The 72,089-nt window shown below is 44.1% G+C and overlaps 1 long non-coding RNA gene across 1 annotated transcript; it reads right to left on the reverse strand.

Moving 5' to 3' along the window:
• Nucleotides 1-5,311: 5,311 nt before the first annotated feature.
• On the reverse strand, nt 5,312-28,580 carry LOC307181243. The gene is made up of 3 exons (XR_013826218.1): nt 28,521-28,580; nt 16,918-17,003; nt 5,312-5,400 (listed from the first exon to the last, which is right to left on the reverse strand). It is a non-coding gene; the product is annotated as an uncharacterized lncRNA (long non-coding RNA).
• Nucleotides 28,581-72,089: the final 43,509 nt, after the last annotated feature.

The following is a 72,089-nucleotide window of genomic DNA, read 5'->3' on the forward strand; positions in this document are numbered from 1 at the left end:
TCTCGATCTGTTGGCCCCAATGACACTGGGCAGGGGGACACTTGTTGGGGTCCACTCTGGAGGATCAGTAACAGAAATTGAGACTATTGTAACCTCAATGAACAGATGTGTGAGCCAAACTGTAGTTAACATAGAACAGTGTATAAGGCTCGGGTAAAATAAGATGTTTTTAACACTTCCATTTGATATTTCCATCACTTTTTATAAGCAAGTTCAGTGAAAAGGTTTGTCTTATTTGTCAGGTCAATATTAGAGAAACGAAGTGATTTCTTTCCAAGGATGTACATCTAATAATCTTGGTTAAACCTTCAATCTTGTTTTAAATGCTTTTCCATTGAAAATGATACCTCTCTTTCAGCTCCCCCATTTCTGAGAAGTATAAAATCTTATAATTTATTATTACCAAAGGGGAAAGGTGGGAGGAGGGATAAATTAACAGTTTGGAATGAACACATACACACTGCTATGTATAAAATAGATCATCAACAAGGAACTACTGTATAGCACAGGGAACTACACTCAACATTTTGCAATAACCTATAAGGGGAAATAATCTGAAAAAGAATAGATATTTTTATTGACATCATCTATCAATGACAGTTAAAGTGTAGCCTAAGGGAAGCTGGTGGTGAGTGCTTCTGACCCTGAAGACTTCAATCATCTAAAGTTTGGACTCTGCCTACTTCCCAAGGCCCTTAATGAACATATGTGTAGCCGTAGCTTAAAAAATTCCCCAGTTTGGGTTTCGGGGAGACACTGATTTTGAAAAAGCCCTGGTGTTCTCCTTACATGAATGGGACTCTTCCTACTGCTAAAACATGTCTGTCACACCCAGAGGATGGTATACCGTCTGATCGGGAAGAGTTTGGAAAAGGCATCTCATCTCCTCATCTCCTGGTGCTCGGGTTCACCCCTCCAGCGTCTTTACTAACAGTCTCCCCACTTGGAGATGTCAGCACTGTCAACATCCTGTTGCGTACAGTTTGGAATTTGTCCAGAGGATGAAGCGGAAGGATGAGGAACAATGAGAGACAAGTCCTAGGTGTTCAGACAGGCACATGTCACTCTAATTTCCAATCAGGAAGACGAATTGACCAAAGGCTAGGGTTGCCCATGGAAACAGTATAGGGCTTGAGGAAATCCCGCTGCTTTGTGGCCAGTTCCCATAAACACGAGTTGAACAATGGAACTCAGGGGCAGTAAAATTCACAAAACTGCAGAGTTGAAAATATCCATCACTGAAAAATGTCTTGAGGAAAGTCAGAGAAAAGGACTTGTAAGCAAGGGAGAATGGCAGGAAAGGGATTTGAGGAGGTAGAAAGGACTCGCCATTAAGCACAAGAAAAGGAGCTGAACATTGCCAACATTGCAGTTGGCCAAAAAGGGTGTATGCGTTCTTTTCTGTATATATTCAAGAAAAGGGCATACACTTTTTTAGCCAACCAAACAGGTGGGCACTGGAAGTCAATACCACAAAAGATATCACTTCGCATCAGTCAGAAGAGCCATCCTCATAAAGCGTAAACAACAGAAATGCAGGACAGGGCAACGAGAAGAGGGAGCCCTGTGAGACTTATAGTGGAAATGTATATTGCCAACGGCCATTCTGGAGAAGTGTATTGTGTTTACTAAAGCATCTACAAAATGAGCTACAGAGCATAGGGCACTTGCACTCATGGGCGTATATCTTGGGAAAAACAAAAATCGAGAGGACACAGGCACCCCAATGTTTACCCCCTCTCTGTTTAAAAGATCCTCGACTAGGATATAACTTAAATGTCTCTGGAGGGAAAAAATGGATAGAGATGTGGTACTTAGGTAGAGTGGAATATTATTCAGCCTGGAAATCAATGAAATATGGCCAGTTGTAACAACTCCGGAGGAGTTACGTATGATCATTCTAAGTGACAGAATTCAAAAAGAAAAAGACACATATCATAAGATATCACTTAAAGGTGGAATCCAAAATGGCTACACATGAAATAAATTACAAAACAAAAACATAGTCAAATATGTAGAAAACACGCATAAGGCTGCTAAACGGGAAAGGTGGGGAGGGGTGAGGCATCATCCAGGAGGTTGAAATTAGCAAAGATACCATTCCAAATACCAAACTGATAATCAACAAGGCCTACACGGTAGCTAAAAGAACTGCACTCAGCACACTCAAGTCACCGGAAAAGAATATATACGACTGGTAAGAATCTGAAAAAGAATTTATTGATGTCTCTCTGTACGCGAATCAAGTGGATGTACAGCAGCAAGAAACAGAGCTTTGAAAATCAGCTGTAACCAATATAGTAATAAATTGAAAAAAATAAACGACAGAGAGACAGAGAAAACCTCTTACAACTTTTCCTCAGGGACGGTGATGCAACATGGATTGAACACATCTAGACCCACAGCAGGATGAGACATAAGGCTGGAAACTGTTTGCGCTAAGAGAAATGTGAGGTTGGGTGAGGAAATGCACACCCTTTAAAGTAATACTACCTGGTACCCATTCAATGGGTCCCAAATCTGCAGGTTCAAGGGATCTTCCTACAGCTAAAACATGCATGGAAAACCCAGAGGACTGTACACCATATGATCGGGAGATGTGTCTAAAATGCACCTCATTTATCCTCTCCTGGTGCTCCTGTTCACCATTCCAGCCACGCTACTTAGAATCTCCCCACTTGGAGAATCAGCACATTTAAACTTCTGTTTCACACATTTTGCAAATTGTGAGGAGGATGAACGGGAAGAGGGGGAACCAATGAGAGAAGAGTTGTAGGGGTTTGGACGGGCACATATCACTCTAATTTCCCATTAAGAATAAGAATTAAAGAAAGGCTCAGCCTGCCTCGCCGGAGCCAAAATAGGGCCTGAAGCAATCCTGCGGGTTTGAGGCCAGCTCACAAAAGAGCAACTTAAAAAATGGAGCTCAGGGTCACTGCAATTCACAAACCTGCAGAGTTATAAATGAAAACTAACGTCCAAAAATATGTTGAGGTAAGGCAAAGAAGAGGATCTGAATGCAAGACAGAATTGCAAGAAACAGATTTCAAGAGATAGATTGGACTCGTCTTTAACGCACATGAAAAGCGGCAGAATTTCGACAATGATGCAGTTGGCCCAAAAGGGCGTATGCGTTTTTTCCTGATTATATCCAGGAAAAAACGCATACGCACTTTATGGGCAACGAAGCAAGCAAGCAATGCAAATGTGCACAACAAAGAAGTCTCACTTCCCACCGGTCAAAAGGGCCATCCTAAAAAATTGTAAAAACCAGAAATGCAGGACAGGCCATGGAGAACAGGGAGCCTTTATACGCTGATGGGCAGTGTGTGAACTGCCGAGAGCCACTCTGGAGAAGTGTATGGTGGTTCCTAAATCATCTAAAAAACAGAGCTACAGAGCATAGGACACTTCCAATCATGGGAGTATATCTAGGGAAGTCTAAAAATCAACAAGACACAAGCACACCACAGTTTAGGGCTACTCTGTTTACAAGAACCTCAACTTCAGTACACCTTAAATATCCCAGGAAAGAGAACAATAGATAAAGAAGATGTGGTACTTATGTACAATGGAATATCTCTTCACCATGAAATCAATGTAATAAGGCTAGTAGAAGGATAAAGAGTGGATTTAGGTCCGATAATACTACTTGAAATAAGTCAAACAGAAAAAGAAACATATCATAAGATATCACTTATAGAGGGAGGGTAAATATGGCTGCACAAGAAATGAATTACAGAACAGAACAGTGTCTCACATTTAGAAAACACACTTATGTCAGCTTAAGGGGAAAGGAGAGGTGGGGTGATGCATAAAACCAGAGTTTGAAATTAGCACAGATACCGTTCAATAAACCAAATAGGTATTAGACAAGATCTACACCTTGCTCAATGAACTGGCCTCAACACACCCTATACACCGCAGAGAAATATATCTGAGGAATAAGAATCTTAAAACCCATGTATTGATATATCTCCATAAGGGAATCAAGTGTGTGCAGAGCGGCACAAACACAGCAGTGAAAATGAGCTAAACCCCATTATAGAAATAAATTTTAAAAACAAAACGCTGAAACAATGAAAGAGAGAAAAATTCTTACAAAATTCGCTCAGGGGCTGTGATGCAACCTGGATTGACCACATATAAACCCACAGCTGGATAAGACATAAGGCTGGACACTTGGGGCTGACAGGATTGGTGAGCTTTGGTGAGCAACTGCCGAAAGTTTAATGCAATACTTCATGCTACTCAGTCCAAGGGTCCCAACACTCCAGGTTGAAGGGAATCTTCCTACAGCTAAACCATGCTTGGGAAACCCAACGACTGGTATACCATATGATCGGGAAAGGTTTCTAAAACGCACCTCATTTTTCCTCTCCTGGGGCTCCGGATCGACTTTCCAGCCGCTTTACTAACAACATCCCCACATGGAGTCAATGCCTTTAAGTTCTGGTATCGCACAGTCTGCAGTTAGTGCAGAGGATGAATGGGAATAGGAGGAACCAGTGAGAAACTAGCCGTAGCGGTTTCAATGGGCACATGTCACTCTAATATCACATCAGTAAGAAGAAGTAACCAAAGGCACAGCAAGGTGCCCCAGAAGAAAAATAGGGCTTCAAGGAATCCTGTGGTTACGGGGCAAGACCACAAAAATAAGAGCTAAAAAATGGAGCTAAGGGCCACTGCAATTCAAAAACCTGCAGAGTTATAAAGGCCAACTATTTTCAAAAAATATATTGAGGTAAGGCTATGAAGAGGCATTGAAAGCAAGGCAGAATTGCAGGAAACTGATTTCAGGAGGTAGACAGGAATTGCATTGAAAACATATGAAGAGAGTCAGAACCTCGACAATGATGCACTTGGCCAAAAAGGGCGTATGCGTTTTTTCCTGAATATATTCAGGAAAAAACGCATACGCCCTTTTTGGCCAACCAAGCAAGCTTGCAAAGGAAATCTGCACTACAATGAAGTCTCACTTCCACCTGGTCAAAAGGGCCATCTGAAAAAAGTGTAGAATCCATAAAGGCACTACAGGCCATGGAGAACTGGGAGCCTTCTTATGCTGATGGGCGGGATGTAAATTGCCAACAGCCACTCTGGAGAAGTGTATGGTGTTTCCTGAAACATCTAAAAAACAAAGCAACAGAGCCTAGGGCACTTCCACTTATGGTCCTATAGCTTAGGGAAATTAAAATCAAAAAGACACAGCCACCCCAAAGTTTGGGACGCCTCTGTTTACAAGAACCTCGTTTACGGTACAAGTTCAATATCGCAGAAAGTGAAAAATGGATAAAGAAGTTGTGGTACTTACGTACAATGCAATATCACTCAGCAATGAAATCTATGTGATCAGGCCCGTAGCAGCATAATGAGTGGATTCCGGTATGATGATTCGAACTGAAATAAGTCACACAGAAAAGAAACATCATAAGGTATCACTAATACACAGAATGTGAACTCGGCTACACATGAACTGAATTACAAAACAGAACAAGGTCTCAAGTTTAGAAAACCAAATTATGCTTTCTTAAGGGGGAAGGTGAGTTGGGGTGCTGCATAAAACCAGAGTTTGAAATTAACACAGATAAAGTTCCTTAAGCCAAATATGGAATAGACAAGAGCTACTCCTTGCTCAACGAAATGGACTCAACACCCCATATTAAACGCCTAAGAATATACCTGACTAGTAAGAATCTTAAAACGTATGGATGGCTATGTCTGAAAAAGAATTAAGCGTGTGTACAGGGGCATAAACACAGCTGTGACAGGATTGGAGAGGTTCAGCGAGCAAACGAAGACCCTTTGAAGTCATATTGCATGGTACCCATTCCACGGGTCTCAACTCTCCAGGTTTAAGGTATTCTTCCTTCAGCTAAAACATGCATGTGGAACCCAGAGTATGATCAACCATGTGATCGGGAGACGTGTTCAAATATGTCTCAGTTTTCGTACCCTGGTACTCGGGTGCAACATTCCAGACGCATTACTAACACTCTCCCGACTTGGAGAGTCAGTCCCTTTAACCTCCTGTTTGGCCCAGTTTGCAATTTCTGCGGAAGATGAACAGGAATAGCGAGAACCAATGAGAGACTAGCTGGAGGTGTCTGGACGGGCAAATTTAACTCTCATTTCCCACCAGGAAGAGGAAATAACCAAAGGCTCAGCGTGCCGTACCGGAACCAGATTAGGGCCTGAAGCCATCCTGCGGTGTTGCGGCCAGCTCACAAGAAAGCGAGTTGAAGAAAGGAGCTCAGGGGCACTGTAATTCACAAACCTGCAGAGTTATAAATGACAGCTATCGTCCAAAAATAGACTGAAGTAAGGCTGCCAAGAGGACTTGAAAGCGGGGCAGAATTGCAGGAAACCGATTTCAGGAGGTAGACTGGAATTGCATTGAAAGCATAGGAAAAGAGGCAGAACGTCCACAATGATGCACTTGGCCAAAAAGGGCGTATGCGTTTTTTCCTGAATATATTCAGGAAAAAACGCATACGCCCTTTTTGGCCAACCAAGCAAGCTTGCAAAGGAAATCTGCACTACAATGAAGTCTCACTTCCCCCCGGTCAAAAGGGCCATCTGAAAAAAGTGTAAAATCCAGAAAGGCAGGACAGGCCATGGAGAACTGGGAGCCTTGTTATGCTGATGGGCGGGATGTAAATTGCCAACAGACACTCGGGAGAAGTGTATGGTGTTTCCTGAAACATCTAGAAAACAAAGCAACAGAGCCTAGGGCACTTCCACTTATGGTCCTATAGCTTAGGGAAATTAATATCAAAAAGACACAGCAACCCCAAAATTTGGGACGGCTCTTTTTACAGAAATCTCTTCTACGGCACAAGTTAAATATCCCAGAGAGCAAATAATGGATAAAGAAGTTGCGGTACTTATGTACAACAGAATACCACTCAGCAATGAAATCTATGTCACCAGGCCCGTACCAGCATAATGAGTGGATTGAGGCACGATGATTCTAAGTGAAATAAGTCACACAGAAAAAGAAACATCATAAGGTATCACTAATACACGGAATGTGAACTTGGCTACACAGGAACTGAATTACAAAACAGAACAGGGTCTCAAGTTTAGAAAACCAACTTATGCCTGCTTAAGGGGGAAGGTGAGTTGGGGTGCTGCATAAAAGCAGAGTTTGAAATTAGCACAGATACCGTTCCATAAGCCAAATATGTAATAGACAAGAGCTACCCCTTGCTCAACGAAATGGATTCAACAATGAGGTATCACCTCACACCTGGTAGAATAGGCATCATTGAAAATCTACAAACAAAAAATGCTGGAAAGGGTGTGGAGAAAAGGAACCCTCTTCCACTATTGTTGGGAATATAAATTGATACAGTCATTATGGAGAACAATATGGAATTTCTTAAGAAACTAACAATAGAATTACCATATGATACAGCAATCCCAGTACTGGACATATACCCAGACAAAACCATAAATCAAAAAGAGTCATTCACCGCAATGTTCATTGCATCACTATTTACAATATCGAGGTAATGGAAGCAACCTAAATGCCCACAGACAGACGAATGCATAAAGCTGTGGTACATATATAAAATGGAATATTACTAAGCCATGAAAAGGAATGAAATTGGGTCATTTGTAGAGACGTCGATGGATCTAGAGACTGTCATACAGAGTGAAGTAAGTCAGAAAGAGAAAAACAAATCTTGTATATTCATGCATATATGTGGAACCTAGAAAAACTGTACAGGTTAACCACTTTGCAAGGCATAAATAGAGCAACAGATGTAGACAACAAACGTATGGACAACAAGGGGGGAAAGCTGTTGGGGGGGTGGTGGTGGGAGGAGTTGAGAGACTGGGATTGGCATGTATACATTTATATGTATAAAATAGATAACCAATAAGAACCTGCTGTATAAAAATATAAAATAAAATTCAAAATTAAAAAGAAATAAAATTTAAAAAATAAAACAGAAAAAACAATTATTCACTGCACATACATGTATTTATATGAATAAATTATTTCCATGCTTATATCTGTAAATACAAAAAAGAGGAATAAAATCTACCTTGAACCAAAAACGAAAAAGAGAAAAAAAACACAGAACCCACCAGTTACACAGAGGAAAACCGTATCAGGGCACTTGCTCCAGTTGTAAACAATTCTGAAGTTGGTCAGTGGTGGGGAATCGTCTCCCATTCAGCCAGCAGCCCCCACGCAACAAGCGTCCTCATTGCAAAGCTGGGGCACCGTGCCGAGGCATCTGTGAGTAAACGTGAGCTGAGCCCCAGGCCAGTTGCTGCTGAACTATTCCCACCCGTCCCAGGTAAAACACCTGAATATATACAAGGACTTGAAAGCCTAGAGGAAGGGCCATAGAGCCACACGAGTGACAGCATGCCGGCCGACTTGGTGCCTGCAGGCCAGCCAGGATGGTCCTGGCCCTGGGTGCTCTTCTGGAAGATTTCCATTTCCCTGCCTGAGATACCCGTCCTGTCCCTGCCCCCACTGCTTTTTTCCTTCCTCACCTCTGCCCAGGGAGAAATTCCAGCAGCAGGTATGGGTGACACATCCTCTTCTTTAGCAGGTGGCAGCCTGGCAACTGCTGCAGAAAGTCCAGCAGAGCCCCACTCACACTGGGCCACCCACAAAGCCGTGGCCTCTCACTCCCTCCCACCAGCCCAGCCCCGAGACTGCTGACAGGGCAGAGAAAATGGCGTCAGGCACGGCTGCAGGGGCTCTTGCTGCCTGGAGTGGTATTTATATTGATCTCAACCCAGGCACACCTGGGGAGGGCTGGCCGGCACGGTAAGGCTGCCCAGGTCAGCCAATCATCACCCCTCAGGGGCTCACAGTTGCAGAAAATGGAACTTGCTGAACCGGCCAGGTCCAAGGAACAGGTGTGGGCTCCTGAGAGTCAGGATAGACAAGGGGCTGCAGCTTTGGCTTGTTTTCTAATCATTTTATCTGGCCCATGAGTGGGAGACAACTTCAAGAAAACCCTCTCCTAATGAGAGGAACCCAGGAGTCAGGGAGAGGAGGGGTGGGTGGTGGTTGGAGACAGAGGCCTGGTGCTCCGGGTGCAGTGGAAGTCTCTGGAAGACCAGGTGGAGGGAGGCCTCACGGAGTGATGCCCAGGGTCACAGACCTGTCGCAGCTGCTGTTTGTTAGTTCAAGTCCTGCTCTGAGGTGCTCTGTGTCAGCTCTGAGCGACAGGTGAGCTGGGGGTGCTCTGCAATGAGGGCTATGTGCACGGTTCCTGTGTGCCCAGCCCTGCCACGGTACCTGCAAGGGTAGCTCTGTATCCTGGGAGGGGCCTGACCACGAGAGCCCCGTGGGCTGGGGTGGGGGTGGGGTACCTGCCCAGGTGAGCTCCATATTCTGGGATTGGTCTGACCACGAGAGCCCCATGGGCTGCTGGGGACCTGGTAAAGGATGTCAGGACAGTCAGTGAAGCCACCGAGGATATACCTCCAGTTGCTCCTAATTCCTACACCCTGCTGGTCATTCTACCAACCACCAGGACATGGTATTCTGTATTAGTCTTCAATGATGCCTTCTTTTGTATTCCATTAGTCCCAGAGTCACAAGAAATTTTGGCTTGTGAGTGGCAGGACTCAACATACAACTAAAACAATACTTCCGGGCCGTCTGGCCCCAAGGGTGCAAAAATTCCCACACCATCTTTGGGGAAAGCTTAGCTAAAGACCTAAAAGTTCTACCTCTGGAAAAGGAAACCCTCCTTCAATATGCAGACGACATTCTGATCACCAGCCCTACTAAGGAGGCCTCTGAACTACCAAGCCAATAAAGGATAGAAGTTGTCCAAGAAAAAGCTCAAATATCACAGACTGCGGTGACCTGCCTGGGCTTCATTCTCACAGAAGGTCAGAGAAGCCCATCCCAGGAAAGGGAAGAAACCATTTTCAGCCTTACCCCTTTCTAAAACTAGAAGACAGCTTAGGGGTTCCTGGGGAGGCCAGGGTTTGCTGCTTCTGGATCCCTAGCTACAGTCTACTAGCTGGGCCTCTATATGAAACACTGAAAGGAAAAGATGATGATCCTTTTGAATAGAATCCAGAAGTGGCCTTTCAAGAATGGAAAGAGCAGTCAATTCAGACCCTTGCCCTGGAACTCCCTAATTTAGCTAAACCCTTTGACCTTTACATTCCCGGTGAAAGGTGAATCGCCATTGGAGAATTAGTGCAAAAACTGGGACCACTTGAAATGGAACAATGCAAGAATGCCATCCAGGTAGGATAAACTACGGTCACTAAGGGGCTTGGCCCACTGCCACATCTGGCCAAGATACTGGCGGTATCTAAAAACCTGGAAATCAGCAGCCCAAAAGGCCACCTCCCTCCTAAGGGAAAAGGACCCCACGTGGTGATCCTAACCACCAACCATGCCCTGAAGTTGCAGGGTTCGCTCCGTGGGCACACCGACCTCGAGTGAGGAGGCCCTCCAACTCCAACATCCAGAGAGATAACCGGGGGCAACAGGGCACCATGACGACTCGTGTGAACATCACTTGACCTGGAGTTTCTCTCATAAAACAACAAGAGTGTGTCCCAAAAGAGTAGACTACTGCTTGCAGGACTTACTGCACCCAGAGGGGAGCTAATAATCTTGGCGGGGGAACAGTATACCACACTGTCACCATAGAAAAGCCTACAGACACCGTGATGATGGTGGCCAATAAGACCGGCTGGACTCCTGTTTACTTCAAAAGGCTGTTGACTCAGTAGCCATCATGGTCCTTGATCACCACTGACCCTGGACTGTCTGGGAGTTGAGCGGGCAGGGCTCTGACACCTGGTGCTGTTTGTACGTTAATTCAGGGGCCTAATTGAAGAAAGCACAGACTACTGGTCAGAGCATCTAGGCTGGCAGAGACGGTCAGCCTAAGGTGGCCGAACAAATGTGGGGCGGGGTGAAACCGGCCCCCACAGCGTCTCTGCACATCTCTTTCCTGGACCCTTAAAGGTCATTAGAATCTATAACACTTCCAATGCTGGTGCTCAGGTGGACGAGCAGGGAGGCAGGGGTCCTGGGGACAATCAACGTCACCGGGAGGCTGCTGGGGAGAAGCTCTGACCCTCGCCCCAGGGTATGAGGGCTCCCAACTCAGCACTCAGCAGTTACAGAAGAAGGGTCTGCACCCTCAGCACTCCAAGAATGAGGAACGGGACAAAAGGCAGAGGAGGGGTTTGTCCCCAGCAAAGCCCATTAAAAATCCCTGGGAGATAAAAATAGAATCTGGGCAATAAAGTCAAGTCTAACCTTTTTTATCCTTTGTGCTTTGTCTAATTTCACGTGCTCCTAGGGTCCCGCATGCAGAGGTTCCACACCCGGCACTTCAGACCAGATTTCCTAGTGCAGAATGGCTGGGTCGACACCTCAGCTCCTGGGGCCCAGTGCAGACTCCACGATATAGAGCCTGAGCTACAGCCAACCCGGCCCTCGAGAGCTCCGCCGCCTCCCTCCCTCCCACTGACTCTGACAGGATCTCTACACAGCAGCCCAGCCCACAGCCCACGGGGTAGTGCATGCTCTCACCTCTCCATTCTCTGATCAAAATATAAAGTTTCCTTTGCTTGTGAACCAAACTCAGTCTCGATCTGTTGGCCCCAATGACACTGGGCAGGGGGACACTTGTTGGGGTCCACTCTGGAGGATCAGTAACAGAAATTGAGACTATTGTAACCTCAATGAACAGATGTGTGAGCCAAACTGTAGTTAACATAGAACAGTGTATAAGGCTCGGGTAAAATAAGATGTTTTTAACACTTCCATTTGATATTTCCATCACTTTTTATAAGCAAGTTCAGTGAAAAGGTTTGTCTTATTTGTCAGGTCAATATTAGAGAAACGAAGTGATTTCTTTCCAAGGATGTACATCTAATAATCTTGGTTAAACCTTCAATCTTGTTTTAAATGCTTTTCCATTGAAAATGATACCTCTCTTTCAGCTCCCCCATTTCTGAGAAGTATAAAATCTTATAATTTATTATTACCAAAGGGGAAAGGTGGGAGGAGGGATAAATTAACAGTTTGGAATGAACACATACACACTGCTATGTATAAAATAGATCATCAACAAGGAACTACTGTATAGCACAGGGAACTACACTCAACATTTTGCAATAACCTATAAGGGGAAATAATCTGAAAAAGAATAGATATTTTTATTGACATCATCTATCAATGACAGTTAAAGTGTAGCCTAAGGGAAGCTGGTGGTGAGTGCTTCTGACCCTGAAGACTTCAATCATCTAAAGTTTGGACTCTGCCTACTTCCCAAGGCCCTTAATGAACATATGTGTAGCTGTAGCTTAAAAAATTCCCCAGTTTGGGTTTCGGGGAGACACTGATTTTGAAAAAGCCCTGGTGTTCTCCTTACATGAATGGGACTCTTCCTACTGCTAAAACATGTCTGTCACACCCAGAGGATGGTATACCGTCTGATCGGGAAGAGTTTGGAAAAGGCATCTCATCTCCTCATCTCCTGGTGCTCGGGTTCACCCCTCCAGCGTCTTTACTAACAGTCTCCCCACTTGGAGATGTCAGCACTGTCAACATCCTGTTGCGTACAGTTTGGAATTTGTCCAGAGGATGAAGCGGAAGGATGAGGAACAAAGAGAGACAAGTCCTAGGTGTTCAGACAGGCACATGTCACTCTAATTTCCAATCAGGAAGACGAATTGACCAAAGGCTAGGGTTGCCCATGGAAACAGTATAGGGCTTGAGGAAATCCCGCTGCTTTGTGGCCAGTTCCCATAAACACGAGTTGAACAATGGAACTCAGGGGCAGTAAAATTCACAAAACTGCAGAGTTGAAAATATCCATCACTGAAAAATGTCTTGAGGAAAGTCAGAGAAAAGGACTTGTAAGCAAGGGAGAATGGCAGGAAAGGGATTTGAGGAGGTAGAAAGGACTCGCCATTAAGCACAAGAAAAGGAGCTGAACATTGCCAACATTGCAGTTGGCCAAAAAGGGTGTATGCGTTCTTTTCTGTATATATTCAAGAAAAGGGCATACACTTTTTTAGCCAACCAAACAGGTGGGCACTGGAAGTCAATACTACAAAAGATATCACTTCACATCAGTCAGAAGAGCCATCCTCATAAAGCGTAAACAACAGAAATGCAGGACAGGGCAACGAGAAGAGGGAGCCCTGTGAGACTTATAGTGGAAATGTATATTGCCAACGGCCATTCTGGAGAAGTGTATTGTGTTTACTAAAGCATCTAAAAAATGAGCTACAGAGCATAGGGCACTTACACTCATGGGCGTATATCTTGGGAAAAACAAAAATCGAGAGGACACAGGCACCCCAATGTTTACCCCCTCTCTGTTTAAAAGATCCTCGACTAGGATATAACTTAAATGTCTCTGGAGGGAAAAAATGGATAGAGATGTGGTACTTAGGTAGAGTGGAATATTATTCAGCCTGGAAATCAATGAAATATGGCCAGTTGTAACAACTCCGGAGGAGTTACGTATGATCATTCTAAGTGACAGAATTCAAAAAGAAAAAGACACATATCATAAGATATCACTTAAAGGTGGAATCCAAAATGGCTACACATGAAATAAATTACAAAACAAAAACATAGTCAAATATGTAGAAAACACGCATAAGGCTGCTAAACGGGAAAGGTGGGGAGGGGTGAGGCATCATCCAGGAGGTTGAAATTAGCAAAGATACCATTCCAAATACCAAACTGATAATCAACAAGGCCTACACGGTAGCTAAAAGAACTGCACTCAGCACACTCAAGTCACCGGAAAAGAATATATACGACTGGTAAGAATCTGAAAAAGAATTTATTGATGTCTCTCTGTACGCGAATCAAGTGGATGTACAGCAGCAAGAAACAGAGCTTTGAAAATCAGCTGTAACCAATATAGTAATAAATTGAAAAAAATAAACGACAGAGAGACAGAGAAAACCTCTTACAACTTTTCCTCAGGGACGGTGATGCAACATGGATTGAACACATCTAGACCCACAGCAGGATGAGACATAAGGCTGGAAACTGTTTGCGCTAAGAGAAATGTGAGGTTGGGTGAGGAAATGCACACCCTTTAAAGTAATACTACCTGGTACCCATTCAATGGGTCCCAAATCTGCAGGTTCAAGGGATCTTCCTACAGCTAAAACATGCATGGAAAACCCAGAGGACTGTACACCATATGATCGGGAGATGTGTCTAAAATGCACCTCATTTATCCTCTCCTGGTGCTCCTGTTCACCATTCCAGCCACGCTACTTAGAATCTCCCCACTTGGAGAATCAGCACATTTAAACTTCTGTTTCACACATTTTGCAAATTGTGAGGAGGATGAACGGGAAGAGGGGGAACCAATGAGAGAAGAGTTGTAGGGGTTTGGACGGGCACATATCACTCTAATTTCCCATTAAGAATAAGAATTAAAGAAAGGCTCAGCCTGCCTCGCCGGAGCCAAAATAGGGCCTGAAGCAATCCTGCGGGTTTGAGGCCAGCTCACAAAAGAGCAACTTAAAAAATGGAGCTCAGGGTCACTGCAATTCACAAACCTGCAGAGTTATAAATGAAAACTAACGTCCAAAAATATGTTGAGGTAAGGCAAAGAAGAGGATCTGAATGCAAGACAGAATTGCAAGAAACAGATTTCAAGAGATAGATTGGACTCGTCTTTAACGCACATGAAAAGCGGCAGAATTTCGACAATGATGCAGTTGGCCCAAAAGGGCGTATGCGTTTTTTCCTGATTATATCCAGGAAAAAACGCATACGCACTTTATGGGCAACGAAGCAAGCAAGCAATGCAAATGTGCACAACAAAGAAGTCTCACTTCCCACCGGTCAAAAGGGCCATCCTAAAAAATTGTAAAAACCAGAAATGCAGGACAGGCCATGGAGAACAGGGAGCCTTTATACGCTGATGGGCAGTGTGTGAACTGCCGAGAGCCACTCTGGAGAAGTGTATGGTGGTTCCTAAATCATCTAAAAAACAGAGCTACAGAGCATAGGACACTTCCAATCATGGGAGTATATCTAGGGAAGTCTAAAAATCAACAAGACACAAGCACACCACAGTTTAGGGCTACTCTGTTTACAAGAACCTCAACTTCAGTACACCTTAAATATCCCAGGAAAGAGAACAATAGATAAAGAAGATGTGGTACTTATGTACAATGGAATATCTCTTCACCATGAAATCAATGTAATAAGGCTAGTAGAAGGATAAAGAGTGGATTTAGGTCCGATAATACTACTTGAAATAAGTCAAACAGAAAAAGAAACATATCATAAGATATCACTTATAGAGGGAGGGTAAATATGGCTGCACAAGAAATGAATTACAGAACAGAACAGTGTCTCACATTTAGAAAACACACTTATGTCAGCTTAAGGGGAAAGGAGAGGTGGGGTGATGCATAAAACCAGAGTTTGAAATTAGCACAGATACCGTTCAATAAACCAAATAGGTATTAGACAAGATCTACACCTTGCTCAATGAACTGGCCTCAACACACCCTATACACCGCAGAGAAATATATCTGAGGAATAAGAATCTTAAAACCCATGTATTGATATATCTCCATAAGGGAATCAAGTGTGTGCAGAGCGGCACAAACACAGCAGTGAAAATGAGCTAAACCCCATTATAGAAATAAATTTTAAAAACAAAACGCTGAAACAATGAAAGAGAGAAAAATTCTTACAAAATTCGCTCAGGGGCTGTGATGCAACCTGGATTGACCACATATAAACCCACAGCTGGATAAGACATAAGGCTGGACACTTGGGGCTGACAGGATTGGTGAGCTTTGGTGAGCAACTGCCGAAAGTTTAATGCAATACTTCATGCTACTCAGTCCAAGGGTCCCAACACTCCAGGTTGAAGGGAATCTTCCTACAGCTAAACCATGCTTGGGAAACCCAACGACTGGTATACCATATGATCGGGAAAGGTTTCTAAAACGCACCTCATTTTTCCTCTCCTGGGGCTCCGGATCGACTTTCCAGCCGCTTTACTAACAACATCCCCACATGGAGTCAATGCCTTTAAGTTCTGGTATCGCACAGTCTGCAGTTAGTGCAGAGGATGAATGGGAATAGGAGGAACCAGTGAGAAACTAGCCGTAGCGGTTTCAATGGGCACATGTCACTCTAATATCACATCAGTAAGAAGAAGTAACCAAAGGCACAGCAAGGTGCCCCAGAAGAAAAATAGGGCTTCAAGGAATCCTGTGGTTACGGGGCAAGACCACAAAAATAAGAGCTAAAAAATGGAGCTAAGGGCCACTGCAATTCAAAAACCTGCAGAGTTATAAAGGCCAACTATTTTCAAAAAATATATTGAGGTAAGGCTATGAAGAGGCATTGAAAGCAAGGCAGAATTGCAGGAAACTGATTTCAGGAGGTAGACAGGAATTGCATTGAAAACATATGAAGAGAGTCAGAACCTCGACAATGATGCACTTGGCCAAAAAGGGCGTATGCGTTTTTTCCTGAATATATTCAGGAAAAAACGCATACGCCCTTTTTGGCCAACCAAGCAAGCTTGCAAAGGAAATCTGCACTACAATGAAGTCTCACTTCCACCTGGTCAAAAGGGCCATCTGAAAAAAGTGTAGAATCCATAAAGGCACTACAGGCCATGGAGAACTGGGAGCCTTCTTATGCTGATGGGCGGGATGTAAATTGCCAACAGCCACTCTGGAGAAGTGTATGGTGTTTCCTGAAACATCTAAAAAACAAAGCAACAGAGCCTAGGGCACTTCCACTTATGGTCCTATAGCTTAGGGAAATTAAAATCAAAAAGACACAGCCACCCCAAAGTTTGGGACGCCTCTGTTTACAAGAACCTCGTTTACGGTACAAGTTCAATATCGCAGAAAGTGAAAAATGGATAAAGAAGTTGTGGTACTTACGTACAATGCAATATCACTCAGCAATGAAATCTATGTGATCAGGCCCGTAGCAGCATAATGAGTGGATTCCGGTATGATGATTCGAACTGAAATAAGTCACACAGAAAAGAAACATCATAAGGTATCACTAATACACAGAATGTGAACTCGGCTACACATGAACTGAATTACAAAACAGAACAAGGTCTCAAGTTTAGAAAACCAAATTATGCTTTCTTAAGGGGGAAGGTGAGTTGGGGTGCTGCATAAAACCAGAGTTTGAAATTAACACAGATAAAGTTCCTTAAGCCAAATATGGAATAGACAAGAGCTACTCCTTGCTCAACGAAATGGACTCAACACCCCATATTAAACGCCTAAGAATATACCTGACTAGTAAGAATCTTAAAACGTATGGATGGCTATGTCTGAAAAAGAATTAAGCGTGTGTACAGGGGCATAAACACAGCTGTGACAGGATTGGAGAGGTTCAGCGAGCAAACGAAGACCCTTTGAAGTCATATTGCATGGTACCCATTCCACGGGTCTCAACTCTCCAGGTTTAAGGTATTCTTCCTTCAGCTAAAACATGCATGTGGAACCCAGAGTATGATCAACCATGTGATCGGGAGACGTGTTCAAATATGTCTCAGTTTTCGTACCCTGGTACTCGGGTGCAACATTCCAGACGCATTACTAACACTCTCCCGACTTGGAGAGTCAGTCCCTTTAACCTCCTGTTTGGCCCAGTTTGCAATTTCTGCGGAAGATGAACAGGAATAGCGAGAACCAATGAGAGACTAGCTGGAGGTGTCTGGACGGGCAAATTTAACTCTCATTTCCCACCAGGAAGAGGAAATAACCAAAGGCTCAGCGTGCCGTACCGGAACCAGATTAGGGCCTGAAGCCATCCTGCGGTGTTGCGGCCAGCTCACAAGAAAGCGAGTTGAAGAAAGGAGCTCAGGGGCACTGTAATTCACAAACCTGCAGAGTTATAAATGACAGCTATCGTCCAAAAATAGACTGAAGTAAGGCTGCCAAGAGGACTTGAAAGCGGGGCAGAATTGCAGGAAACCGATTTCAGGAGGTAGACTGGAATTGCATTGAAAGCATAGGAAAAGAGGCAGAACGTCCACAATGATGCACTTGGCCAAAAAGGGCGTATGCGTTTTTTCCTGAATATATTCAGGAAAAAACGCATACGCCCTTTTTGGCCAACCAAGCAAGCTTGCAAAGGAAATCTGCACTACAATGAAGTCTCACTTCCCCCCGGTCAAAAGGGCCATCTGAAAAAAGTGTAAAATCCAGAAAGGCAGGACAGGCCATGGAGAACTGGGAGCCTTGTTATGCTGATGGGCGGGATGTAAATTGCCAACAGACACTCGGGAGAAGTGTATGGTGTTTCCTGAAACATCTAGAAAACAAAGCAACAGAGCCTAGGGCACTTCCACTTATGGTCCTATAGCTTAGGGAAATTAATATCAAAAAGACACAGCAACCCCAAAATTTGGGACGGCTCTTTTTACAGAAATCTCTTCTACGGCACAAGTTAAATATCCCAGAGAGCAAATAATGGATAAAGAAGTTGCGGTACTTATGTACAACAGAATACCACTCAGCAATGAAATCTATGTCACCAGGCCCGTACCAGCATAATGAGTGGATTGAGGCACGATGATTCTAAGTGAAATAAGTCACACAGAAAAAGAAACATCATAAGGTATCACTAATACACGGAATGTGAACTTGGCTACACAGGAACTGAATTACAAAACAGAACAGGGTCTCAAGTTTAGAAAACCAACTTATGCCTGCTTAAGGGGGAAGGTGAGTTGGGGTGCTGCATAAAAGCAGAGTTTGAAATTAGCACAGATACCGTTCCATAAGCCAAATATGTAATAGACAAGAGCTACCCCTTGCTCAACGAAATGGATTCAACAATGAGGTATCACCTCACACCTGGTAGAATAGGCATCATTGAAAATCTACAAACAAAAAATGCTGGAAAGGGTGTGGAGAAAAGGAACCCTCTTCCACTATTGTTGGGAATATAAATTGATACAGTCATTATGGAGAACAATATGGAATTTCTTAAGAAACTAACAATAGAATTACCATATGATACAGCAATCCCAGTACTGGACATATACCCAGACAAAACCATAAATCAAAAAGAGTCATTCACCGCAATGTTCATTGCATCACTATTTACAATATCGAGGTAATGGAAGCAACCTAAATGCCCACAGACAGACGAATGCATAAAGCTGTGGTACATATATAAAATGGAATATTACTAAGCCATGAAAAGGAATGAAATTGGGTCATTTGTAGAGACGTCGATGGATCTAGAGACTGTCATACAGAGTGAAGTAAGTCAGAAAGAGAAAAACAAATCTTGTATATTCATGCATATATGTGGAACCTAGAAAAACTGTACAGGTTAACCACTTTGCAAGGCATAAATAGAGCAACAGATGTAGACAACAAACGTATGGACAACAAGGGGGGAAAGCTGTTGGGGGGGTGGTGGTGGGAGGAGTTGAGAGACTGGGATTGGCATGTATACATTTATATGTATAAAATAGATAACCAATAAGAACCTGCTGTATAAAAATATAAAATAAAATTCAAAATTAAAAAGAAATAAAATTTAAAAAATAAAACAGAAAAAACAATTATTCCCTGCACATACATGTATTTATATGAATAAATTATTTCCATGCTTATATCTGTAAATACAAAAAAGAGGAATAAAATCTACCTTGAACCAAAAACGAAAAAGAGAAAAAAAACACAGAACCCACCAGTTACACAGAGGAAAACCGTATCAGGGCACTTGCTCCAGTTGTAAACAATTCTGAAGTTGGTCAGTGGTGGGGAATCGTCTCCCATTCAGCCAGCAGCCCCCACGCAACAAGCGTCCTCATTGCAAAGCTGGGGCACCGTGCCGAGGCATCTGTGAGTAAACGTGAGCTGAGCCCCAGGCCAGTTGCTGCTGAACTATTCCCACCCGTCCCAGGTAAAACACCTGAATATATACAAGGACTTGAAAGCCTAGAGGAAGGGCCATAGAGCCACACGAGTGACAGCATGCCGGCCGACTTGGTGCCTGCAGGCCAGCCAGGATGGTCCTGGCCCTGGGTGCTCTTCTGGAAGATTTCCATTTCCCTGCCTGAGATACCCGTCCTGTCCCTGCCCCCACTGCTTTTTTCCTTCCTCACCTCTGCCCAGGGAGAAATTCCAGCAGCAGGTATGGGTGACACATCCTCTTCTTTAGCAGGTGGCAGCCTGGCAACTGCTGCAGAAAGTCCAGCAGAGCCCCACTCACACTGGGCCACCCACAAAGCCGTGGCCTCTCACTCCCTCCCACCAGCCCAGCCCCGAGACTGCTGACAGGGCAGAGAAAATGGCGTCAGGCACGGCTGCAGGGGCTCTTGCTGCCTGGAGTGGTATTTATATTGATCTCAACCCAGGCACACCTGGGGAGGGCTGGCCGGCACGGTAAGGCTGCCCAGGTCAGCCAATCATCACCCCTCAGGGGCTCACAGTTGCAGAAAATGGAACTTGCTGAACCGGCCAGGTCCAAGGAACAGGTGTGGGCTCCTGAGAGTCAGGATAGACAAGGGGCTGCAGCTTTGGCTTGTTTTCTAATCATTTTATCTGGCCCATGAGTGGGAGACAACTTCAAGAAAACCCTCTCCTAATGAGAGGAACCCAGGAGTCAGGGAGAGGAGGGGTGGGTGGTGGTTGGAGACAGAGGCCTGGTGCCCCGGGTGCAGTGGAAGTCTCTGGAAGACCAGGTGGAGGGAGGCCTCACGGAGTGATGCCCAGGGTCACAGACCTGTCGCAGCTGCTGTTTGTTAGTTCAAGTCCTGCTCTGAGGTGCTCTGTGTCAGCTCTGAGCGACAGGTGAGCTGGGGGTGCTCTGCAATGAGGGCTATGTGCACGGTTCCTGTGTGCCCAGCCCTGCCACGGTACCTGCAAGGGTAGCTCTGTATCCTGGGAGGGGCCTGACCACGAGAGCCCCGTGGGCTGGGGTGGGGGTGGGGTACCTGCCCAGGTGAGCTCCATATTCTGGGATTGGTCTGACCACGAGAGCCCCATGGGCTGCTGGGGACCTGGTAAAGGATGTCAGGACAGTCAGTGAAGCCACCGAGGATATACCTCCAGTTGCTCCTAATTCCTACACCCTGCTGGTCATTCTACCAACCACCAGGACATGGTATTCTGTATTAGTCTTCAATGATGCCTTCTTTTGTATTCCATTAGTCCCAGAGTCACAAGAAATTTTGGCTTGTGAGTGGCAGGACTCAACATACAACTAAAACAATACTTCCGGGCCGTCTGGCCCCAAGGGTGCAAAAATTCCCACACCATCTTTGGGGAAAGCTTAGCTAAAGACCTAAAAGTTCTACCTCTGGAAAAGGAAACCCTCCTTCAATATGCAGACGACATTCTGATCACCAGCCCTACTAAGGAGGCCTCTGAACTACCAAGCCAATAAAGGATAGAAGTTGTCCAAGAAAAAGCTCAAATATCACAGACTGCGGTGACCTGCCTGGGCTTCATTCTCACAGAAGGTCAGAGAAGCCCATCCCAGGAAAGGGAAGAAACCATTTTCAGCCTTACCCCTTTCTAAAACTAGAAGACAGCTTAGGGGTTCCTGGGGAGGCCAGGGTTTGCTGCTTCTGGATCCCTAGCTACAGTCTACTAGCTGGGCCTCTATATGAAACACTGAAAGGAAAAGATGATGATCCTTTTGAATAGAATCCAGAAGTGGCCTTTCAAGAATGGAAAGAGCAGTCAATTCAGACCCTTGCCCTGGAACTCCCTAATTTAGCTAAACCCTTTGACCTTTACATTCCCGGTGAAAGGTGAATCGCCATTGGAGAATTAGTGCAAAAACTGGGACCACTTGAAATGGAACAATGCAAGAATGCCATCCAGGTAGGATAAACTACGGTCACTAAGGGGCTTGGCCCACTGCCACATCTGGCCAAGATACTGGCGGTATCTAAAAACCTGGAAATCAGCAGCCCAAAAGGCCACCTCCCTCCTAAGGGAAAAGGACCCCACGTGGTGATCCTAACCACCAACCATGCCCTGAAGTTGCAGGGTTCGCTCCGTGGGCACACCGACCTCGAGTGAGGAGGCCCTCCAACTCCAACATCCAGAGAGATAACCGGGGGCAACAGGGCACCATGACGACTCGTGTGAACATCACTTGACCTGGAGTTTCTCTCATAAAACAACAAGAGTGTGTCCCAAAAGAGTAGACTACTGCTTGCAGGACTTACTGCACCCAGAGGGGAGCTAATAATCTTGGCGGGGGAACAGTATACCACACTGTCACCATAGAAAAGCCTACAGACACCGTGATGATGGTGGCCAATAAGACCGGCTGGACTCCTGTTTACTTCAAAAGGCTGTTGACTCAGTAGCCATCATGGTCCTTGATCACCACTGACCCTGGACTGTCTGGGAGTTGAGCGGGCAGGGCTCTGACACCTGGTGCTGTTTGTACGTTAATTCAGGGGCCTAATTGAAGAAAGCACAGACTACTGGTCAGAGCATCTAGGCTGGCAGAGACGGTCAGCCTAAGGTGGCCGAACAAATGTGGGGCGGGGTGAAACCGGCCCCCACAGCGTCTCTGCACATCTCTTTCCTGGACCCTTAAAGGTCATTAGAATCTATAACACTTCCAATGCTGGTGCTCAGGTGGACGAGCAGGGAGGCAGGGGTCCTGGGGACAATCAACGTCACCGGGAGGCTGCTGGGGAGAAGCTCTGACCCTCGCCCCAGGGTATGAGGGCTCCCAACTCAGCACTCAGCAGTTACAGAAGAAGGGTCTGCACCCTCAGCACTCCAAGAATGAGGAACGGGACAAAAGGCAGAGGTGGGGTTTGTCCCCAGCAAAGCCCATTAAAAATCCCTGGGAGATAAAAATAGAATCTGGGCAATAAAGTCAAGTCTAACCTTTTTTATCCTTTGTGCTTTGTCTAATTTCACGTGCTCCTAGGGTCCCGCATGCAGAGGTTCCACACCCGGCACTTCAGACCAGATTTCCTAGTGCAGAATGGCTGGGTCGACACCTCAGCTCCTGGGGCCCAGTGCAGACTCCACGATATAGAGCCTGAGCTACAGCCAACCCGGCCCTCGAGAGCTCCGCCGCCTCCCTCCCTCCCACTGACTCTGACAGGATCTCTACACAGCAGCCCAGCCCACAGCCCACGGGGTAGTGCATGCTCTCACCTCTCCATTCTCTGATCAAAATATAAAGTTTCCTTTGCTTGTGAACCAAACTCAGTCTCGATCTGTTGGCCCCAATGACACTGGGCAGGGGGACACTTGTTGGGGTCCACTCTGGAGGATCAGTAACAGAAATTGAGACTATTGTAACCTCAATGAACAGATGTGTGAGCCAAACTGTAGTTAACATAGAACAGTGTATAAGGCTCGGGTAAAATAAGATGTTTTTAACACTTCCATTTGATATTTCCATCACTTTTTATAAGCAAGTTCAGTGAAAAGGTTTGTCTTATTTGTCAGGTCAATATTAGAGAAACGAAGTGATTTCTTTCCAAGGATGTACATCTAATAATCTTGGTTAAACCTTCAATCTTGTTTTAAATGCTTTTCCATTGAAAATGATACCTCTCTTTCAGCTCCCCCATTTCTGAGAAGTATAAAATCTTATAATTTATTATTACCAAAGGGGAAAGGTGGGAGGAGGGATAAATTAACAGTTTGGAATGAACACATACACACTGCTATGTATAAAATAGATCATCAACAAGGAACTACTGTATAGCACAGGGAACTACACTCAACATTTTGCAATAACCTATAAGGGGAAATAATCTGAAAAAGAATAGATATTTTTATTGACATCATCTATCAATGACAGTTAAAGTGTAGCCTAAGGGAAGCTGGTGGTGAGTGCTTCTGACCCTGAAGACTTCAATCATCTAAAGTTTGGACTCTGCCTACTTCCCAAGGCCCTTAATGAACATATGTGTAGCTGTAGCTTAAAAAATTCCCCAGTTTGGGTTTCGGGGAGACACTGATTTTGAAAAAGCCCTGGTGTTCTCCTTACATGAATGGGACTCTTCCTACTGCTAAAACATGTCTGTCACACCCAGAGGATGGTATACCGTCTGATCGGGAAGAGTGTGGAAAAGGCATCTCATCTCCTCATCTCCTGGTGCTCGGGTTCACCCCTCCAGCGTCTTTACTAACAGTCTCCCCACTTGGAGATGTCAGCACTGTCAACATCCTGTTGCGTACAGTTTGGAATTTGTCCAGAGGATGAAGCGGAAGGATGAGGAACAAAGAGAGACAAGTCCTAGGTGTTCAGACAGGCACATGTCACTCTAATTTCCAATCAGGAAGACGAATTGACCAAAGGCTAGGGTTGCCCATGGAAACAGTATAGGGCTTGAGGAAATCCCGCTGCTTTGTGGCCAGTTCCCATAAACACGAGTTGAACAATGGAACTCAGGGGCAGTAAAATTCACAAAACTGCAGAGTTGAAAATATCCATCACTGAAAAATGTCTTGAGGAAAGTCAGAGAAAAGGACTTGTAAGCAAGGGAGAATGGCAGGAAAGGGATTTGAGGAGGTAGAAAGGACTCGCCATTAAGCACAAGAAAAGGAGCTGAACATTGCCAACATTGCAGTTGGCCAAAAAGGGTGTATGCGTTCTTTTCTGTATATATTCAAGAAAAGGGCATACACTTTTTTAGCCAACCAAACAGGTGGGCACTGGAAGTCAATACTACAAAAGATATCACTTCACATCAGTCAGAAGAGCCATCCTCATAAAGCGTAAACAACAGAAATGCAGGACAGGGCAACGAGAAGAGGGAGCCCTGTGAGACTTATAGTGGAAATGTATATTGCCAACGGCCATTCTGGAGAAGTGTATTGTGTTTACTAAAGCATCTAAAAAATGAGCTACAGAGCATAGGGCACTTACACTCATGGGCGTATATCTTGGGAAAAACAAAAATCGAGAGGACACAGGCACCCCAATGTTTACCCCCTCTCTGTTTAAAAGATCCTCGACTAGGATATAACTTAAATGTCTCTGGAGGGAAAAAATGGATAGAGATGTGGTACTTAGGTAGAGTGGAATATTATTCAGCCTGGAAATCAATGAAATATGGCCAGTTGTAACAACTCCGGAGGAGTTACGTATGATCATTCTAAGTGACAGAATTCAAAAAGAAAAAGACACATATCATAAGATATCACTTAAAGGTGGAATCCAAAATGGCTACACATGAAATAAATTACAAAACAAAAACATAGTCAAATATGTAGAAAACACGCATAAGGCTGCTAAACGGGAAAGGTGGGGAGGGGTGAGGCATCATCCAGGAGGTTGAAATTAGCAAAGATACCATTCCAAATACCAAACTGATAATCAACAAGGCCTACACGGTAGCTAAAAGAACTGCACTCAGCACACTCAAGTCACCGGAAAAGAATATATACGACTGGTAAGAATCTGAAAAAGAATTTATTGATGTCTCTCTGTACGCGAATCAAGTGGATGTACAGCAGCAAGAAACAGAGCTTTGAAAATCAGCTGTAACCAATATAGTAATAAATTGAAAAAAATAAACGACAGAGAGACAGAGAAAACCTCTTACAACTTTTCCTCAGGGACGGTGATGCAACATGGATTGAACACATCTAGACCCACAGCAGGATGAGACATAAGGCTGGAAACTGTTTGCGCTAAGAGAAATGTGAGGTTGGGTGAGGAAATGCACACCCTTTAAAGTAATACTACCTGGTACCCATTCAATGGGTCCCAAATCTGCAGGTTCAAGGGATCTTCCTACAGCTAAAACATGCATGGAAAACCCAGAGGACTGTACACCATATGATCGGGAGATGTGTCTAAAATGCACCTCATTTATCCTCTCCTGGTGCTCCTGTTCACCATTCCAGCCACGCTACTTAGAATCTCCCCACTTGGAGAATCAGCACATTTAAACTTCTGTTTCACACATTTTGCAAATTGTGAGGAGGATGAACGGGAAGAGGGGGAACCAATGAGAGAAGAGTTGTAGGGGTTTGGACGGGCACATATCACTCTAATTTCCCATTAAGAATAAGAATTAAAGAAAGGCTCAGCCTGCCTCGCCGGAGCCAAAATAGGGCCTGAAGCAATCCTGCGGGTTTGAGGCCAGCTCACAAAAGAGCAACTTAAAAAATGGAGCTCAGGGTCACTGCAATTCACAAACCTGCAGAGTTATAAATGAAAACTAACGTCCAAAAATATGTTGAGGTAAGGCAAAGAAGAGGATCTGAATGCAAGACAGAATTGCAAGAAACAGATTTCAAGAGATAGATTGGACTCGTCTTTAACGCACATGAAAAGCGGCAGAATTTCGACAATGATGCAGTTGGCCCAAAAGGGCGTATGCGTTTTTTCCTGATTATATCCAGGAAAAAACGCATACGCACTTTATGGGCAACGAAGCAAGCAAGCAATGCAAATGTGCACAACAAAGAAGTCTCACTTCCCACCGGTCAAAAGGGCCATCCTAAAAAATTGTAAAAACCAGAAATGCAGGACAGGCCATGGAGAACAGGGAGCCTTTATACGCTGATGGGCAGTGTGTGAACTGCCGAGAGCCACTCTGGAGAAGTGTATGGTGGTTCCTAAATCATCTAAAAAACAGAGCTACAGAGCATAGGACACTTCCAATCATGGGAGTATATCTAGGGAAGTCTAAAAATCAACAAGACACAAGCACACCACAGTTTAGGGCTACTCTGTTTACAAGAACCTCAACTTCAGTACACCTTAAATATCCCAGGAAAGAGAACAATAGATAAAGAAGATGTGGTACTTATGTACAATGGAATATCTCTTCACCATGAAATCAATGTAATAAGGCTAGTAGAAGGATAAAGAGTGGATTTAGGTCCGATAATACTACTTGAAATAAGTCAAACAGAAAAAGAAACATATCATAAGATATCACTTATAGAGGGAGGGTAAATATGGCTGCACAAGAAATGAATTACAGAACAGAACAGTGTCTCACATTTAGAAAACACACTTATGTCAGCTTAAGGGGAAAGGAGAGGTGGGGTGATGCATAAAACCAGAGTTTGAAATTAGCACAGATACCGTTCAATAAACCAAATAGGTATTAGACAAGATCTACACCTTGCTCAATGAACTGGCCTCAACACACCCTATACACCGCAGAGAAATATATCTGAGGAATAAGAATCTTAAAACCCATGTATTGATATATCTCCATAAGGGAATCAAGTGTGTGCAGAGCGGCACAAACACAGCAGTGAAAATGAGCTAAACCCCATTATAGAAATAAATTTTAAAAACAAAACGCTGAAACAATGAAAGAGAGAAAAATTCTTACAAAATTCGCTCAGGGGCTGTGATGCAACCTGGATTGACCACATATAAACCCACAGCTGGATAAGACATAAGGCTGGACACTTGGGGCTGACAGGATTGGTGAGCTTTGGTGAGCAACTGCCGAAAGTTTAATGCAATACTTCATGCTACTCAGTCCAAGGGTCCCAACACTCCAGGTTGAAGGGAATCTTCCTACAGCTAAACCATGCTTGGGAAACCCAACGACTGGTATACCATATGATCGGGAAAGGTTTCTAAAACGCACCTCATTTTTCCTCTCCTGGGGCTCCGGATCGACTTTCCAGCCGCTTTACTAACAACATCCCCACATGGAGTCAATGCCTTTAAGTTCTGGTATCGCACAGTCTGCAGTTAGTGCAGAGGATGAATGGGAATAGGAGGAACCAGTGAGAAACTAGCCGTAGCGGTTTCAATGGGCACATGTCACTCTAATATCACATCAGTAAGAAGAAGTAACCAAAGGCACAGCAAGGTGCCCCAGAAGAAAAATAGGGCTTCAAGGAATCCTGTGGTTACGGGGCAAGACCACAAAAATAAGAGCTAAAAAATGGAGCTAAGGGCCACTGCAATTCAAAAACCTGCAGAGTTATAAAGGCCAACTATTTTCAAAAAATATATTGAGGTAAGGCTATGAAGAGGCATTGAAAGCAAGGCAGAATTGCAGGAAACTGATTTCAGGAGGTAGACAGGAATTGCATTGAAAACATATGAAGAGAGTCAGAACCTCGACAATGATGCACTTGGCCAAAAAGGGCGTATGCGTTTTTTCCTGAATATATTCAGGAAAAAACGCATACGCCCTTTTTGGCCAACCAAGCAAGCTTGCAAAGGAAATCTGCACTACAATGAAGTCTCACTTCCACCTGGTCAAAAGGGCCATCTGAAAAAAGTGTAGAATCCATAAAGGCACTACAGGCCATGGAGAACTGGGAGCCTTCTTATGCTGATGGGCGGGATGTAAATTGCCAACAGCCACTCTGGAGAAGTGTATGGTGTTTCCTGAAACATCTAAAAAACAAAGCAACAGAGCCTAGGGCACTTCCACTTATGGTCCTATAGCTTAGGGAAATTAAAATCAAAAAGACACAGCCACCCCAAAGTTTGGGACGCCTCTGTTTACAAGAACCTCGTTTACGGTACAAGTTCAATATCGCAGAAAGTGAAAAATGGATAAAGAAGTTGTGGTACTTACGTACAATGCAATATCACTCAGCAATGAAATCTATGTGATCAGGCCCGTAGCAGCATAATGAGTGGATTCCGGTATGATGATTCGAACTGAAATAAGTCACACAGAAAAGAAACATCATAAGGTATCACTAATACACAGAATGTGAACTCGGCTACACATGAACTGAATTACAAAACAGAACAAGGTCTCAAGTTTAGAAAACCAAATTATGCTTTCTTAAGGGGGAAGGTGAGTTGGGGTGCTGCATAAAACCAGAGTTTGAAATTAACACAGATAAAGTTCCTTAAGCCAAATATGGAATAGACAAGAGCTACTCCTTGCTCAACGAAATGGACTCAACACCCCATATTAAACGCCTAAGAATATACCTGACTAGTAAGAATCTTAAAACGTATGGATGGCTATGTCTGAAAAAGAATTAAGCGTGTGTACAGGGGCATAAACACAGCTGTGACAGGATTGGAGAGGTTCAGCGAGCAAACGAAGACCCTTTGAAGTCATATTGCATGGTACCCATTCCACGGGTCTCAACTCTCCAGGTTTAAGGTATTCTTCCTTCAGCTAAAACATGCATGTGGAACCCAGAGTATGATCAACCATGTGATCGGGAGACGTGTTCAAATATGTCTCAGTTTTCGTACCCTGGTACTCGGGTGCAACATTCCAGACGCATTACTAACACTCTCCCGACTTGGAGAGTCAGTCCCTTTAACCTCCTGTTTGGCCCAGTTTGCAATTTCTGCGGAAGATGAACAGGAATAGCGAGAACCAATGAGAGACTAGCTGGAGGTGTCTGGACGGGCAAATTTAACTCTCATTTCCCACCAGGAAGAGGAAATAACCAAAGGCTCAGCGTGCCGTACCGGAACCAGATTAGGGCCTGAAGCCATCCTGCGGTGTTGCGGCCAGCTCACAAGAAAGCGAGTTGAAGAAAGGAGCTCAGGGGCACTGTAATTCACAAACCTGCAGAGTTATAAATGACAGCTATCGTCCAAAAATAGACTGAAGTAAGGCTGCCAAGAGGACTTGAAAGCGGGGCAGAATTGCAGGAAACCGATTTCAGGAGGTAGACTGGAATTGCATTGAAAGCATAGGAAAAGAGGCAGAACGTCCACAATGATGCACTTGGCCAAAAAGGGCGTATGTGTTTTTTCCTGAATATATTCAGGAAAAAACGCATACGCCCTTTTTGGCCAACCAAGCAAGCTTGCAAAGGAAATCTGCACTACAATGAAGTCTCACTTCCCCCCGGTCAAAAGGGCCATCTGAAAAAAGTGTAAAATCCAGAAAGGCAGGACAGGCCATGGAGAACTGGGAGCCTTGTTATGCTGATGGGCGGGATGTAAATTGCCAACAGACACTCGGGAGAAGTGTATGGTGTTTCCTGAAACATCTAGAAAACAAAGCAACAGAGCCTAGGGCACTTCCACTTATGGTCCTATAGCTTAGGGAAATTAATATCAAAAAGACACAGCAACCCCAAAATTTGGGACGGCTCTTTTTACAGAAATCTCTTCTACGGCACAAGTTAAATATCCCAGAGAGCAAATAATGGATAAAGAAGTTGCGGTACTTATGTACAACAGAATACCACTCAGCAATGAAATCTATGTCACCAGGCCCGTACCAGCATAATGAGTGGATTGAGGCACGATGATTCTAAGTGAAATAAGTCACACAGAAAAAGAAACATCATAAGGTATCACTAATACACGGAATGTGAACTTGGCTACACAGGAACTGAATTACAAAACAGAACAGGGTCTCAAGTTTAGAAAACCAACTTATGCCTGCTTAAGGGGGAAGGTGAGTTGGGGTGCTGCATAAAAGCAGAGTTTGAAATTAGCACAGATACCGTTCCATAAGCCAAATATGTAATAGACAAGAGCTACCCCTTGCTCAACGAAATGGATTCAACAATGAGGTATCACCTCACACCTGGTAGAATAGGCATCATTGAAAATCTACAAACAAAAAATGCTGGAAAGGGTGTGGAGAAAAGGAACCCTCTTCCACTATTGTTGGGAATATAAATTGATACAGTCATTATGGAGAACAATATGGAATTTCTTAAGAAACTAACAATAGAATTACCATATGATACAGCAATCCCAGTACTGGACATATACCCAGACAAAACCATAAATCAAAAAGAGTCATTCACCGCAATGTTCATTGCATCACTATTTACAATATCGAGGTAATGGAAGCAACCTAAATGCCCACAGACAGACGAATGCATAAAGCTGTGGTACATATATAAAATGGAATATTACTAAGCCATGAAAAGGAATGAAATTGGGTCATTTGTAGAGACGTCGATGGATCTAGAGACTGTCATACAGAGTGAAGTAAGTCAGAAAGAGAAAAACAAATCTTGTATATTCATGCATATATGTGGAACCTAGAAAAACTGTACAGGTTAACCACTTTGCAAGGCATAAATAGAGCAACAGATGTAGACAACAAACGTATGGACAACAAGGGGGGAAAGCTGTTGGGGGGGTGGTGGTGGGAGGAGTTGAGAGACTGGGATTGGCATGTATACATTTATATGTATAAAATAGATAACCAATAAGAACCTGCTGTATAAAAATATAAAATAAAATTCAAAATTAAAAAGAAATAAAATTTAAAAAATAAAACAGAAAAAACAATTATTCCCTGCACATACATGTATTTATATGAATAAATTATTTCCATGCTTATATCTGTAAATACAAAAAAGAGGAATAAAATCTACCTTGAACCAAAAACGAAAAAGAGAAAAAAAACACAGAACCCACCAGTTACACAGAGGAAAACCGTATCAGGGCACTTGCTCCAGTTGTAAACAATTCTGAAGTTGGTCAGTGGTGGGGAATCGTCTCCCATTCAGCCAGCAGCCCCCACGCAACAAGCGTCCTCATTGCAAAGCTGGGGCACCGTGCCGAGGCATCTGTGAGTAAACGTGAGCTGAGCCCCAGGCCAGTTGCTGCTGAACTATTCCCACCCGTCCCAGGTAAAACACCTGAATATATACAAGGACTTGAAAGCCTAGAGGAAGGGCCATAGAGCCACACGAGTGACAGCATGCCGGCCGACTTGGTGCCTGCAGGCCAGCCAGGATGGTCCTGGCCCTGGGTGCTCTTCTGGAAGATTTCCATTTCCCTGCCTGAGATACCCGTCCTGTCCCTGCCCCCACTGCTTTTTTCCTTCCTCACCTCTGCCCAGGGAGAAATTCCAGCAGCAGGTATGGGTGACACATCCTCTTCTTTAGCAGGTGGCAGCCTGGCAACTGCTGCAGAAAGTCCAGCAGAGCCCCACTCACACTGGGCCACCCACAAAGCCGTGGCCTCTCACTCCCTCCCACCAGCCCAGCCCCGAGACTGCTGACAGGGCAGAGAAAATGGCGTCAGGCACGGCTGCAGGGGCTCTTGCTGCCTGGAGTGGTATTTATATTGATCTCAACCACGGCACACCTGGGGAGGGCTGGCCGGCACGGTAAGGCTGCCCAGGTCAGCCAATCATCACCCCTCAGGGGCTCACAGTTGCAGAAAATGGAACTTGCTGAACCGGCCAGGTCCAAGGAACAGGTGTGGGCTCCTGAGAGTCAGGATAGACAAGGGGCTGCAGCTTTGGCTTGTTTTCTAATCATTTTATCTGGCCCATGAGTGGGAGACAACTTCAAGAAAACCCTCTCCTAATGAGAGGAACCCAGGAGTCAGGGAGAGGAGGGGTGGGTGGTGGTTGGAGACAGAGGCCTGGTGCCCCGGGTGCAGTGGAAGTCTCTGGAAGACCAGGTGGAGGGAGGCCTCACGGAGTGATGCCCAGGGTCACAGACCTGTCGCAGCTGCTGTTTGTTAGTTCAAGTCCTGCTCTGAGGTGCTCTGTGTCAGCTCTGAGCGACAGGTGAGCTGGGGGTGCTCTGCAATGAGGGCTATGTGCACGGTTCCTGTGTGCCCAGCCCTGCCACGGTACCTGCAAGGGTAGCTCTGTATCCTGGGAGGGGCCTGACCACGAGAGCCCCGTGGGCTGGGGTGGGGGTGGGGTACCTGCCCAGGTGAGCTCCATATTCTGGGATTGGTCTGACCACGAGAGCCCCATGGGCTGCTGGGGACCTGGTAAAGGATGTCAGGACAGTCAGTGAAGCCACCGAGGATATACCTCCAGTTGCTCCTAATTCCTACACCCTGCTGGTCATTCTACCAACCACCAGGACATGGTATTCTGTATTAGTCTTCAATGATGCCTTCTTTTGTATTCCATTAGTCCCAGAGTCACAAGAAATTTTGGCTTGTGAGTGGCAGGACTCAACATACAACTAAAACAATACTTCCGGGCCGTCTGGCCCCAAGGGTGCAAAAATTCCCACACCATCTTTGGGGAAAGCTTAGCTAAAGACCTAAAAGTTCTACCTCTGGAAAAGGAAACCCTCCTTCAATATGCAGACGACATTCTGATCACCAGCCCTACTAAGGAGGCCTCTGAACTACCAAGCCAATAAAGGATAGAAGTTGTCCAAGAAAAAGCTCAAATATCACAGACTGCGGTGACCTGCCTGGGCTTCATTCTCACAGAAGGTCAGAGAAGCCCATCCCAGGAAAGGGAAGAAACCATTTTCAGCCTTACCCCTTTCTAAAACTAGAAGACAGCTTAGGGGTTCCTGGGGAGGCCAGGGTTTGCTGCTTCTGGATCCCTAACTACAGTCTACTAGCTGGGCCTCTATATGAAACACTGAAAGGAAAAGATGATGATCCTTTTGAATAGAATCCAGAAGTGGCCCTTCAAGAATGGAAAGAGCAGTCAATTCAGACCCTTGCCCTGGAACTCCCTAATTTAGCTAAACCCTTTGACCTTTACATTCCCGGTGAAAGGTGAATCGCCATTGGAGAATTAGTGCAAAAACTGGGACCACTTGAAATGGAACAATGCAAGAATGCCATCCAGGTAGGATAAACTACGGTCACTAAGGGGCTTGGCCCACTGCCACATCTGGCCAAGATACTGGCGGTATCTAAAAACCTGGAAATCAGCAGCCCAAAAGGCCACCTCCCTCCTAAGGGAAAAGGACCCCACGTGGTGATCCTAACCACCAACCATGCCCTGAAGTTGCAGGGTTCGCTCCGTGGGCACACCGACCTCGAGTGAGGAGGCCCTCCAACTCCAACATCCAGAGAGATAACCGGGGGCAACAGGGCACCATGACGACTCGTGTGAACATCACTTGACCTGGAGTTTCTCTCATAAAACAACAAGAGTGTGTCCCAAAAGAGTAGACTACTGCTTGCAGGACTTACTGCACCCAGAGGGGAGCTAATAATCTTGGCGGGGGAACAGTATACCACACTGTCACCATAGAAAAGCCTACAGACACCGTGATGATGGTGGCCAATAAGACCGGCTGGACTCCTGTTTACTTCAAAAGGCTGTTGACTCAGTAGCCATCATGGTCCTTGGTCACCACTGACCCTGGACTGTCTGGGAGTTGAGCGGGCAGGGCTCTGACACCTGGTGCTGTTTGTACGTTAATTCAGGGGCCTAACTGAAGAAAGCGCAGACTACTGGTCAGAGCATCTAGGCTGGCAGAGACGGTCAGCCTAAGGTGGCCGAACAAATGTGGGGCGGGGTGAAACCGGCCCCCACAGCATCTCTGCACATCTCTTTCCTGGACCCTTAAAGGTCATTAGAATCTATAACACTTCCAATGCTGGTGCTCAGGTGGACGAGCAGGGAGGCAGGGGTCCTGGGGACAATCAACGTCACCGGGAGGCTGCTGGGGAGAAGCTCTGACCCTCGCCCCAGGGTATGAGGGCTCCCAACTCAGCACTCAGCAGTTACAGAAGAAGGGTCTGCACCCTCAGCACTCCAAGAATGAGGAACGGGACAAAAGGCAGAGGAGGGGTTTGTCCCCAGCAAAGCCCATTAAAAACCCCTGGGAGATAAAAATAGAATCTGGGCAATAAAGTCAAGTCTAACCATTTTTATCCTTTGTGCTTTGTCTAATTTCACGTGCTCCTAGGGTCCCGCATGCAGAGGTTCCACACCCGGCACTTCAGACCAGATTTCCTAGTGCAGAATGGCTGGGTCGACACCTCAGCTCCTGGGGCCCAGTGCAGACTCCACGATATAGAGCCTGAGCTACAGCCAACCCGGCCCTCGAGAGCTCCGCCGCCTCCCTCCCTCCCACTGACTCTGACAGGATCTCTACACAGCAGCCCAGCCCACAGCCCACGGGGTAGTGCATGCTCTCACCTCTCCATTCTCTGATCAAAATATAAAGTTTCCTTTGCTTGTGAACCAAACTCAGTCTCGATCTGTTGGCCCCAATGACACTGGGCAGGGGGACACTTGTTGGGGTCCACTCTGGAGGATCAGTAACAGAAATTGAGACTATTGTAACCTCAATGAACAGATGTGTGAGCCAAACTGTAGTTAACATAGAACAGTGTATAAGGCTCGGGTAAAATAAGATGTTTTTAACACTTCCATTTGATATTTCCATCACTTTTTATAAGCAAGTTCAGTGAAAAGGTTTGTCTTATTTGTCAGGTCAATATTAGAGAAACGAAGTGATTTCTTTCCAAGGATGTACATCTAATAATCTTGGTTAAACCTTCAATCTTGTTTTAAATGCTTTTCCATTGAAAATGATACCTCTCTTTCAGCTCCCCCATTTCTGAGAAGTATAAAATCTTATAATTTATTATTACCAAAGGGGAAAGGTGGGAGGAGGGATAAATTAACAGTTTGGAATGAACACATACACACTGCTATGTATAAAATAGATCATCAACAAGGAACTACTGTATAGCACAGGGAACTACACTCAACATTTTGCAATAACCTATAAGGGGAAATAATCTGAAAAAGAATAGATATTTTTATTGACATCATCTATCAATGACAGTTAAAGTGTAGCCTAAGGGAAGCTGGTGGTGAGTGCTTCTGACCCTGAAGACTTCAATCATCTAAAGTTTGGACTCTGCCTACTTCCCAAGGCCCTTAATGAACATATGTGTAGCCGTAGCTTAAAAAATTCCCCAGTTTGGGTTTCGGGGAGACACTGATTTTGAAAAAGCCCTGGTGTTCTCCTTACATGAATGGGACTCTTCCTACTGCTAAAACATGTCTGTCACACCCAGAGGATGGTATACCGTCTGATCGGGAAGAGTTTGGAAAAGGCATCTCATCTCCTCATCTCCTGGTGCTCGGGTTCACCCCTCCAGCGTCTTTACTAACAGTCTCCCCACTTGGAGATGTCAGCACTGTCAACATCCTGTTGCGTACAGTTTGGAATTTGTCCAGAGGATGAAGCGGAAGGATGAGGAACAATGAGAGACAAGTCCTAGGTGTTCAGACAGGCACATGTCACTCTAATTTCCAATCAGGAAGACGAATTGACCAAAGGCTAGGGTTGCCCATGGAAACAGTATAGGGCTTGAGGAAATCCCGCTGCTTTGTGGCCAGTTCCCATAAACACGAGTTGAACAATGGAACTCAGGGGCAGTAAAATTCACAAAACTGCAGAGTTGAAAATATCCATCACTGAAAAATGTCTTGAGGAAAGTCAGAGAAAAGGACTTGTAAGCAAGGGAGAATGGCAGGAAAGGGATTTGAGGAGGTAGAAAGGACTCGCCATTAAGCACAAGAAAAGGAGCTGAACATTGCCAACATTGCAGTTGGCCAAAAAGGGTGTATGCGTTCTTTTCTGTATATATTCAAGAAAAGGGCATACACTTTTTTAGCCAACCAAACAGGTGGGCACTGGAAGTCAATACCACAAAAGATATCACTTCGCATCAGTCAGAAGAGCCATCCTCATAAAGCGTAAACAACAGAAATGCAGGACAGGGCAACGAGAAGAGGGAGCCCTGTGAGACTTATAGTGGAAATGTATATTGCCAACGGCCATTCTGGAGAAGTGTATTGTGTTTACTAAAGCATCTACAAAATGAGCTACAGAGCATAGGGCACTTGCACTCATGGGCGTATATCTTGGGAAAAACAAAAATCGAGAGGACACAGGCACCCCAATGTTTACCCCCTCTCTGTTTAAAAGATCCTCGACTAGGATATAACTTAAATGTCTCTGGAGGGAAAAAATGGATAGAGATGTGGTACTTAGGTAGAGTGGAATATTATTCAGCCTGGAAATCAATGAAATATGGCCAGTTGTAACAACTCCGGAGGAGTTACGTATGATCATTCTAAGTGACAGAATTCAAAAAGAAAAAGACACATATCATAAGATATCACTTAAAGGTGGAATCCAAAATGGCTACACATGAAATAAATTACAAAACAAAAACATAGTCAAATATGTAGAAAACACGCATAAGGCTGCTAAACGGGAAAGGTGGGGAGGGGTGAGGCATCATCCAGGAGGTTGAAATTAGCAAAGATACCATTCCAAATACCAAACTGATAATCAACAAGGCCTACACGGTAGCTAAAAGAACTGCACTCAGCACACTCAAGTCACTGGAAAAGAATATATACGACTGGTAAGAATCTGAAAAAGAATTTATTGATGTCTCTCTGTACGCGAATCAAGTGGATGTACAGCAGCAAGAAACAGAGCTTTGAAAATCAGCTGTAACCAATATAGTAATAAATTGAAAAAAATAAACGACAGAGAGACAGAGAAAACCTCTTACAACTTTTCCTCAGGGACGGTGATGCAACATGGATTGAACACATCTAGACCCACAGCAGGATGAGACATAAGGCTGGAAACTGTTTGCGCTAAGAGAAATGTGAGGTTGGGTGAGGAAATGCACACCCTTTAAAGTAATACTACCTGGTACCCATTCAATGGGTCCCAAATCTGCAGGTTCAAGGGATCTTCCTACAGCTAAAACATGCATGGAAAACCCAGAGGACTGTACACCATATGATCGGGAGATGTGTCTAAAATGCACCTCATTTATCCTCTCCTGGTGCTCCTGTTCACCATTCCAGCCACGCTACTTAGAATCTCCCCACTTGGAGAATCAGCACATTTAAACTTCTGTTTCACACATTTTGCAAATTGTGAGGAGGATGAACGGGAAGAGGGGGAACCAATGAGAGAAGAGTTGTAGGGGTTTGGACGGGCACATATCACTCTAATTTCCCATTAAGAATAAGAATTAAAGAAAGGCTCAGCCTGCCTCGCCGGAGCCAAAATAGGGCCTGAAGCAATCCTGCGGGTTTGAGGCCAGCTCACAAAAGAGCAACTTAAAAAATGGAGCTCAGGGTCACTGCAATTCACAAACCTGCAGAGTTATAAATGAAAACTAACGTCCAAAAATATGTTGAGGTAAGGCAAAGAAGAGGATCTGAATGCAAGACAGAATTGCAAGAAACAGATTTCAAGAGATAGATTGGACTCGTCTTTAACGCACATGAAAAGCGGCAGAATTTCGACAATGATGCAGTTGGCCCAAAAGGGCGTATGCGTTTTTTCCTGATTATATCCAGGAAAAAACGCATACGCACTTTATGGGCAACGAAGCAAGCAAGCAATGCAAATGTGCACAACAAAGAAGTCTCACTTCCCACCGGTCAAAAGGGCCATCCTAAAAAATTGTAAAAACCAGAAATGCAGGACAGGCCATGGAGAACAGGGAGCCTTTATACGCTGATGGGCAGTGTGTGAACTGCCGAGAGCCACTCTGGAGAAGTGTATGGTGGTTCCTAAATCATCTAAAAAACAGAGCTACAGAGCATAGGACACTTCCAATCATGGGAGTATATCTAGGGAAGTCTAAAAATCAACAAGACACAAGCACACCACAGTTTAGGGCTACTCTGTTTACAAGAACCTCAACTTCAGTACACCTTAAATATCCCAGGAAAGAGAACAATAGATAAAGAAGATGTGGTACTTATGTACAATGGAATATCTCTTCACCATGAAATCAATGTAATAAGGCTAGTAGAAGGATAAAGAGTGGATTTAGGTCCGATAATACTACTTGAAATAAGTCAAACAGAAAAAGAAACATATCATAAGATATCACTTATAGAGGGAGGGTAAATATGGCTGCACAAGAAATGAATTACAGAACAGAACAGTGTCTCACATTTAGAAAACACACTTATGTCAGCTTAAGGGGAAAGGAGAGGTGGGGTGATGCATAAAACCAGAGTTTGAAATTAGCACAGATACCGTTCAATAAACCAAATAGGTATTAGACAAGATCTACACCTTGCTCAATGAACTGGCCTCAACACACCCTATACACCGCAGAGAAATATATCTGAGGAATAAGAATCTTAAAACCCATGTATTGATATATCTCCATAAGGGAATCAAGTGTGTGCAGAGCGGCACAAACACAGCAGTGAAAATGAGCTAAACCCCATTATAGAAATAAATTTTAAAAACAAAACGCTGAAACAATGAAAGAGAGAAAAATTCTTACAAAATTCGCTCAGGGGCTGTGATGCAACCTGGATTGACCACATATAAACCCACAGCTGGATAAGACATAAGGCTGGACACTTGGGGCTGACAGGATTGGTGAGCTTTGGTGAGCAACTGCCGAAAGTTTAATGCAATACTTCATGCTACTCAGTCCAAGGGTCCCAACACTCCAGGTTGAAGGGAATCTTCCTACAGCTAAACCATGCTTGGGAAACCCAGCGACTGGTATACCATATGATCGGGAACGGTTTCTAAAACGTACCTCATTTTTCCTCTCCTGGGGCTCCGGATCAACATTCCAGCCGCTTTACTAACAACATCCCCACATGGAGTCAATGCCTTTAAGTTCTGGTATCGCACAGTCTGCAGTTAGTGCAGAGGATGAATGGGAATAGGGGGAACCAGTGAGAAACTAGCTGTAGCGGTTTCAATGGGCACATGTCGCTCTAATATCACATCAGTAAGAAGAATTAACCAAAGGCACAGCAAGGTGCCCCAGAAGAAAAATAGGGCTTCAAGGAATCCTGTGGTTACGGGGCAAGACCACAAAAATAAGAGCTAAAAAATGGAGCTAAGGGCCACTGCAATTCAAAAACCTGCAGAGTTATAAAGGCCAACTATTTTTAAAAAATATATTGAGGTAAGGCTATGAAGAGGCATTGAAAGCAAGGCAGAATTGCAGGAAACCGATTTCAGGAGGTAGACTGGAATTGCATTGAAAACATATGAAGAGAGTCAGAAACTCGACAATGATGCACTTGGCCAAAAAGGGCGTATGTGTTGTTTCCTGAATATATTCAGGAAAAAACGCATACGCCCTTTTTGGCCAACCAAGCAAGCTTGCAAAGGAAATCTGCACTACAATGAAGTCTCACTTCCCCCCGGTCAAAAGGGCCATCTGAAAAAAGTGTAAAATCCATAAAGGCACAACAGGCCATGGAGAACTGGGAGCCTTCTTATGCTGATGGGCGGGATGTAAATTGCCAACAGCCACTCTGGAGAAGTGTATGGTGTTTCCTGAAACATCTAAAAAACAAAGCAACAGAGCCTAGGGCACTTCCACTTATGGTCCTATAGATTAGGGAAATTAAAATAAAAAAGACACAGCCACCCCAAAGTTTGGGATGCCTCTGTTTACAAGAACCTCGTTTACCGTACAAGTTCAATATCGCAGAAAGTGAAAAATGGATAAAGAACTTGTGGTACTTACGTACAATGCAATATCACTAAGCAATGAAATCTATGTCATCAGGCCCGTAGCAGCATAATGAGTGGATTCAGGTATGATGATTCGAACTGAAATAAGTCACACAGAAAAGAAACATCATAAGGTATCACTAATACACAGAATGTGAACTTGGCTACACATGAAATGAATTACAAAACAGAACAGTGTCTCAAGTTTAGAAAACCAACTTATGCTTGCTTAACGGGGAAGGTGAGTTGGGGTGCTGCATAAAACCAGAGATTGAAATGAGCACAGATAAAGTTCCTTAAGCCAAATATGGAATAGACAAGAGCTACTCCTTGCTCAACGAAATTGACTCAACACCCCATATTAAACGCCTAAGAATGTACCTGACTAGTAAGTATCTTAAAACCTATGGATTGCTATGTCTCCAAAAGAGAATCAAGCGTGTGTACAGGGGCATAAACGCAGCAGTGATAGGATTGGAGAGGTTCGTGAGCAAATCAAGACACTTTGAAGTCATATTGCATGGTACCCATTACACGGGTCTCAACTCTCCAGGTTTAAGGTATTCTTCCTTCAGCTAAAACATGCATGTGGAACCCAGAGTATGATCAACCGTGTGAACGGGAGACGTGTTCAAATATGTCTCAGTTTTCCTCCCCTGGTACTCGGGTGCAACATTCCAGATGCTTTACTAACACTCTCCCTACTTGGAGAGTCACTGCCTTTAACCTCCTGTTTGGCCCAGTTTGCAATTTCTGCGGAAAATGAACAGGAATAGGGAGAACCAATGAGAGACTAGCTGGAGGTGTCTGAACGGGCAAATTTAACTCTCATTTCCCACCAGGAAGAGGAATTAACCAAAGGCTCAGCGTGCCATGCCGGAACCAGATTAGGGCCTGAAGCCATCCTGCGGTGTTGCGGCCAGCTCAAAAGAAAGCGAGTTGAAGAAAGGAGCTCAGGGGCACTGTAATTCACAAACCTGCAGAGTTATAAATGACAGCTATCGTCCAAAAATATACTGAAGTAAGGCTGCCAAGAGGACTTGAAAGCGGGGCAGAATTGCAGGAAACCGATTTCAGGAGGTAGACTGGAATTGCATTGAAAGCATAGGACAAGAGGCAGAACGTCCACAATGATGCACTTGGCCAAAAAGGGCGTATGCGTTTTTTCCTGAATATATTCAGGAAAAAACGCATACGCCCTTTTTGGCCAACCAAGCAAGCTTGCAAAGGAAATCTGCACTACAATGAAGTCTCACTTCCCCCCGGTCAAAAGGGCCATCTGAAAAAAGTGTAAAATCCAGAAAGGCAGGACAGGCCATGGAGAACTGGGAGCCTTGTTATGCTGATGGGTGGGATGTAAATTGCCAACAACCACTTGGGAGAAGTGTATGGTGTTTCCTGAAACATCTAAAAAACAAAGCAACAGAACCTAGGGCACTTCCACTTATGGTCCTATAGCTTAGGGAAATTAAAATCAAAAAGACACAGCCACCCCAAAGTTTGGAACGGCTCTGTTTACAAGAACCTCGTTTACAGTACAAGTTCAACATCGCAGAAAGTGAAAAATGGATAAAGAAGTTGTGGTATTTACTTACAAAGCAATATCACTCAGCAATGAAATCTGTGTCATCAGGCCCTTAGCAGCACAAGTGGATTCAGGTATGATGATTCTAACTGAAATAAGTCACACAGAAAAAGAAACATCATAAGATATCAGTAATACACGGAATGTAAACTTGGCTACACAGGAACTGAATTACAGAACAGAACAGGGTCTCAAATTTAGAAAACCAACTTATGCTTGCTTAAGGGTAAAGGTGAGTTGGGGTGCTGCATAAAACCAGAGATTGAAATGAGCACAGATAAAGTTCCTTAAGCCAAATATGGAATAGACAAGAGCTACTCCTTGCTCAACGAAATGGACTCAACACCGCATATTAAACGCCTAAGAATGTACCTGACTAGTAAGTATCTTAAAACCTATGGATTGCTATGTCTCCGAAAGAGAATCAAGCATGTGTACAGGGGCATAAACGCAGCAGTGATAGGATTGGAGAGGTTCGGTGAGCAAATGAAGACCCTTTGAAGTCATATTGCATGGTACCCATTCCACGGGTTTCAACTACCCAGGTTTAAGGTATTCTGCCTTCAGCTAAAACATGCATGTGGAACCTAGAGTATGATCAACCATGTGAACGGGAGACGTGTTCAAATATGTCTCAGTTTTCGTACCCTGGTACTCGGGTGCAACATTCCAGACGCTTTACTAACACTCTCCCGACTTGGAGAGTCAGTCCCTTTAACCTCCTGTTTGGCCCAGTTTGCAATTTCTGCGGAAGATGAACAGGAATAGCGAGAACCAATGAGAGGCTAGCTGGAGGTGTCTGGACGGGCAAATTTAACTCTCATTTCACACCAGGAAGAGGAATTAACCAAAGGCTCAGCATGCCGTGCCAGAACCAGATTAGGGCCTGCAGCCATCCTGCGGTGTTGCGGCCCGCTCAAAAGAAAGCGAGTTGAAGAAAGGAGCTCGGGGGCACTGTAATTCACAAACCTGCAGAGTTATAAATGACAGCTATCGTCCAAAAATAGACTGAAGTAAGTCTGCCAAGAGGACTTGAAAGCGGGGCAGAATTGCAGGAAACCAATTTCAGGAGGTAGACTGGAATTGCATTGAAAGCATAGGAAAAGAGGCAGAACGTCCACAATGATGCACTTGGCCAAAAAGGGCGTATGCGTTTTTTCCTGAATATATTCAGGAAAAAACGCATACGCCCTTTTTGGCCAACCAAGCAAGCTTGCAAAGGAAATCTGCACTACAATGAAGTCTCACTTCCCCCCGGTCTAAAGGGCCATCTGAAAAAAGTGTAAAATCCAGAAAGGCAGGACAGGCCATGGAGAACTGGGAGCCTTGTTATGCTGATGGGCGGGATGTAAATTGCCAACAGACACTTGGGAGAAGTGTATGGTGTTTCCTGAAACATCTAAAAAACAAAGCAACAGAACCTAGGGCACTTCCACTTATGGTCCTATAGCTTAGGGAAATTAAAATCAAAAAGACACAGCCACCCCAAAGTTTGGGACGCCTCTGTTTACAAGAACCTCGTTTACAGTACAAGTTCAACATCGCAGAAAGTGAAAAATGGATAAAGAAGTTGTGGTATTTACTTACAAAGCAATATCACTCAGCAATGAAATCTGTGTCATCAGGCCCTTAGCAGCACAAGTGGATTCAGGTATGATGATTGTAACTGAAATAAGTCACACAGAAAAAGAAACATCATAAGATATCAGTAATACACGGGATGTAAACTTGGCTACACAGGAACTGAATTACAGAACAGAACAGGGTCTCAAATTTAGAAAACCAACTTATGCTTGCTTAAGGGTAAAGGTGAGTTGGGGTGCTGCATAAAACCAGAGATTGAAATGAGCACAGATAAAGTTCCTTAAGCCAAATATGGAATAGACAAGAGCTACTCCTTGCTCAACGAAATGGACTCAACACCGCATATTAAACGCCTAAGAATGTACCTGACTAGTAAGTATCTTAAAACCTATGGATTGCTATGTCTCCGAAAGAGAATCAAGCATGTGTACAGGGGCATAAACGCAGCAGTGATAGGATTGGAGAGGTTCGGTGAGCAAATGAAGACCCTTTGAAGTCATATTGCATGGTACCCATTCCACGGGTTTCAACTACGCAGGTTTAAGGTATTCTGCCTTCAGCTAAAACATGCATGTGGAACCTAGAGTATGATCAACCATGTGAACGGGAGACGTGTTCAAATATGTCTCAGTTTTCGTACCCTGGTACTCGGGTGCAACATTCCAGACGCTTTACTAACACTCTCCCGACTTGGAGAGTCAGTCCCTTTAACCTCCTGTTTGGCCCAGTTTGCAATTTCTGCGGAAGATGAACAGGAATAGCGAGAACCAATGAGAGGCTAGCTGGAGGTGTCTGGACGGGCAAATTTAACTCTCATTTCACACCAGGAAGAGGAATTAACCAAAGGCTCAGCATGCCGTGCCGGAACCAGATTAGGGCTTGCAGCCATCCTGCGGTGTTGCGGCCAGCTCAAAAGAAAGCGAGTTGAAGAAAGGAGCTCAGGGGCACTGTAATTCACAAACCTGCAGAGTTATAAATGACAGCTATCGTCCAAAAATAGACTGAAGTAAGGCTGCCAAGAGGACTTGAAAGCGGGGCAGAATTGCAGGAAACCAATTTCAGGAGGTAGACTGGAATTGCATTGAAAGCATAGGAAAAGAGGCAGAACGTCCACAATGATGCACTTGGCCAAAAAGGGCGTATGCGTTTTTTCCTGAATATATTCAGGAAAAAACGCATACGCCCTTTTTGGCCAACCAAGCAAGCTTGCAAAGGAAATCTGCACTACAATGAAGTCTCACTTCCCCCGGTCTAAAGGGCCATCTGAAAAAAGTGTAAAATCCAGAAAGGCAGGACAGGCCATGGAGAACTGGGAGCCTTGTTATGCTGATGGGCGGGATGTAAATTGCCAACAGACACTCAGGAGAAGTGTATGGTGTTTCCTAAAACATCTAAAAAACAAAGCAACAGAACCTAGGGCACTTCCACTTATGGTCCTATAGCTTAGGGAAATTAAAATCAAAAAGAGACAGCCACCCCAAACTTTGGGACGCCTCTGTTTACAAGAACCTCGTTTACAGTACAAGTTCAACATCGCAGAAAGTGAAAAATGGATAAAGAAGTTGTGGTATTTACTTACAAAGCAATATCACTCAGCAATGAAATCTGTGTCATCAGGCCCTTAGCAGCACAAGTGGATTCAGGTATGATGATTGTAACTGAAATAAGTCACACAGAAAAAGAAACATCATAAGATATCAGTAATACACGGGATGTAAACTTGGCTACACAGGAACTGAATTACAGAACAGAACAGGGTCTCAAATTTAGAAAACCAACTTATGCTTGCTTAAGGGTAAAGGTGAGTTGGGGTGCTGCATAAAACCAGAGATTGAAATGAGCACAGATAAAGTTCCTTAAGCCAAATATGGAATAGACAAGAGCTACTCCTTGCTCAACGAAATGGACTCAACACCGCATATTAAACGCCTAAGAATGTACCTGACTAGTAAGTATCTTAAAACCTATGGATTGCTATGTCTCCGAAAGAGAATCAAGCATGTGTACAGGGGCATAAACGCAGCAGTGATAGGATTGGAGAGGTTCGGTGAGCAAATGAAGACCCTTTGAAGTCATATTGCATGGTACCCATTCCACGGGTTTCAACTACGCAGGTTTAAGGTATTCTGCCTTCAGCTAAAACATGCATGTGGAACCTAGAGTATGATCAACCATGTGAACGGGAGACGTGTTCAAATATGTCTCAGTTTTCGTACCCTGGTACTCGGGTGCAACATTCCAGACGCTTTACTAACACTCTCCCGACTTGGAGAGTCAGTCCCTTTAACCTCCTGTTTGGCCCAGTTTGCAATTTCTGCGGAAGATGAACAGGAATAGCGAGAACCAATGAGAGGCTAGCTGGAGGTGTCTGGACGGGCAAATTTAACTCTCATTTCACACCAGGAAGAGGAATTAACCAAAGGCTCAGCATGCCGTGCTGGAACCAGATTAGGGCTTGCAGCCATCCTGCGGTGTTGCGGCCAGCTCAAAAGAAAGCGAGTTGAAGAAAGGAGCTCAGGGGCACTGTAATTCACAAACCTGCAGAGTTATAAATGACAGCTATCGTCCAAAAATAGACTGAAGTAAGGCTGCCAAGAGGACTTGAAAGCGGGGCAGAATTGCAGGAAACCAATTTCAGGAGGTAGACTGGAATTGCATTGAAAGCATAGGAAAAGAGGCAGAACGTCCACAATGATGCACTTGGCCAAAAAGGGCGTATGCGTTTTTTCCTGAATATATTCAGGAAAAAACGCATACGCCCTTTTTGGCCAACCAAGCAAGCTTGCAAAGGAAATCTGCACTACAATGAAGTCTCACTTCCCCCCGGTCTAAAGGGCCATCTGAAAAAAGTGTAAAATCCAGAAAGGCAGGACAGGCCATGGAGAACTGGGAGCCTTGTTATGCTGATGGGCGGGATGTAAATTGCCAACAGACACTCAGGAGAAGTGTATGGTGTTTCCTAAAACATCTAAAAAACAAAGCAACAGAACCTAGGGCACTTCCACTTATGGTCCTATAGCTTAGGGAAATTAAAATCAAAAAGAGACAGCCACCCCAAACTTTGGGACGCTTCTGTTTACAAGAACCTCGTTTACAGTACAAGTTCAACATCGCAGAAAGTGAAAAATGGATAAAGAAGTTTTGGTATTCACTTACAAAGCAATATCACTCAGCAATGAAATCTATGTCATCAGGCCCTTAGCAGCACAATGAGTGGATTCAGGTATGATGATTCTAACTGAAATAAGTCACACAGAAAAAGAAACATCATAAGATATCAGTAATACACGGAATGGAATCTTGGCTACACAGGAACTGAATTACAGAACAGAACAGGGTCTCAAATTTAGAAAACCAACTTATGCTTGCTTATGGGTAAAGGTGAGTTGGGGTGCTGCATAAAACCAGAGATTGAAATGAGCACAGATAAAGTTCCTTAAGCCAAATATGGAATAGACAAGAGCTACTCCTTGCTCAACGAAATGGACTCAACACCGCATATTAAACGCCTAAGAATGTACCTGACTTGTAAGTATCTTAAAACCTATGGATTGCTATGTCTCCGAAAGAGAATCAAGGATGTGTACAGGGGCATAAACGCAGCAGTGATAGGATTGGAGAGGTTCGTGAGCAAATGAAGACCCTTTGAAGTCATATTGCATGGTACCCATTCCACGGGTTTCAACTACCCAGGTTTAAGGTATTCTTCCTTCAGCTAAAACATGCATGTGGAACCTAGAGTATGATCAACCATGTGATCGGGAGACGTGTTCAAATATGTCTCAGTTTTCGTACCCTGGTACTCGGGTGCAACATTCCAGATGCTTTACTAACACTCTCCCCACTTGGAGAGTCAGTCCCTTTAACCTCCTGTTTGGCCCAGTTTGCAATTTGCGTGGAAGATGAACAGGAATAGCGATAACCAATGAGAGACTAGCTGGAGGTGTCTGGATGGGCAAATTTAACTCTCATTTCCCACCAGGAAGAGGAATTAACCAAAGGCTCAGCGTGCCGTGCCGGAACCAGATTAGGGCCTGAAGCCATCCTGCGGTGTTGCGGCCTGCTCAAAAGAAAGCGAGTTGAAGAAAGGAGCTCAGGGGCACTGTAATTCACAAACCTGCAGAGTTATAAATGACAGCTATCGTCCAAAAATAGACTGAAGTAAGGCTGCCAAGAGGACTTGAAAGCGGGGCAGAATTGCAGGAAACCAATTTCAGGAGGTAGACTGGAATTGCATTGAAAGCATAGGACAAGAGGCAGAACGTCCACAATGATGCACTTGGCCAAAAAGGGCGTATGCGTTTTTTCCTGAATATATTCAGGAAAAAACGCATACGCCCTTTTTGGCCAACCAAGCAAGCTTGCAAAGGAAATCTGCACTACAATGAAGTCTCACTTCCCCCTGGTCAAAAGGGCCATCTGAAAAAAGTGTAAAATCCAGAAAGGCAGGACAGGCCATGGAGAACTGGGAGCCTTGTTATGCTGATGGGCGGGATGTAAATTGCCAACAACCACTTTGGAGAAGTGTACGGTGTTTCCTGAAACATCTAAAAAACAAAGCAACAGAACATAGGGCACTTCCACTTATGGTCCTATAGCTTAGGGAAATTAAAATCAAAAAGACACAGCCACCCCAAAGTTTGGAACGGCTCTGTTTACAAGAACCTCGTTTACAGTACAAGTTCAACATCGCAGAAAGTGAAAAATGGATAAAGAAGTTGTGGTATTTACTTACAAAGCAATATCACTCAGCAATGAAATCTGTGTCATCAGGCCCTTCGCAGCACAAGTGGATTCAGGTATGATGATTCTAACTGAAATAAGTCACACAGAAAAAGAAACATCATAAGATATCAGTAATACACGGAATGGAAACTTGGCTACACAGGAACTGAATTACAGAACAGAACAGGGTCTCAAATTTAGAAAAACAACTTATGCTTGCTTAAGGGTAAAGGTGAGTTGGGGTGCTGCATAAAACCAGAGATTGAAATGAGCACAGAGAAAGTTCCTTAAGCCAAATATGGAATAGACAAGAGCTACTCCTTGCTCAATGAAATGGACTCAACACCGCATATTAAACGCCTAAGAATGTACCTGACTTGTAAGTATCTTAAAACCTATGGATTGCTATGTCTCCGAAAGAGAAGCAAGCATGTGTACAGGGGCATAAACGCAGCAGTGATAGGATTGGAGAGGTTCGTGAGCAAATGAAGACACTTTGAAGTCATATTGCATGGTACCCATTAAACGGGTTTGAACTACCCAGGTTTAAGGTATTCTGCCTTCAGCTAAAACATGCATGTGGAACCTAGAGTATGATCAACCATGTGATTGGGAGACGTGTTCAAATATGTCTCAGTTTTCGTACCCTGGTACTCGGGTGCAACATTCCAGACGCTTTACTATCACTCTCCCGACTTGGAGAGTCAGTCCCTTTAACCTCCTGTTTGGCCCAGTTTGCAATTTCTGCGGAAGATGAACAGGAATAGCGAGAACCAAAGAGAGACTAGCTGGAGGTGTCTGAACGGGCAAATTTAACTCTCATTTCCCACCAGGAAGAGGAATTAACCAAAGGCTCAGCGTGCCGTGCCGGAACCAGATTAGGGCCTGAAGCCATCCTGCGGTGTTGCGGCCAGGTCACAAGAAAGCGAGTTGAAGAAAGGAGCTCAGGGGCACTGTAATTCACAAACCTGCAGAGTTATAAATGACAGCTATCGTCCAAAAATAGACTGAAGTAAGGCTGCCAAGAGGACTTGAAAGTGGGGAAGAATTGCAGGAAACCGATTTCAGGAGGTAGACTGGAATTGCATTGAAAGCATAGGAAAAGAGGCAGAACGTCCACAATGATGCACTTGGCCAAAAAGGGCGTATGCGTTTTTTCCTGAATATATTCAGGAAAAAACGCATACGCCCTTTTTGGCCAACCAAGCAAGCTTGCAAAGGAAATCTGCACTACAATGAAGTCTCACTTCTTCCCGGTCAAAAGGGCCATCTGAAAAAAGTGTAAAATCCAGAAAGGCAGGACAGGCCATGGAGAACTGGGAGCCTTGTTATGCTGATGGGCGGGATGTAAATTGCCAACAACCACTCGGGAGAAGTGTATGGTGCTTCCTGAAACATCTAAAAAACAAAGCAACAGAACCTAGGGCACTTCCACTTATGGTCCTATAGCTTAGGGAAATTAAAATCAAAAAGACACAGCCACCCCAAAGTTTGGAACGGCTCTGTTTACAAGAACCTCGTTTACAGTACAAGTTCAACATCGCAGAAAGTGAAAAATGGATAAAGAAGTTGTGGTATTTACTTACAAAGCAATATCACTCAGCAATGAAATCTGTGTCATCAGGCCCTTAGCAGCACAATGAGTGGATTCAGCAATGATGATTCTAACTGAAATAAGTCACACAGAAAAAGAAACATCATAAGATATCAGTAATACACGGAATGGAAACTTGGCTACACAGGAACTGAATTACAGAACAGAACAGGGTCTCAAATTTAGAAAACCAACTTATGCTTGCTTAAGGGTAAAGGTGAGTTGGGGTGCTGCATAAAACCAGAGATTGAAATGAGCACAGATAAAGTTCCTTAAGCCAAATATGGAATAGACAAGAGGTACTCCTTGCTCAATGAAATGGACTCAACACCGCATATTAAACGCCTAAGAATGTACCTGACTAGTAAGTATCTTAAAACCTATGGATTGCTATGTCTCCGAAAGAGAAGCAAGCATGTGTACAGGGGCATAAACGCAGCAGTGATAGGACTGGAGAGGTTCGTGAGCAAATGAAGACACTTTGAAGTCATATTGCATGGTACCCATTAAACGGGTTTCAACTACCCAGGTTTAAGGTATTCTGCCTTCAGCTAAAACATGCATGTGGAACCTAGAGTATGATCAACCATGTGATTGGGAGACGTGTTCAAATATGTCTCAGTTTTCGTACCCTGGTACTCGGGTGCAACATTCCAGACGCTTTACTATCACTCTCCCGACTTGGAGAGTCAGTCCCTTTAACCTCCTGTTTGGCCCAGTTTGCAATTTCTGCGGAAGATGAACAGGAATAGCGAGAACCAATGAGAGACTAGCTGGAGGTGTCTGAACGGGCAAATTTAACTCTCATTTCCCACCAGGAAGAGGAATTAACCAAAGGCTCAGCGTGCCGTGCCGGAACCAGATTAGGGCCTGAAGAAATCCTGCGGTGTTGCGGCCAGGTCACAAGAAAGTGAGTTGAAGAATGGAGCTCAGGGGCACTGTAATTCACAAACCTGCAGAGTTATAAATGACAGCTATCGTCCAAAAATATACTGAAGTAAGGCTGCCAAGAGGACTTGAAAGCGGGGCAGAATTGCAGGAAACCGATTTCAGGAGGTAGACTGGAATTGCATTGAAAGCATAGGAAAAGAGGCAGAACGTCCACAATGATGCACTTGGCCAAAAAGGGCGTATGCGTTTTTTCCTGAATATATTCAGGAAAAAACGCATACGCCCTTTTTGGCGAACCAAGCAAGCTTGCAAAGGAAATCTGCACTACAATGAAGTCTCACTTCTTCCCGGTCAAAAGGGCCATCTGAAAAAAGTGTAAAATCCAGAAAGGCAGGACAGGCCATGGAGAACTGGGAGCCTTGTTATGCTGATGGGCGGGATGTAAATTGCCAACAACCACTCGGGAGAAGTGTATGGTGCTTCCTGAAACATCTAAAAAACAAAGCAACAGAACCTAGGGCACTTCCACTTATGGTCCTATAGCTTAGGGAAATTAAAATCAAAAAGACACAGCCACCCCAAAGTTTGGAACGGCTCTGTTTACAAGAACCTCGTTTACAGTACAAGTTCAACATCGCAGAAAGTGAAAAATGGATAAAGAAGTTGTGGTATTTACTTACAAAGCAATATCACTCAGCAATGAAATCTGTGTCATCAGGCCCTTAGCAGCACAATGAGTGGATTCAGCTATGATGATTCTAACTGAAATAAGTCACACAGAAAAAGAAACATCATAAGATATCAGTAATACACGGAATGGAAACTTGGCTACACAGGAACTGAATTACAGAACAGAACAGGGTCTCAAATTTAGAAAACCAACTTATGCTTGCTTAAGGGTAAAGGTGAGTTGGGGTGCTGCATAAAACCAGAGATTGAAATGAGCACAGATAAAGTTCCTTAAGCCAAATATGGAATAGACAAGAGCTACTCCTTGCTCAACGAAATGGACTCAACACCGCATATTAAACGCCTAAGAATGTACCTGACTAGTAAGTATCTTAAAACCTATGGATTGCTATGTCTCCGAAAGAGAATCAAGCATGTGTACAGGGGCATAAACGCAGCAGTGATAGGATTGGAGAGGTTCGTGAGCAAATGAAGACCCTTTGAAGTCATATTGGATGGTACCCATTCCACGGGTTTCAACTACCCAGGTTTAAGGTATTCTTCCTTCAGCTAAAACATGCATGTGGAACCTAGAGTATGATCAACCATGTGATCGGGAGACGTGTTCAAATATGTCTCAGTTTTCGTACCCTGGTACTCGGGTGCAACATTCCAGACGCTTTACTAACACTCTCCCCACTTGGAGAGTCAGTCCCTTTAACCTCCTGTTTGGCCCAGTTTGCAAATTCTGTGGAAGATGAACAGGAAGAGCGAGAACAAATGAGAGACTAGCTGGAGGTGTCTGGTTGGGCAAATTTAACTCTCATTTCCCACCAGGAAGAGGAATTAACCAAAGGCTCAGTGTGCCGTGCCAGCACCAGATTAGGGCCTGAAGACATCCTGCGGTGTTGCGGCGAGCTCGAAAGAAAGCGAGTTGAAGAAAGGAGCTCAGGGGCACTGTAATTCACAAACCTGCAGAGTTATAAATGACAGCTATCGTCCAAAAATATACTGAAGTAAGGCTGCCAAGAGGACTTGAAAGCGGGGCAGAATTGCAGGAAACCGATTTCAGGAGGTAGACTGGAATTGCATTGAAAGCATAGGAAAAGAGGCAGAACGTCCACAATGATGCACTTGGCCAAAAAGGGTGTATGCGTTTTTTCCTGAATATATTCAGGAAAAAACGCATACGCCCTTTTGGGCCAACCAAGCAAGCTTGCAAAGGAAATCTGCACTACACTGAAGTCTCACTTCTTCCCGGTCAAAAGGGCCATCTGAAAAAAGTGTAAAATCCAGAAAGGCAGGACAGGCCATGGAGAACTGGGAGCCTTGTTATGCTGATGGGCGGGATGTAAATTGCCAACAGACACTCGGGAGAAGTGTATGGTGTTTCCTGAAACATCTAAAAAACAAAGCAACAGAGCCTAGGGCACTTCCACTTATGGTCCTATAGCCTAGGGAAATTAAAATCAAAAAGACACAGCCACCCCAAAGTTTGGGACACCTCCGTTTACAAGAACCTCGTTTACCGTACAAGTTCAATATCACAGAAAGTGAAAAATGGATAAAGAACTTGTGGTACTTACGTACAATGTAGTATCACTCAGCAATGAACTCTATGTCATCAGGCCCGTAGCAGCATAATGAGTGGATTCAGGTACGATGATTCTAACTGAAATAAGTCACACAGAAAAAGAAACATCATAAGATATCACTAATACACGGAATGTAAACTTGGCTACACAGGAACTGCATTCCAAAACAGAACAGGGTCTCAAATTTAGAAAACCACCTTATGCTTAATTAAGGGTAAAGGTGAGTTGGGGTGCTGCATAAAACCAGAGATTGAAATGAGCACAGATAAAGTTCCTTAAGCCAAATATGGAATAGACAAGAGCTACTCCTTGCTCAACGAAATGGACTCAAAACCCCATATTAAACGCCTAAGAATGTACCTGACTAGTAAGTATCTTAAAACCTATGGATTGCTATGTCTCCAAAAGAGAATCAAGCGTGTGTACAGGGGCATAAACGCAGCAGTGATAGGATTGGAGAGGTTCGGTGAGCAAATGAAGACCCTTTGAAGTCATATTGCATGGTACCCATTCCACGGGTCTCAACTCTCCAGGTTTAAGGTATTCTTCCTTCAGCTAAAACATGCATGTGGAACCCAGAGTATGATCAACCATGTGAACGGGAGACGTGTTCAAATATGTCTCAGTTTTCCTCCCCTGGTACTCGGGTGCAACATTCCAGACGCTTTACTAACACTCTCCCGACTTGGAGAGTCAGTCCCTTTAACCTCCTGTTTGGCACAGTTTGCAATTTCTGCGGAAGATGAACAGGAATAGCGAGAACCAATGAGAGGCTAGCTGGAGATATCTGGACGGGCAAAGTTAACTCTCATTTCCCACCAGGAAGAGGAATTAACCAAAGGCTCAGCGTGCTGTGCCGGAACCAGATTAGGGCCTGAAGCCATCCTGCGGTGTTGCGGCCAGCTCAAAAGAAAGCGAGTTGAAGAAAGGAGCTCAGGGGCACTGTAATTCACAAACCTGCAGAGTTATAAATGACAGCTATCGTCCAAAAATAGACTGAAGTAAGGCTGCCAAGAGGACTTGAAAGCGGGGCAGAATTGCAGGAAACCAATTTCAGGAGGTAGACTGGAATTGCATTGAAAGCATAGGAAAAGAGTCAGAACGTCCACAATGATGCACTTGGCCAAAAAGGGCGTATGCGTTTTTTCCTGAATATATTCAGGAAAAAACGCATACGCCCTTTTTGGCCAACCAAGCAAGCTTGCAAAGGAAATCTGCACTACAATGAAGTCTCACTTCCCCCCGGTCAAAAGGGCCATCTGAAAAAAGTGTAAAATCCAGAAAGGCAGGACAGGCCATGGAGAACTGGGAGCCTTGTTATGCTGATGGGCGGGATGTAAATTGCCAACAGACACTCGGGAGAAGTGTATGGTGTTTCCTGAAACATCTAAAAAACAAAGCAACAGAGCCTAGGGCACTTCCACTTATGGTCCTATAGCTTAGGGAAATTAAAATCAAAAAGACACAGCCACCCCAAAGTTTGGGACGCCTCTGTTTACAAGAACCTCGTTTACAGTACAAGTTCAACATCGCAGAAAGTGAAAAATGGATAAAGAAGTTGTGGTATTTACTTACAAAGCAATATCACTCAACAATGAAATCTATGTCATCAGGCCCTTAGCAGCACAATGAGTGGATTCAGGTATGATGATTCTAACTGAAATAAGTCACACAGAAAAAGAAACATCATAAGATATCAGTAATACACGGAATGGAAACTTGGCTACACAGGAACTGAATTACAGAACAGAACAGGGTCTCAAATTTAGAAAACCAACTTATGCTTGCTTAAGGGTAAAGGTGAGTTGGGGTGCTGCATAAAACCAGAGATTGAAATGAGCACAGATAAAGTTCCTTAAGCCAAATATAGAATAGACAAGAGCTACTCCTTGCTCAACGAAATGGACTAAACACCGCATATTAAACGCCTAAGAATGTACCTGACTAGTAAGTATCTTAAAACCTATGGATTGCTATGTCTCCGAAAGAGAATCAAGCATGTGTACAGGGGCATAAACGCAGCAGTGATAGGATTGGAGAGGTTCGGTGAGCAAATGAAGACCCTTTGAAGTCATATTGCATGGTACCCATTCCACGGGTTTCAACTACCCAGGTTTAAGGTATTCTTCCTTCAGCTAAAACATGCATGTGGAACCTAGAGTATGATCAAGCATGTGATCGGGAGACGTGTTCAAATATGTCTCAGTTTTCGTACCCTGGTACTCGGGTGGAACATTCCAGACGCTTTACTAACACTCTCCCCACTTGGAGAGTCAGTCCCTTTATCCTCCTGTTTGGCCCAGTTTGCAATTTCTGCGGAAGATGAACAGGAATAGCGAGAACCAATGAGAGACTAGCTGGAGGTGTCTGGATGGGCAAATTTAACTCTCATTTCCCACCAGGAAGAGGAATTAACCAAAGGCTCAGCGTGCCGTGCCAGAACCAGATTAGGGCCTGAAGACATCCTGCGGTGTTGCGGCCAGGTCACAAGAAAGCGAGTTGAAGAAAGGAGCTCAGGGGCACTGTAATTCACAAACCTGCAGAGTTATAAATGACAGCTATCGTCCAAAAATATACTGAAGTAAGGCTGCCAAGAGGACTTGAAAGCGGCGCAGAATTGCAGGAAACCGATTTCAGGAGGTAGACTGGAATTGCATTGAAAGCATAGGAAAAGAGGCAGAACGTCCACAATGATGCACTTGGCCAAAAAGGGCATATGCGTTTTTTCCTGAATATATTCAGGAAAAAACGCATACACATTTGGCCAACCAAGCAAACTTGCAAAGGAAATCTGCACTACAATGAAGTCTCACTTCTCCCCGGTCAAAAGGGCCATCTGAAAAAAGTGTAAAATCCAGAAAGGCAGCACAGGCCATGGAGAACTGGGAGCCTTGTTATGCTGATGGGCGGGATGTAAATTGCCAACAGACACTCAGGAGAAGTGTATGGTGTTTCCTGAAACATCTAAAAAACAAAGCAACAGAGCCTAGGGCACTTCCACTTATGGTCCTATAGCTTAGGGAAATTAAAATCAAAAAGACACAGCCACCCCAAAGTTTGGGACGCGTCCGTTTACAAGAACCTCGTTTACAGTACAAGTTCAACATCGCAGAAAGTGAAAAATGGATAAAGAAGTTGTGGTATTTACTTACAAAGCAATATCACTCAGCAATGAAATCTGTGTCATCAGGCCCTTAGCAGCACAAGTGGATTCAGGTATGATGATTCTAACTGAAATAAGTCACACAGAAAAAGAAACATCATAAGATATCAGTAATACACGGAATGTAAACTTGGCTACACAGGAACTGAATTACAGAACAGAACAGGGTCTCAAATTTAGAAAACCAACTTATGCTTGCTTAAGGGTAAAGGTGAGTTGGGGTGCTGCATAAAACCAGAGATTGAAATGAGCACAGATAAAGTTCCTTAAGCCAAATATGGAATAGACAAGAGCTACTCCTTGCTCAACGAAATGGACTCAACACCGCATATTAAACACCTAAGAATGTACCTGACTAGTAAGTATCTTAAAACCTATAGATTGCTATGTCTCCGAAAGAGAATCAAGCATGTGTACAGGGGCATAAACGCAGCAGTGATAGGATTGGAGAGGTTCGGTGAGCAAATGAAGACCCTTTGAAGTCATATTGCATGGTAGCCATTACACGGGTTTCAACTACCCAGGTTTAAGGTATTCTTCCTACAGCTAAAACATGCATGTGGAACCCAGAGTATGATCAACCATGTGATCGGGAGACGTGTTCAAATATGTCTCAGTTTTCCCCCCCTGGTACTCGGGTGCAACATTCCAGGCGCTTTACTAACACTCTCCCCACTTGGAGAGTCAGTCCCTTTAACCTCCTGTTTGGCCCAGTTTGCAATTTCTGCGGAAGATGAACAGGAATAGCGAGAACCAATGAGAGGCTAGCTGGAGGTGTCTGGACGGGCAAATTTAACTCTCATTTCCCACCAGGAAGAGGAATTAACCAAAGGCTCAGCATGCCGTGGCGGAACCAGATTAGGGCCTGAAGCCATCCTGCGGTGTTGCGGCCAGCTCACAAGAAAGCGAGTTGAAGAAAGGAGCTCAGGGGCACTGTAATTCACAAACCTGCAGCGTTATAAATGACAGCTATCGTCCAAAAATATACTGAAGAAAGGCTGCCAAGAGGACTTGAAAGTGGGGCAGAATTGCAGGAAACCGATTTCAGGAGGTAGACTGGAATTGCATTGAAAGCATAAGAAAAGAGGCAGAACGTTCACAATGATGCACTTGGCCAAAAAGGGCGTATGCGTTTTTTCCTGAATATATTCAGGAAAAAACGCATACGCCCTTTTTGGCCAACCAAGCAAACTTGCAAAGGAAATCTGCACTACAATGAAGTCTCACTTCTCCCCGGTCAAAAGGGCCATCTGAAAAAAGTGTAAAATCCAGAAAGGCAGGACAGGCCATGGAGAACTGGGGGCCTTGTTATGCTGATGGGCGGGATGTAAATTGCAAACAGACACTCAGGAGAAGTGTATGGTGTTTCCTGAAACATCTAAAAAACAAAGAAACAGAACCTAGGGCACTTCCACTTATGGTCCTATAGCTTAGGGAAATTAAAATCAAAAAGACACAGCCACCCCAAAGTTTGGGACGCCTCCGTTTACAACAACCTCGTTTACCGTACAAGTTCAATATCACAGAAAGTGAAAAATGGATAAAGAACTTGTGGTACTTATGTACAATGCAGTATCACTCAGCAATGAAATCTATGTCATCAGGCCCGTAGCAGCATAATGAGTGGATTCAGGTACGATGATTCTAACTGAAATAAGTCACACAGAAAAAGAAACATCATAAGATATCACTAATATACGGAATGTAAACTGGGCTACAGAGGAACTGCATTCCAAAACAGAACAGGATCTCAAATTTAGAAAACCAACTTATGCTTGCTTAAGGGGAAAGGTGAGTTGGGGTGCTGCATAAAACCAGAGATTGAAATGAGCACAGATAAAGTTCCTTAAGCCAAATATGGAATAGACAAGAGCTACTCCTTGCTCAACGAAATGGACTCAAAACCCCATATTAAACGCCTAAGAATGTACCTGACTAGTAAGTATCTTAAAACCTATGGATTGCTATGTCTCCAAAACAGAATCAAGCGTGTGTACAGGGGCATAAACGCAGCAGTGATAGGATTGGAGAGGTTCGGTGAGCCAATGAAGACCCTTTGAAGTCATATTGCATGGTACCCATTACACGGGTCTCAACTCTCCAGGTTTAAGGTATTCTTCCTTCAGCTAAAACATGCATGTGGACCCAGAGTATGATCAACCATGTGAACGGGAGACGTGTTCAAATATGTCTCAGTTTTCCTCCCCTGGTACTCGGGTGCAACATTCCAGACGCTTTACTAACACTCTCCCCACTTGGAGAGTCAGCACCTTTAAATTCCTGTTTGGCCCAGTTTGCAATTTCTGCGGAAGATGAACAGGAATAGGGAGAACCAATGAGAGACTAGCTGGAGGTGTCTGGACGGGCAAATTTAACTCTCATTTCCCACCAGGAAGAGGAAATAACCAAAGGCTCAGTATGCCATGCCGGAACCAGATTAGGGCCTGAAGCCATCCTGCGGTGTTGCGGCCAGGTCACAAGAAAGCGAGTTGAAGAAAGGAGCTCAGGGGCACTGTAATTCACAAACCTGCAGAGTTATAAATGACAGCTATCGTCCAAAAATAGACTGAAGTAAGGCTGCCAAGAGGACTTGAATGCGGGGCAGAATTGCAGGAAACCGATTTCAGGAGGTAGACTGGAATTGCATTGAAAGCATAGGAAAAGAGGCAGAACGTCCACAATGATGCGCTTGGCCAAAAAGGGCGTATGCGTTTTTTCCTGAATATATTCAGGAAAAAACGCATACGCCCTTTTTGGCCAACCAAGCAAGCTTGCAAAGGAAATCTGCACTACAATGAAGTCTCACTTCCCCCCGGTCAAAAGGGCCATCTGAAAAAAGTGTAAAATCCAGAAAGGCAGGACAGGCCATGGAGAACTGGGAGCCTTGTTATGCTGATGGGCGGGATGTAAATTGCCAACAGACACTCGGGAGAATTGTATGGTGTTTCCTGAAACATCTAAAAAACAAACCAACAGAGCCTAGGGCACTTCCACTTATGGTCCTATAGCTTAGGGAAATTAAAATCAAAAAGACACAGCCACCCCAAAGTTTGGGACGCCTCTGTTTACAAGAACCTCGTTTACAGTACAAGTTCAACATCGCAGAAAGTGAAAAATGGATAAAGAAGTTGTGGTATTTACTTACAAAGCAATATCACTCAACAATGAAATCTATGTCATCAGGCCCTTAGCAGCACAATGAGTGGATTCAGGTATGATGATTCTAACTGAAATAAGTCACACAGAAAAAGAAACATCATAAGATATCAGTAATACACGGAATGGAAACTTGGCTACACAGGAACTGAATTACAGAACAGAACAGGGTCTCAAATTTAGAAAACCAACTTATGCTTGCTTAAGGGTAAAGGTGAGTTGGGGTGCTGCATAAAACCAGAGATTGAAATGAGCACAGATAAAGTTCCTTAAGCCAAATATAGAATAGACAAGAGCTACTCCTTGCTCAACGAAATGGACTAAACACCGCATATTAAACGCCTAAGAATGTACCTGACTAGTAAGTATCTTAAAACCTATGGATTGCTATGTCTCCGAAAGAGAATCAAGCATGTGTACAGGGGCATAAACGCAGCAGTGATAGGATTGGAGAGGTTCGTGAGCAAATGAAGACCCTTTGAAGTCATATTGCATGGTACCCATTCCACAGGTTTCAACTACCCAGGTTTAAGGTATTCTTCCTTCAGCTAAAACATGCATGTGGAACCTAGAGTATGATCAAGCATGTGATCGGGAGACGTGTTCAAATATGTCTCAGTTTTCGTACCCTGGTACTCGGGTGGAACATTCCAGACGCTTTACTAACACTCTCCCCACTTGGAGAGTCAGTCCCTTTATCCTCCTGTTTGGCCCAGTTTGCAATTTCTGCGGAAGATGAACAGGAATAGCGAGAACCAATGAGAGACTAGCTGGAGGTGTCTGGATGGGCAAATTTAACTCTCATTTCCCACCAGGAAGAGGAATTAACCAAAGGCTCAGCGTGCCGTGCCAGAACCAGATTAGGGCCTGAAGACATCCTGCGGTGTTGCGGCCAGGTCACAAGAAAGCGAGTTGAAGAAAGGAGCTCAGGGGCACTGTAATTCACAAACCTGCAGAGTTATAAATGACAGCTATCGTCCAAAAATATACTGAAGTAAGGCTGCCAAGAGGACTTGAAAGCGGCGCAGAATTGCAGGAAACCGATTTCAGGAGGTAGACTGGAATTGCATTGAAAGCATAGGAAAAGAGGCAGAACGTCCACAATGATGCACTTGGCCAAAAAGGGCGTATGCGTTTTTTCCTGAATATATTCAGGAAAAAACGCATACACATTTGGCCAACCAAGCAAACTTGCAAAGGAAATCTGCACTACAATGAAGTCTCACTTCTCCCGGGTCAAAAGGGCCATCTGAAAAAAGTGTAAAATCCAGAAAGGCAGCACAGGCCATGGAGAACTGGGAGCCTTGTTATGCTGATGGGCGGGATGTAAATTGCCAACAGACACTCAGGAGAAGTGTATGGTGTTTCCTGAAACATCTAAAAAACAAAGCAACAGAGCCTAGGGCACTTCCACTTATGGTCCTATAGCTTAGGGAAATTAAAATCAAAAAGACACAGCCACCCCAAAGTTTGGGACGCGTCCGTTTACAAGAACCTCGTTTACAGTACAAGTTCAACATCGCAGAAAGTGAAAAATGGATAAAGAAGTTGTGGTATTTACTTACAAAGCAATATCACTCAGCAATGAAATCTGTGTCATCAGGCCCTTAGCAGCACAAGTGGATTCAGGTATGATGATTCTAACTGAAATAAGTCACACAGAAAAAGAAACATCATAAGATATCAGTAATACACGGAATGTAAACTTGGCTACACAGGAACTGAATTACAGAACAGAACAGGGTCTCAAATTTAGAAAACCAACTTATGCTTGCTTAAGGGTAAAGGTGAGTTGGGGTGCTGCATAAAACCAGAGATTGAAATGAGCACAGATAAAGTTCCTTAAGCCAAATATGGAATAGACAAGAGCTACTCCTTGCTCAACGAAATGGACTCAACACCGCATATTAAACACCTAAGAATGTACCTGACTAGTAAGTATCTTAAAACCTATAGATTGCTATGTCTCCGAAAGAGAATCAAGCATGTGTACAGGGGCATAAACGCAGCAGTGATAGGATTGGAGAGGTTCGGTGAGCAAATGAAGACCCTTTGAAGTCATATTGCATGGTAGCCATTACACGGGTTTCAACTACCCAGGTTTAAGGTATTCTTCCTACAGCTAAAACATGCATGTGGAACCCAGAGTATGATCAACCATGTGATCGGGAGACGTGTTCAAATATGTCTCAGTTTTCCCCCCCTGGTACTCGGGTGCAACATTCCAGGCGCTTTACTAACACTCTCCCCACTTGGAGAGTCAGTCCCTTTAACCTCCTGTTTGGCCCAGTTTGCAATTTCTGCGGAAGATGAACAGGAATAGCGAGAACCAATGAGAGGCTAGCTGGAGGTGTCTGGACGGGCAAATTTAACTCTCATTTCCCACCAGGAAGAGGAATTAACCAAAGGCTCAGCGTGCCGTGGCGGAACCAGATTAGGGCCTGAAGCCATCCTGCGGTGTTGCGGCCAGCTCACAAGAAAGCGAGTTGAAGAAAGGAGCTCAGGGGCACTGTAATTCACAAACCTGCAGCGTTATAAATGACAGCTATCGTCCAAAAATATACTGAAGAAAGGCTGCCAAGAGGACTTGAAAGTGGGGCAGAATTGCAGGAAACCGATTTCAGGAGGTAGACTGGAATTGCATTGAAATCATAGGAAAAGAGGCAGAACGTTCACAATGATGCACTTGGCCAAAAAGGGCGTATGCGTTTTTTCCTGAATATATTCAGGAAAAAACGCATACGCCCTTTTTGGCCAACCAAGCAAACTTGCAAAGGAAATCTGCACTACAATGAAGTCTCACTTCTCCCCGGTCAAAAGGGCCATCTGAAAAAAGTGTAAAATCCAGAAAGGCAGGACAGGCCATGGAGAACTGGGGGCCTTGTTATGCTGATGGGCGGGATGTAAATTGCAAACAGACACTCAGGAGAAGTGTATGGTGTTTCCTGAAACATCTAAAAAACAAAGAAACAGAACCTAGGGCACTTCCACTTATGGTCCTATAGCTTAGGGAAATTAAAATCAAAAAGACACAGCCACCCCAAAGTTTGGGACGCCTCCGTTTACAACAACCTCGTTTACCGTACAAGTTCAATATCACAGAAAGTGAAAAATGGATAAAGAACTTGTGGTACTTATGTACAAAGCAGTATCACTCAGCAATGAAATCTATGTCATCAGGCCCGTAGCAGCATAATGAGTGGATTCAGGTACGATGATTCTAACTGAAATAAGTCACACAGAAAAAGAAACATCATAAGATATCACTAATATACGGAATGTAAACTGGGCTACACAGGAACTGCATTCCAAAACAGAACAGGATCTCAAATTTAGAAAACCAACTTATGCTTGCTTAAGGGGAAAGGTGAGTTGGGGTGCTGCATAAAACCAGAGATTGAAATGAGCACAGATAAAGTTCCTTAAGCCAAATATGGAATAGACAAGAGCTACTCCTTGCTCAACGAAATGGACTCAAAACCCCATATTAAACGCCTAAGAATGTACCTGACTAGTAAGTATCTTAAAACCTATGGATTGCTATGTCTCCAAAACAGAATCAAGCGTGTGTACAGGGGCATAAACGCAGCAGTGATAGGATTGGAGAGGTTCGGTGAGCCAATGAAGACCCTTTGAAGTCATATTGCATGGTACCCATTACACGGGTCTCAACTCTCCAGGTTTAAGGTATTCTTCCTTCAGCTAAAACATGCATGTGGACCCAGAGTATGATCAACCATGTGAACGGGAGACGTGTTCAAATATGTCTCAGTTTTCCTCCCCTGGTACTCGGGTGCAACATTCCAGACGCTTTACTAACACTCTCCCCACTTGGAGAGTCAGCACCTTTAAACTCCTGTTTGGCCCAGTTTGCAATTTCTGCGGAAGATGAACAGGAATAGGGAGAACCAATGAGAGACTAGCTGGAGGTGTCTGGACGGGCAAATTTAACTCTCATTTCCCACCAGGAAGAGGAAATAACCAAAGGCTCAGTATGCCATGCCGGAACCAGATTAGGGCCTGAAGCCATCCTGCGGTGTTGCGGCCAGGTCACAAGAAAGCGAGTTGAAGAAAGGAGCTCAGGGGCACTGTAATTCACAAACCTGCAGAGTTATAAATGACAGCTATCGTCCAAAAATAGACTGAAGTAAGGCTGCCAAGAGGACTTGAAAGCGGGGCAGAATTGCAGGAAACCGATTTCAGGAGGTAGACTGGAATTGCATTGAAAGCATAGGAAAAGAGGCAGAACGTCCACAATGATGCGCTTGGCCAAAAAGGGCGTATGCGTTTTTTCCTGAATATATTCAGGAAAAAACGCATACGCCCATTTTGGCCAACCAAGCAAGCTTGCAAAGGAAATCTGCACTACAATGAAGTCTCACTTCCCCCCGGTCAAAAGGGCCATCTGAAAAAAGTGTAAAATCCAGAAAGGCAGGACAGGCCATGGAGAACTGGGAGCCTTGTTATGCTGATGGGCGGGATGTAAATTGCCAACAGACACTCGGGAGAATTGTATGGTGTTTCCGAAACATCTAAAAAACAAACCAACAGAGCCTAGGGCACTTCCACTTATGGTCCTATAGCTTAGGGAAATTAAAATAAAAAAGACACAGCCACCCCAAAGTTTGGGACGCCTCTGTTTACAAGAACCTCGTTTACAGTACAAGTTCAACATCTCAGAAAGTGAAAAATGGATAAAGAAGTTGTGGTATTTACTTACAAAGCAATATCACTCAGCAATGAAATCTATGTCATCAGGCCCTTAGCATCACAATGAGTGGATTCAGGTATGATGATTCTAACTGAAATAAGTCACACAGAAAAAGAAACATCATAAGATATCAGTAATACACGGAATGGAACCTTGGCTACACAGGAACTGAATTACAGAACAGAACAGGGTCTCAAATTTAGAAAACCAACTTATGCTTGCTTAAGGGTAAAGGTGAGTTGGAGTGCTGGATAAAACCAGAGATTGAAATGAGCACAGATAAAGTTCCTTAAGTCAAATATGGAATAGACAAGAGCTACTCCTTGCTCAACGAAATGGACTCAACACCGCATATTAAACGCCTAAGAATGTACCTGACTAGTAAGTATCGTAAAACCTATGGATTGCTATGTCTCCAAAAGAGAATCAAGCATGTGTACAGGGGCATAAACGCAGCAGTGATAGGATTGGAGAGGTTCGGTGAGCAAATGAAGACCCTTTGAAGTCATATTGCATGGTACCCATTACACGGGTCTCAACTACCCAAGTTTAAGGTATTCTTCCTTCAGCTAAAACATGCATGTGGAACCCAAGTATGATCAACCATGTGAACGGGAGACGTGTTCAAATATGTCTCAGTTTTCCTCCCCTGGTACTCGGGTGCAACATTCCAGACGCTTTACTAACACTCTCCCCACTTGGAGAGTCAGCGCCTTTAACCTCCTGTTTGGCACAGTTTGCAATTTCTGCGGAAGATGAACAGGAATAGCGAGAACCAATGAGAGACTAGCTGGAGGTGTCTGGACGGGCAAATTTAACTCTCATTTCCCACCAGGAAGAGGAATTAACCAAAGGCTCAGCATGCCATGCCAGAACCAGATTAGGGCCTGAAGACATCCTGCGGTCTTGCGGCCAGGTCACAAGAAAGCGAGTTGAAGAAAGGAGCTCAGGGCCACTGTAATTCACAAACCTGCAGAGTTATAAATGACAGCTATCGTCCAAAAATAGACTGAAGTAAGGCTGCCAAGAGGACTTGAAAGCGGGGCAGAATTGCAGGAAACCGATTTCAGGAGGTAGACTGGAATTGCATTGAAAGCATAGGAAAAGAGGCAGAACGTCCACAATGATGCACTTGGCCAAAAAGGGCGTATGCGTTTTTTCCTGAATATATTCAGGAAAAAACGCATACGCCCTTTTTGGCCAACCAAGCAAGCTTGCAAAGGAAATCTGCACTACAATGAAGTCTCACTTCCCCCTGGTCAAAAGGGCCATCTGAAAAAAGTGTAAAATCCAGAAAGGCAACAGTCCATTGAGAACTGGGAGCCTTGTTATGCTGATGGGCGGGATGTAAATTGCCAACAGACACTTGGGAGAAGTGTATGGTGTTTCCTGAAACATCTAAAAAACAAAGCAACAGAACCTAGGGCACTTCCACTTATGGTCCTATAGCTTAGGGAATGTAAAATCAAAAAGACACAGCCACCCCAAAGTTTGGAACCTCTCTGTTTACAAGAACCTCGTTTACAGTACAAGTTCAACATCGCAGAAAGTGAAAAATGGATAAAGAAGTTGTGGTATTCACTTACAAAGCAATATCACTCAGCAATGAAATCTATGTCATCAGGCCCTTAGCAGCACAATGAGTGGATTCAGGTATGATGATTCTAACTGAAATAAGTCACACAGAAAAAGAAACATCATAAGATATCAGTAATACACGGAATGGAAACTTGGCTACACAGGAACTGAATTACAGAACAGAACAGGGTCTCAAATTTAGAAACCCAAATTATGCTTGCTTAAGGGTAAAGGTGAGTTGGGGTGCTGCATAAAACCAGAGATTGAAATGAGCACAGATAAAGTTCTTTAAGCCAAATATGGAACAGACAAGAGCTACTCCTTGCTCAACGAAATGGACTCAACACCGCATACTAAACGCCTAAGAATGTACCTGACTAGTATCTTAAAACCTATGGATTGCTATGTCTCCGAAAGAGAATCAAGCATGTGTACAGGGGCATAAACGCAGCAGTGATAGGATTGGAGAGGTTCGGTGAGCAAATGAAGACCCTTTGAAATCATATTGCATGGTACCCATTAAACGGGTTTCAACTACCCAGGTTTAAGGTATTCTTCCTTCAGCTAAAACATGCATGTGGAACCTAGAGTATGATCAACCATGTGATCGGGAGACGTGTTCAAATATGTCTCAGTTTTCGTACCCTGGTACTCGGGTGCAACATGCCAGACGCTTTACTAACACTCTCCCGACTTGGAGAGTCAGTCCCTTTAACCTCCTGTTTGGCCCAGTTTGCAATTTCTGCGGAAGATGAACAGGAATAGCGAGAACCAATGAGAGACTAGCTGGAGATGTCTGAACGGGCAAATTTAACTCTCATTTCCCACCAGGAAGAGGAATTAACCAAAGGCTCAGCGTGCCGTGCCGGAACCACATTAGGGCCTGAAGCCATCCTGCGGTGTTACGGCCAGGTCACAAGAAAGCCAGTTGAAGAAAGGAGCTCAGGGGCACTGTAATTCACAAACCTGCAGAGTTATAAATGACAGCTATCGTCCAAAAATAGACTGAAGTAAGGCTGCCAAGAGGACTTGAAAGCGGGGCAGAATTGCAGGAAACCGATTTCAGGAGGTAGACTGGAATTGCATTGAAAGCATAGGAAAAGAGGCAGAACGTCCACAATGATGCACTTGGCCAAAAAGGGCGTATGCGTTTTTTCCTGAATATATTCAGGAAAAAACGCATACGCCCTTTTTGGCCAACCAAGCAAGCTTGCAAAGGAAATCTGCACTACAATGAAGTCTCACTTCTCCCCGGTCAAAAGGGCCATCTGAAAAAAGTGTAAAATCCAGAAAGGCAGGACAGGCCATGGAGAACTGGGAGCCTTGTTATGCTGATGGGCGGGATGTAAATTGCCAACAACCACTCGGGAGAAGTGTATGGTGTTTCCTGAAACATCTAAAAAACAAAGCAACAGAGCCTAGGGCACTTCCACTTATGGTCCTATAGCTTAGGGAAATTAAAATCAAAAAGACACAGCCACCCCAAAGTTTGGAACGGCTCTGTTTACAAGAACCTCGTTTACAGTACAAGTTCAACATCGCAGAAAGTGAAAAATGGATAAAGAAGTTGTGGTATTTACTTACAAAGCAATATTACTCAGCAATGAAATCTGTGTCATCAGGCCCTTAGCAGCACAATGAGTGGATTCAGGTATGATGATTCTAACTGAAATAAGTCACACAGAAAAAGAAACATCATAAGATATCAGAAATACACGGAATGTAAACTTGGCTACACAGGAACTGAATTACAGAACAGAAAAGGGTCTCAAATTTAGAAAACCAACTTATGCTTGCTTAAGGGTAAAGGTGAGTTGGGGTGCTGCATAAAACCAGAGATTGAAATGAGCACAGATAAAGTTCCTTAAGCCAAATATGGAATAGACAAGAGCTACTCCTTGCTCAACGAAATGGACTCAACACCGCATATTAAACGCCTAAGAATGTACCTGACTAGTAAGTATCTTAAAACCTATAGATTGCTATGTCTCCAAAAGAGAATCAAGCATGTGTACAGGGGCATAAACGCAGCAGTGATAGGATTGGAGAGGTTCGGTGAGCAAATGAAGACCCTTTGAAGTCATATTGCATGGTACCCATTCCACGGGTTTCAACTACCCAGGTTTTAGGTATTCTTCCTTCAGCTAAAACATGCATGTGGAACCCAGAGTATGATCAACCATGTGATCGGGAGACGTGTTCAAATATGTCTCAGTTTTCCCCCCCTGGTACTCGGGTGCAACATTCCAGACGCTTTACTCACACTCTCCCCACTTGGAGAGTCAGCGCCTTTAACCTCCTGTTTGGCACAGTTTGCAATTTCTGCGGAAGATGAACAGGAATAGCGAGAACCAATGAGAGGCTAGCTGGAGGTGTCTGGACGGGCAAATTTAACTCTCATTTCCCACCAGGAAGAGGAAATAACCAAAGGCTCAGCGTGCCGTACCGGAACCAGATTAGGGCCTGAAGCCATCCTGCGGTGTTGCGGCCAGGTCACAAGAAAGCGAGTTGAAGAAAGGTGCTCAGGGGCACTGTAATTCACAAACCTGCAGAGTTATAAATGACAGCTATCGTCCAAAAATAGACAGAAGTAAGGCTGCCAAGAGGACTTGAAAGCGGGGCAGAATTGCAGGAAACCGATTTCAGGAGGTAGACTGGAATTGCATTGAAAGCATAGGAAAAGAGGCAGAACGTCCACAATGATGCACTTGGCCAAAAAGGGCGTATGCGTTTTTTCCTGAATATATTCAGGAAAAAACGCATACGCCCTTTTTGGCCAACCAAGCAAGCTTGCAAAGGAAATCTGCACTACAATGAAGTCTCACTTCCCCCCGGTCAAAAAGGCCATCTGAAAAAAGTGTAAACTCCAGAAAGGCAGGACAGGCCATGAAGAACTGGGAGCCTTGTTATGCTGATGGGCGGGATGTAAATTGCCAACAGACACTCGGGAGAAGTGTATGGTGTTTCCTGAAACATCTAAAAAACAAAGCAACAGAGCCTACGGCACTGCCACTTATGGTCCTATAGCTTAGGGAAATTAAAATCAAAAAGACACAGCCACCCCAAATTTTGGGACGCCTCTGTTTACAAGAACCTCGTTTACAGTACAAGTTTAACATCGCAGAAAGTGAAAAATGGATAAAGAAGTTGTGGTATTTACTTACAAAGCAATATCACTCAGCAATGAAATCTATGTCATCAGGCCTTTAGCAGCACAATGAGTGGATTCAGGTATGATGATTCTAACTGAAATAAGTCACACAGAAAAAGAAACATCATAAGATATCAGTAATACACGGAATGTAAACTTGGCTACACAGGAACTGAATTACAGAACTGAACAGGGTCTCAAATTTAGAAAACCAACTTATGCTTGCTTAAGGGTAAAGGTGAGTTGGGGTGCTGCATAAAACCAGAGATTGAAATGAGCACAGATAAAGTTCCTTAAACCAAATACGGAATAGACAAGAGCTACTCCTTGCTCAACGAAATGGACTCAACACCCCATATTAAACGCCTAAGAATGTACCTGACTAGTAAGTATCTTAAAACCTATGGATTGCTATGTCTCCGAAAGAGAATCAAGCATGTGTACAGGGCATAAACGCAGCAGTGATAGGATTGGAGAGGTTCGGTGAGCAAATGAAGACCCTTTGAAGTCATATTGCATGGTATCCATTACACGGGTTTCAACTACCCAGGTTTTAGGTATTCTTCCTTCAGCTAAAACATGCATGTGGAACACAGAGTATGATCAACCGTGTGAACGGGAGATGTGTTCAAATATGTCTCAGTTTTCGTACCCTGGTACTCGGGTGCAACATTCGAGACGCTTTCCTAATGCTCTCCCGACTTGGAGAGTAAGCGCCTTTAACCTCCTGTTTGGCCCAGTTTGCAAATTCTGCGGAAGATGAACAGGAATAGCGAAAACAAATGAGAGACTAGCTGGAGGTGTCTGGACGGGCAAATTTAACTCTCATTTCCCACCAGGAAGAGGAATTAACCAAAGGCTCAGCGTGCCGTGGCGGAACCAGATTAGGGCCTGAAGCCATCCTGCGGTGTTGCGGCCAGCTCACAAGAAAGCGAGTTGAAGAAAGGAGCTCAGGGGCACTGTAATTCACAAACCTGCAGAGTTATAAATGACAGCTATCGTCCAAAAATAGACTGAAGTAAGGCTGCCAAGAGGACTTGAAAGCGGGGCAGAATTGCAGGAAACCGATTTCAGGAGGTAGACTGGAATTGCATTGAAAGCATAGGAAAAGAGGCAGAACGTCCACAATGATGCACTTGGCCAAAAAGGGCGTATGCGTTTTTTCCTGAATATATTCAGGAAAAAACGCATACGCCCTTTTTGGTCAACCAAGCAAACTTGCAAAGGAAATCTGCACTACAATGAAGTCTCACTTCTCCCCAGTCAAAAGGGCCATCTGAAAAAAGTATAAAATCCAGAAAGGCAGGACAGGCCATGGAGAACTGGGGGCCTTGTTATGCTGATGGGCGGGATGTAAATTGCCAACAGACACTCAGGAGAAGTGTATGGTGTTTCCTGAAACATCTAAAAAACAAAGAAACAGAACCTAGGGCACTTCCACTTATGGTCCTATAGCTTAGGGAAATTAAAATCAAAAAGACACAGCCACCCCAAAGTTTGGGACGCCTCCGTTTACAACAACCTCGTTTACCGTACAAGTTCAATATCACAGAAAGTGAAAAATGGATAAAGAACTTGTGGTACTTATGTACAATGCAGTATCACTCAGCAATGAAATCTATGTCATCAGGCCCGTAGCAGCATAATGAGTGGATTCAGGTACGATGATTCTAACTGAAATAAGTCACACAGAAAAAGAAACATCATAAGATATCACTAATATACGGAATGTAAACTGGGCTACACAGGAACTGCATTCCAAAACAGAACAGGGTCTCAAATTTAGAAAACCAACTTATGCTTGCTTAAGGGGAAAGGTGAGTTGGGGTGCTGCATAAAACCAGAGATTGAAATGAGCACAGATAAAGTTCCTTAAGCCAAATATGGAATAGACAAGAGCTACTCCTTGCTCAACGAAATGGACTCAAAACCCCATATTAAACGCCTAAGAATGTACCTGACTAGTAAGTATCTTAAAACCTATGGATTGCTATGTCTCCAAAACAGAATCAAGCGTGTGTACAGGGGCATAAACGCAGCAGTGATAGGATTGGAGAGGTTCGGTGAGCCAATGAAGACCCTTTGAAGTCATATTGCATGGTACCCATTACACGGGTCTCAACTCTCCAGGTTTAAAGCATTCTTCCTTCAGCTAAAACATGCATGTGGACCCAGAGTATGATCAACCATGTGAACGGGAGACGTGTTCAAATATGTCTCAGTTTTCCTCCCCTGGTACTCAGGTGCAACATTCCAGACGCTTTACTAACACTCTTCCCACTTGGAGAGTCAGCACCTTTAACCTCCTCTTTGGCACAGTTTGCAATTTCTGCGGAAGATGAACAGGAATAGGGAGAAACAATGAGAGACTAGCTGGAGGTGTCTGGACGGGCAAATTTAACTCTCATTTCCCACCAGGAAGAGGAAATAACCAAAGGCTCAGCATGCCATGCCAGAACCAGATTAGGGCCTGAAGCCATCCTGCGGTGTTGCGGCCAGGTCACAAGAAAGCGAGTTGAAGAAAGGAGCTCAGGGGCACTGTAATTCACAAACCTGCAGAGTTATAAATGACAGCTATCGTCCAAAAATACACTGAAGTAAGGCTGCCAAGAGGACTTGAAAGCGGGGCAGAATTGCAGGAAACCGATTTCAGGAGGTAGACTGGAATTGCATTGAAAGCATAGGAAAAGAGGCAGAATGTCCACAATGATGCGCTTGGCCAAAAAGGGCGTATGCGTTTTTTCCTGAATATATTCAGGAAAAAACGCATACGCACTTTTTGGCCAACCAAGCAAGCTTGCAAAGGAAATCTGCACTACAATGAAGTCTCACTTCCCCCCGGTCAAAAGGGCCATCTGAAAAAAGTGTAAAATCCAGAAAGGCAGGACAGGCCACGGAGAACTGGGAGCCTTGTTATGCTGATGGGCGGGATGTAAATTGCCAACAGACACTCGGGAGAAGTGTATGGTGTTTCCTGAAACATCTAAAAAACAAACCAACAGAGCCTAGGGCACTTCCACTTATGGTCCTATAGCTTAGGGAAATTAAAATAAAAAAGACACAGCCACCCCAAAGTTTGGGACGCCTCTGTTTACAAGAACCTCGTTTACAGTACAAGTTCAACATCGCAGAAAGTGAAAAATGGATAAAGAAGTTGTGGTATTTACTTACAAAGCAATATCACTCAGCAATGAAATCTATGTCATCAGGCCCTTAGCATCACAATGAGTGGATTCAGGTATGATGATTCTAACTGAAATAAGTCACACAGAAAAAGAAACATCATAAGATATCAGTAATACACGGAATGGAACCTTGGCTACACAGGAACTGAATTACAGAACAGAACAGGGTCTCAAATTTAGAAAACCAACTTATGCTTGCTTAAGGGTAAAGGTGAGTTGGAGTGCTGGATAAAACCAGAGATTGAAATGAGCACAGATAAAGTTCCTTAAGTCAAATATGGAATAGACAAGAGCTACTCCTTGCTCAACGAAATGGACTCAACACCGCATATTAAACGCCTAAGAATGTACCTGACTAGTAAGTATCGTAAAACCTATGGATTGCTATGTCT

Source organism: Stenella coeruleoalba, assembly GCF_951394435.1.
Source record: "Stenella coeruleoalba genome assembly, contig: scaffold_117, whole genome shotgun sequence".
NCBI classification, from domain to species: domain Eukaryota; kingdom Metazoa; phylum Chordata; class Mammalia; order Artiodactyla; family Delphinidae; genus Stenella; species Stenella coeruleoalba.